The 72089-nt window shown below is 38.4% G+C and overlaps 1 protein-coding gene, 1 non-coding gene and 1 pseudogene across 2 annotated transcripts; 1 reads left to right on the forward strand and 2 right to left on the reverse strand.

Moving 5' to 3' along the window:
• Window positions 1-10552: 10552 nt before the first annotated feature.
• On the reverse strand, window positions 10553-11146 carry LOC145076059 (uncharacterized). Its single transcript, XM_079022070.1, has one exon. It carries the CDS (start codon window positions 11144-11146, stop codon window positions 10553-10555), a length of 594 nt encoding a protein of 197 aa, XP_078878196.1.
• A 1033-nt stretch (window positions 11147-12179) lies between these two features.
• LOC145077518 (small nucleolar RNA R71) lies at window positions 12180-12286 on the forward strand. The gene has a single exon (XR_013693261.1). It is a non-coding gene; the product is annotated as a small nucleolar RNA R71 (small nucleolar RNA).
• Window positions 12287-39978: 27692 nt separating this feature from the next.
• Window positions 39979-41057, reverse strand: LOC145077104 (ethylene-responsive transcription factor ERF014 pseudogene; annotated as a pseudogene).
• Between the last annotated feature and the right edge of the window lie 31032 nt (window positions 41058-72089).

Genomic DNA, 72089 nt, shown 5'->3' on the forward strand with positions numbered 1-72089 from the left:
ATTTTTACAAATGCTGGTGACTTCATAAGTATTTAGTGAAATTTATCCAAATAACTTTATAAAGTAGTAGTTTAAGTGTTTACTGTGTATTAGAGTTCTTTCCAGAAAATCCTATATTTTCTTTAATAAAGCAGCCTTCTACCAAGACTGGTCAGTGTTATGTGGTAAAAAGTCATTTTCCCTAAATTGCTATCATTATCAAAATACTGAATTTGATTATTGAGGAAAGCAAACGACATCAGGGAATAACATATGCCTCAGCAGTGAGGACTGCTGACTAAGGCAAGGAATCATAGACTCCAGGAGAGTATCGAACGAACGACACGCCTGGTTCAGTCTAACAAATAGAGACTCAGACCCCAGAAGGTACCAAATGAAAGGTACAGCTGGTAAGGTCTAAAACAGTGAAAAACAGACCCCAGACAGTATCAAATGAAAGGTACGTCTTGTAAGGTCAAAATAGAGAAAACAGACCCTAGACAGTATCAAATGAAAGATACGTCTTGTAAGGTCGAAACAGTGTGACTCTGAAAATGAATTACCAGCATACAGTGTAAATTGCCGGCGAAATACCGTTACCTTAAAGCCATGAATTATAAGGCAACCCGGGATACTCGTAACCATACTGACTAGAGTACCAGACGCCCTACAAGCGTTTAAAATATGACATTTGTCACCCGTTGGCTTGGTAGGCCGGGACTGTAGCTAGCAGTCTGGGTGCAGGGTTGTCAATCCCGTATAGATCTATACACACAATGTCCGCTCTCCCTACAGGAGATTCTGGTTACCAACTAGACGACGGAGAAGGCCGTGTCCTGAAGATGCATCCCAAATAGTGGGTAGAGACTTCCAAATAGTGGGTAGTGTGTAAGTGCTGAACTAGAGGTAGAGACTTCCAAATAGTGGGTAGTGTGTTTCTAATGTAAGTGTAGACTAGAGGTAGAGACCCTTAACTGAACTGACTAGAGAATTCATGTATGCCCATATTCATATACATAGTATATAACTAATGAACCAAACGACCTTCGGACGGCCATCCGATCCCACCAGACCACATCTCAACGAAGAAAAGGAAATAGGGCGGGCGAGCCTTCCTAAGTCTTTCAATCATTACTTATATGTATCTATATAAGCACAGACATACATCTATCTACGACTGAGTGTGTAATAAGTAGAAGTGATGCTTGTGAAGTAGGAGTGTCTAACAAGTGAAGTAGGAGCGGTCACAAGTGAAGTAGGAGTGTCGAACAAGTATAAGCGTATCACGAAGTAGAGACGACAATAAGTGAAGTAAGAGCGTCTATCGGTATAAGCGACTACAGGTATAAGTGAAAGCGTTACTAAGTAGGAGTATAAAATAAGTATAAGCGAAGCAGCAGTATCTAATAAGTAAAAGTATACGTCGTGAAAGGGAAACTTTGATGAAAAACCTTTATATTCGGAGAAAATCACAATTTGTATTTTTTTGTAAAATATGTTTGAAAACCTTTGAAAATCTTTCATAAACCAGTTTAGAATGAATTTAGGTAAAACAGTATTAGTAAGAGTTTTGAAACAATTGAAAACCATTATAGTGTCCTACTCGGTAAACAGTGTACAGTGGTGAAATCTTGTGCATGCGGGTTATCAATCACATGTGATTGATATGATAACCGACATGTTTAACTTGTATCCCCCCCTATAAAACATTTAAAAAAAAACATTTAAAAGGTTCATTCAGGGGTATGAACTCACCTGGTGTAAGTAGGTCCGACGAAGGTGCCGTTTGGGCGTTCAGTGTCACGCAAGGACTCGAACACACTCAATGACCTATTTAACATATGTTTACATACAATTAGTATATTTAATACTAATTAAAAAAATATACGCACTCAAAGGAGCGGAAAACACTTTGGTTAAGCGTTTGGGTGTCCCGGGTAGCGTCTAAAGGTGTGTATGGCTAAGGAAGGGAGTTTACTCTCCAAGAGTAAACTCTCAAAGCTATGTTTACGGCCCAAGGACATCTCACCATGATTTTACGGCCATAAACTCATGGTGAGGGTATCTAGTGTGTTTCAAAGCTTAATCTTGTTAGTGGGATTTTTCTAAGTACAATTCTAGAAAGGCATGAGTGGGTTTGAGGCTTCTAAGGGCATTTTAGGGGAGTTTACGGCCTAGGGACAACTCCTAAGGGAGTTTACGGCCGTAAACCCTCATTCCTTGAGTTTTGTGAAGTTTCAAGCCCTTATATCACTTCTAGTAATTTATTCAAGGCTATAGGGGTGTTTGGGGTTCCAAGAGTGCATTCCTTTAGAGTTTATGGTCCAAATAACCAATCTTTGAGAGTTTACGGCTGTAAGCTCTATGGCTTGGCCGTGAACTCTCATAGACCCACAACTCTTGGGGTTTAAGCCCTTAAATCATTCCTAGCATTTTATAAAAATAGTCTAAGGCCATTTAGGGGGCAAAAACCACATTTTTGGCACATTTAGGGGTGTTTACGGCCTTGGTACCTACTTGGGCCGTAAACTCCTTTTTCCCCTTCATTTTGATGTGTTTAAATGGTTTAAACCCAAAATACCAAGTCCCTAAATTATGTATGAAGCCTAAGGGTGGTTTAGGAGTGTTCTTGGGACTTTTAGACATGTTTAAGAGGTGTTTACGGCCTTGGCATATGCCTGGGCCGTAAACTCTCTTTTATCCCCTAAATCCATGAGTTTTAATGTTTAAACACTCCTAGGCTAATACCTCAATTTATTTCCAAGCCATTAGGGACAAGTTTGGGTCATTTTGGCCTCATTTTAGGTGTTTACGGCCTAAGGAAGAGCTTAGGCCGTAAACTCCTTTTCCGTTGCTTCTAAGTCCGGTTTTTGGGCTATAAACACAAATCATAATGTTTAGAATAAGCTAGGGTAAGCGGACTTATGATTTGGAAGCGTTTGGTTACGGATTTGGGGCGAAAATGGGTCTAGTGAGAGAGTATAGAGAGAGAAAGTGTAAAAAAGGTTGAAATGGGGTTTACTCTCCTTTATATATGGGTGGGAGTTGGAGCTCAGTGGAATTCTACCCAATACTGCCGTTAAACGGGGCTTTTGGTCGCACCCGATTTAGTGGTCGAAATAATAAACTTAACATTTTCCAAATAAATGGAAATGTGTGTTATGTGTTTTTATTTTCTTTTATCACGACTTAACGGCATAATAGGTGTAAACAAATGGAATGTTTATTGAATTGACGACCTCTAATTAACAGAACTTTTATAAACTGGAATATTCCGTTAACGGTAACGGGGAAACGTAACGGAACAACTTGGGTTGTCACACAGAAAGCGCGAGTTTAATCCAATACTCAAATCATATTCATAAGCACTCATGAACGTTGCATCAAACATTTGCTATGTCTAATACACTTTAGACAATTTACAAACCAATTCCTGACAATCTTCTTTCATACCTACTCCCAAAGTATGAGCGATTGTGGAACGTTTGAATAATCTTATTATTTAGGAAGTCAAAACATGCAAAGTGAAACAATAGGTAAACAATTAACATAAGACAATAACTTTACTTATAAATAATACTCCTTTATTTAATCATAAAATGTCAATTGTATTTATCTATTACACGTTTCGAAGCTATCTAATCTAAACTAATATCGTCCTTCAGCCCGATGCTCCTAGCGTGCTACAAGTGCTTAACCCTACTCAATCCATTTGTAAGGGGATCTGCTGGGTTATCCTCCGACGATACCCTCTTCACTACGAGGAGTCCATTTTCCACCCGATATCGAATAAAATGATATTTCATGTCGATATGCCGAGATCTGCCATGATCTCTCAGTTTCTTGGTCAAGGCAACCACTCCTTCATTATCACAGAAAATTTCCATGGGCTCCTTTATGGCTGGCACAACTCCAAGGTCTCCAATGAAGTTCTTCAACCATATCGCCTCCTTTGATGCGTCATTCGCCGCTATATACTTTGATTCACATTTTGAATCAGGTACGGTCTCCTGCTTGGAACTTTTCCAAGTCACTGCTCCTCCATTTAGGGTAAAGACCCAGCCCGACTGCGAACAGTAGTTGTCCCTGTCGGTCTGAAAACTGGCGTCACTATACCCTTGCACCCTTAAGTCATCACTCACACCGAGGACTAGAAACCATTCCTTAGTCCTCCGAAGGAACTTAAGAATATTCTTGAACGCGGTTCAATGTGCTTTTCCAGGATTCCCTTGATATCTGCTGACCATACTCAAAGCGAAGGCCACATCAGGACGAGTACAAGTCATCGCATACATGATCGAGCCAACTACGGAAGCGTATGGTAACTTCCGCTTCTTAGAATTCTCCATACTAAAACGTTTTAGTACCTTGTCCAAGTAAGTATTCTGACTAAGTCCTATTAGTCTTTTACTTCTATTTCTCACCATCCTTATTCCCAGAATATAGGCAGCCTTTCTGAGGTCCTTCATAGCGAAACACTTCCGAAGCCAAGAATTAATTTCCTGCAGCGTCGATATGTCGTTTCCTATGAGTAGTATGTCATCGACATACAATATGAGGAAGCTTACTATACTCCCACTGGCTTTGACATATACACATGATTCACCCCGCTTCGCAGAAATCCAAACTCTTTGACTTTCTCATCGAAACAAAGATTCCATTTGCGAGTTGCTTGTTTCAATCCATAAATGGACTTCTAAAGCTTACACACTCTATTGAGGTGCTTCGCATCGACAAAACCCTCTGGCTGACTCATGTAAACATCCTCAACCAACTTCTCATTAAGGAAAGTGATTTTGACATCCATTTGCCATATCTTATTGATGAGTGCAAATAGCTACACATAATTTTAAATTTATAACCTAACTACCTTAACTAACTAATTGCACCTAGGCAGTGTACCTAGTCAGACTATAGTATAGCTTGGGGTAAGTCGGGTATCGATGACAGGGAACGATATTGACTAATTAATCTACTTACTGTTAAATTAACCTAATTATTAACAAGGGAATGGGTTTTTATCTATTTTTTCAAGTTTAGATGAACTTAATTCTTCATACAAAATTTAATCAATTACTAAAACACTTCTGTTAGTTCGAATCCACTTTCCCTCAATGGTTTATAATTTAGCTATGACAATTACTGTTCGTATAAATTAAGATTGTATTGGCTATTTAGTTCTAAATATACTAACATTAATTAATTCATGTAAGTCTATGTATGGTCACACAATAGTTAACACATAATCAATTATTGAATATGATTGGAGCCATGTAAGATTGATTTGATAAACACAATTATGGTCATAATATGAGTTCTCTATCACAGTCTAATTCAATGATCCAATTACTTATCTAAGATTGGTTTAATCTTAGCTCTAATAAACTAGTGTTCACTGAATTATTAGGTATTCATATTCATGTATCTTCATATTCACTAACTACATAGAAGAAGAATTTTAAGCAACCAAATACTAAATCAAACATGCGAGGTTCAATCAATCTAACACAAGCACAATACCAAGTAAAGTCAAATCTAATGTATTAAAACCATGATTTCAGCTTCATCTAGCTAACAGAAGCAACTAGATTTAGCTAGACATAATAACAATTAAACAAACACAAGTCATATTAAAAAGCATACTAAATGTACCAAACTATAAGTCTACTTATAAACTTCTCTTCTTCTTTTCTGTTGATACCCTATTCTAGAACTTCTTTTCTTCTACAAATCATCTTTAGGAACCCTCCAAGGCAGCCAAATGTCCTTTCCATTGTAATGATCTCAGGTTTTTATAATAATCTTGAGATTTGTGTTTCACGTCGTGACTTCGGAGAAATCATTATCGAGCAAGGATTTTACTTCGTGAATACTTATCTTCCAGAATACTCAAGCCACATTGTGGCCTTCTAGTTCACGTCATGATTTGAGCTAAATTCATGAATCTCTTCTACTTTTGTACTTCAAGTCCCCAAATTTCCATGTTTTGTCATTTTTGGTCCCTTTCTTCGAAAACACTTCAATTTGGCTGCAAAATATAATTTAAGCTTATAAGTACCATTATTCTATACAAATAACCAAATTATTAATAAAAATATAAATAAATGTTGCCTAAAAATATGTATAAATATGGCAATATCAAAATACCCCACACTTGTACTTTTCTTGCCCTCAAGCAAATGTAACTATTTTTAATTCAAACATTCATCACCAACATCACATAGAACGATCCAAATCAAACTCAGCCATTATGCCAAGACCTCAACGTGTGCATTTGTGTCTAAAATTTTCCTAAACACCCTCCTCAATTCTAAATACTCACAACCCTCATAAACACGCACCTACTTCTTTTGAACAATGCTTATTTTATGCATCCCTCTGAATCTATCTGCAGAAAACTTCCTAACCTCAAGGTATTTTTGTAAAGCTACCCAAGCATACATAAGCTAGAGAATTACAACTTTAAGATACCACAATGGAGCTTCTTGAATTCTTCATCTTCTTTGATATTAATTCTTTGATTTCTTTGAATTCACCACCTTTTGGTGTGATTTACGGTATCTTCAACTTTTTATTTTTCATAATTTTTGATCTTTGATCTTTAAACTTAATACTTCATAGCTCCAAAAATTCTTCAACTTTTTGCGTAATTACTCTTTTTTTTACATGTACTCACTTTTTTTTCTCTTCACTCAGACCCTACATGCTTAAGCAGAGGCGCTTAACTTCAACCCTTATTGGTTTAAAGATATTAGTTTTCCTGGATACATTTCTAGTACACGATGCTAAACATATTGCATCCCTCAAACTAAGCGAGGTTGTGTTTTTGTCCCATGATTTCACTAGAATAAAGGGGGCCAGAAATGCACTATAACGTAAATCGACTAAACTAAACATTTAAGCTCTCATCAGATCACCCCATGCAATACTAGCAACTTAAGTTTAAACTATCCTTATTATCACTAGATTTAATTATTAGATTATTATTTCAAACCTATTAAAAATGTTAAATTTACCTATTTCTAGCAATTTACTTTTTCGACCCCTTACCCCTCACTTATTTCATACAATGCCCTCATTGTATGCATAAAATAATTGAAAATCAATTAAAAGGGAGAAAAAGGAACAAACTCCCCATGGATAGTAGTGGCGGGATCGAACTCCAAAAAAAATGTGGATGAAATGTGCAACTCGAATATGGACTTCTTCTAGATATAAAACTTGGATCTTGGTCTCACGAAATGTGTCACGGGCCAATAAAATATGGAATCGAAACTTCAATCTTCAATTAAGATGGTGCAAATCTCAAAACGTGAAGAACAATGCGGGAAAGCATACGCCACATTGTTTGGTGGAGGAAACGAGCCATAATACTCTTCATAATGATCTCAAGAAGAAACGTGATGAACCATAAAGTAAAATGCGCCGATGGACTTTAATTTTGTGAACAATTAATATTCACGTCGTGAAAGTACGAAACATGTCCTGATGTCGCTTAAAAACGTATTCTGAAAATCCACTGAACTTCGGTTCACGACGTGAATAGGAATGACACGTCGTGAAAACTGTACAGTCAGGAAATAAAATCCTCCACTTCTTCTTTCAACTTGGACTTATGACCAAAATCTTAATGAAATAAGACGCTTCTAATGCAAGATCTTAAGACTCTTTTATAACTCTACCCTCTCTCTCGACGCACCCCACACTTATTTCCAATTGTGGGTCTCGACTCTCGACTTGAAACTCTAAACGACCCTTGGCTAAACGTAAATGCTCATAACTCCCGACTTCCTTTCCATGACTCCTTCAGCAAATATGAAATTTAAACAACCAAAAGAAATAGAAGAGTAACATAATAGCTTAATAAGTCTTACAAATCAAACAATTCAAAAACTACACAAATCCAAACCAAACTAAAAATAAAATAAACAAGCAATCAATCGTTATCTTCTCCACCTCGTGCTCCACTCGGTCCCTCTCCATCACCCCTTGGTATCCATAGTTCCTCCCTTGTAGGTATGTATGGGCATTGCGGTGGCATAGAAGATGGACGAACCACGTCCATATGAGAAAACATGGTTTCAAGAAGTTAGGTGTTATAAGTCATCCCACCGCAAAGATTATCCAAATAAGAACCAACCCGAATTTGAAACGGGTCGGTGGGTACTCCACCCTCATATTCTTGAGCTGCTTGACAATTTCTCTCCACGTCTCCCCGGGCTCTAACGTTTCGTCTTCGGGGCCTCGGTGGTGGTTGTTGCTCGGGTTGCTCCATTTGTGGCTTACCATCCTCCGGGGGTATCACATAGCCCCCCCCCCCCCAACACTCACTACCAACACTTGAATTGTCAACTCATTGTCGGGAAAACGAGTAAGCTTCCGAACAAAATCAGGAGACAAAATCTCATAAGACCGGGCAAGGCGGGTGACTAGATGTCCACTAGTGATCGGATTCCCTTGCCTAGAACCAGCCACTTTTTTTTCCCAAAAATCGTGCAAGCATGTAGAGAAGATCATAACAAACCCCTAGCGTGATGATACTCCACAAGTAAAACAAATTCTGGATGGAAATCATATCGCCATGATGCTTGTGATTGATAGAAAAAGTGACAAGGCGATGAAGGAATCGATAAACAGGACTTCGAATTTGTGCCTCACTAGCATCACAAGAATTATACTCGTGATTTGAGATAGTCCTCCAAAATTGGACATATAAATTTCCGAGTGTAAAATCCCGAACTCATCTAAGCGAGAATGGCACAAAAAATTGGGATTGAGTTTCCACCTCTGTGGATAAGCCCATGCGCCATGCGAACTCGCGAAGACTGCACTCGCGATAAACCCCGCCGAACCGGAAAACAAGCGCCCGGTTGTAATCAAAATCCATAGTCCTTTCCTCAAAGCTTACGGCAGCGAAAAACTCTACCGATAATTCCCGATAGACGGGCTCTTGAACAGCGAAAAGATTTCTCCAACCATGACACGTAAATGAAAAACCATCTCCTTCATGCACCTTTGTCCAATATCGCTACAATTCCAAAACCATGCCCACACCTCGTAGCCATCTCCAATCCATAATGGGTGCTATTGCAAACTCGCGGTTATAAAGCCATCCCAACCAGTTCTCGTAAGTTGTCAACAAAGCCCGAGATAAATTTTGCAGAAAACGATACAATGGGTGAATGCTAGCCACATCAATTGGGTTATTCTCCTGCTAGACTGTCCTTCTAGGAGCCATTTGCCTGTAATCATCAAAAACAAACCAAAAACTAAACAAAACACCCAACATATTATATTAAAAACAAAACAGGACACTGGTCGCCCAGGATTAACAACGTGGGCTAGCGTTTCACATTGTGGCGCGCTGTCGGGACGTGAAACTGAATCAAGCATTTTACAGTCCAAATCCAACAAAAATCATACTTGGGGTTTGTTTATCTCACTAATCTAAGGCCATGCAAATGGAAAATACGAACCAATTCAACCAAATTAGGGATTTTTGAAATCTATATAAACCCTAAACACCTAAATGCATAAGATATAAACAATATCAACAATTAGGAGATGAAATACTTATCGGATGAAGTTAAAAGACAAGAAAATGCAAGCTATTTGGCATAAAAGTGTAGGAAATCGGTTGTGGGGACTGCTTCCGTTCGTGCGCAAGTGAATAAACAAATGGGAAGGTGGGTCAAAGTGTTTATGAAATGGTCCCCCTGATTTTTAAGGGCCAGGACGTGAAAGTTATTTTCACGACGTGTAGTACTTAATGGCTAGTCCACTACAAATAAACTTATTGGGATTAAAAATTGGGCTACTCTTAGCAAGTTCCCCATAATTCATTATAAGTCACGACGTGAAGCATAGTCCCACGTCGTGATAATAGAAAAAAATTAATTTAATGAATGATATTTGTTTATTTTATTTGTTTACCACTTAACTCTAAATTACTCCACATCTAATTTTTCCCATTTAAAAGTTTTTGGATGACGAATTGATCACTTTCCTAAAAATTCCTAAAAAGAAAAGAAAAGAAAATGCAAACTAAAATCGGGTTGCCTCCCGAGAAGCGCTTCTTTTTGATGGAGTCGTGATCCGGACTCCATGCCTCCTACGTTGAGCTGTCTGGGGAGTCCACCACTTGCACCTTCTGTTCTTTCCATTGCCTTTTGTACGCTTGAACTCGTCTAATGTACGCCTTCTTTGAATTTTCTTTTTTATCTTTTACTTCATCTACATCAAGCTTAAGTTTGATCCCTTTAGTCTCCAATTTTCGTTCACTCTTATTAAGCTCCATATGAATCCTCTCTTCCTTCACCACTGGACTCGTCTCCTTGGAAGTAGTATCATCTTCATCACTCGACAAATCATCGCTTTCCTCACTCATCATAATTGTTGGTTTTGTGTAGGTAATGACTTCAACAAAAAACGGGACGGATGCTCTCAGTTTGGTGTGTTTGACTTGATAAATTGTCTTGATTTCTTCCTCCATGAGCTTTTCCAATTCTTCAATATCATTATCTTCATCCATATTAAACACCTCACCTTTTACATCTTCTCCTTGAAAACCATCTTATATTCCAGAAGTCTCCTCATTATCACCAACCCTCAATGTAAGCTTGGATTCACGAACATCAACTAAAACTCTAGCAGTATTAAGTAGAGGGTGACCAAGAATTATTGGTACATTAGCATTCTCCTTCATATCCATAACTACAAAGTCATTTGGGAAAACAAATTTCCCAATTTTAACAAGGATGTCTTCTATAATTCCCCTCGGGTGAGTCACCGATCGATTGGCCATGTGGATGGTCATCTTTGTAGCCTTCATTTTCTCAGTATCCAGCTTTTGATAGAACGAATATGGCATCAAATTTATGCTAGCCCCGGAATTGGTTAAAGCATAAGTCTTCAAATTGTTTCCAAACTCACATGGAAGAGTGAGGCGTCCAGGATCTCCTATCTTCTTATGTATCTCTCCCAATACAACTCTTGAACTTTGTTCAGTAAGAATTACTTTAGAGTTCTTCCTTAATTGTTGACGGGTGTCTATAAGATCTTGTAGGAACTTTGCGTATTCTGGAATTTTTGAAAGTGAATCGATAAAAGGGGTATTAATAGGATTACCCTTTATTTGTTGAATAAACTCCAAATGTTCCCTTTCCATTGGACTGAGATGTGATCGAGACGGAAACAGCAAAGGCGGTCGGTAAGCCGGTATGGATTCTGAACTTTTCTGTTCAGACCAAGCCCACGTCGTGAGCAGGGCGGGCTCACATCATGAGTCTGGTGTTTCAGAAACATTTTCTTTTTCAAGCTTTGACTTCTTTGGCTTTGGTCAGGATGGCTTTGGCTCCACTTCTAGGGCTTCTAAAAACTCAGAGATGGCCTCTTTTTCATAATCAATCGCCATAACATGGGATTCAATCTTCTTTTCAGGAATTTGAGGAAATAGCTTCTCATTTGCCAAAGTTGTAAGTTGGCCAAGTTGAGCTTCAAGGTTATTGATGGAGGCTTGCTGATTTCTCAGTGAGATTTGATGGTCAATCATCATGGATTGATGATTTTTCATCAAGGTATGCTTTTCTTTCATCATTGTTCTTTCATCCTTCAATGCTGCATCAGTATCGTCATGTCACTTCTCTGAAGCTTCCATGAAACGAACCAACATAGTCTCCAAATCAGCTTTCTTCTTAGTTGGTGGTTGCTTTTTTTGGTAAAAACCCCGGCCAGTCTGCCTGAATTTCTCCTCCTTTTGTTTCTTGTACTCATCATAAGGCAGCCACTCCTTCTTCGGTGTCCTCCAATCTTCATCATACTTGTCGCCACTTGAGTAGCAAACTTGAGCCTTTTTGTTCCCATATTCATCCAAATGGCAATCCTTAGTCAAGTGCGGCCAACTAAATTTCTCACATCCAACTCTTATTGCATGAATTGATTGGTCCAATTGGGTCAATCTCCGGTCCATAGTATTGAGCATTGCCATCATAGCAGCCATCTCTTCAGAATGTGCACCCCCACTGCCTTTTGCTCCATCTTATCTTGGGTTGTGGTACTCACAAGAGTGTTTTGCGAATTCTTCAACTAACTCCTTGACCTCCCTTGGATTTTTCTTTGTCATTGGCCCTTGAGAATCAAGGAGTTTCCTTGTCATAACATTGACCCCATCATAGAAAATAGACATCTATTGTTGAACATTAACGTCATGTTGAGGACAATTCCTTAATAACCCTTTGTAGTGCTCCCAAGCTTCATATAGTGACTCCCCCGGTTGTTGCTCAAAGTTGGCTATCGCCTTCTTGAGTTTAGCTATCTTGGAAGGTGGGAAAAACTGATCTAGAAATTGCTCATGCATTTGAGCCCAAGTAGTGATCGTACCAGGTGGAAGTGCTTTCAACCAGTCTTTTGCAGCTCCCTTGAAAGTGACTAGTAGCATCCTTAGTAAGATGGTATCTCAATTGACATTTGGGACATTGAAGTAGTCAGCAATGTCTTTGTCCTCATCTAGATGCTTAAAGGCATCCTCATGATCCTTCCCATAAAATGGGATATCCTTAAGTACAGTAAGGATGTGTCCTTTCAGCTCGAATGTGGCAGTGGCAGGTATCGCTGGTTGTACTAAACCTGGACCAACATCATCTCGAATTCGCTTCTTGTATGCTCCGATTGACATCATCAATGTTTTCCATCTCGTTTCTTGGCTCGTTCTCGGGTTCACTCGTATATAGTCCAAACTCGGTCTTGGAGTCGTACTCGGATTCGGTTGGAATAGGTATTTGATCTAAACTTTCAAAATTGCTCTTGTTCTTTGAAGATGAACTCGACTCTTCCGTTTTCTTCCCCGACTTCTTTGAGAACACTGACTTGAATTCTTGTAAGGGTGTCTTCTTTGGTGTTTGATCTTCTTTTACGTTCTTATCCTTCTTTTTGTGAAGGGCCGACTCTGGATCTTCAAGTGGTGGCACCAAAGGTGTGTTAGAGCCTCTGGTCATGAACTCCTGCAAAATAAACAAAATAAAAATTCAAAACTGAACAAAAACTAAATAAAAACTTCCTACTGACTGGCCAACACGACGTGGTAAGTGCCACCACCTCGTGTTGTTGATGAAAAACAAACATAAGAGAAAAACGAAAAAAATGAGAAATACTGAACTCATGTCGTGAGCTTAAGGCTCATGTCGTGAATCTAGTACTATAAAAAAAACTAAGCTGGGAAAGTAACTTTTTGCAGGTTTTATCCCACAAGAAGGATCGATCAACCTAAAGCAAATAAATCAACAATCAAATAAGCCGTTCCTCGGCAACGGTGCCAAAAACTTGATGCGTGTAAATAGCTACACCTAATTTTAAATTTATAACCTAACTACCTTAACTAACTAATTGCACCTAGGCAGTGTACCTAGTCAGACCATAGTATAGCTTGGGGTAAGTCGGGTGTCGATCACAGGGAACGGTATTGACTAATTAATCTACTTACTGTTAAATTAACCTAATTATTAACAAGGGAATGGGTTTTTATCTAATTTTGCAAGTTTAGATGAACTTAATTCTTAATACAAAATTCAATCAATTACTAAAACACTTCTGTTAGTTCGAATCCACTTTCCCTCAATGGTTTATAATTTAGCTATGACAATTACTGTTGGTATCAATTAAGATAGTATTAGCAATTTAGTTCTAAATCTACTAACATTAATTAATTCATGTAAGTCTATGTATGGTCACACAATAGTTAACACATAATCAATTATTGAGTATGATTGGAGCCATGTAAGATTGATTTGATAAACACAATTATGGTCAGAATATGAGTTCTCTAGCACAGTCTAATTCAATGATCCAATTACTTATCTAAGATTGGTTTGATCTTAGCTCTAATAAACTATTGTTCACTGAATTATTAGGTATTCATATTCATGAAACTTCATATTCACTAACTACACAAAACAAGAATTTTAAGCAACCAAATACTAAATCAAATATGCTAGCTTCAATAAATCTAACACAAGCTCAATACCAACAAGTAAAGTGAAATCTAATGTATTAAAACCATGAGTTCCAACTTCATCTAGCTAACAGCAACTATATTTTGCTGGATATACTAGCAATTAAACAAACACAACTTATATTAAAAAAGCATACTAAATGTACCAAACTATAAATCTACTTATGAACTTCTCTTCTTCTTTTGTGTTGATACCCTATCCCAGAACTTCTTTTCTTCTACAAATCATCTTTAGGAACCCTCCAAGGCAGCCAAAAGTCCGTTCCATCTTAATGATCTCAGGTTTTTATAATTAATCTCGAGATTTGTGTTTCACGTCATGAATGACATCTTCACGTCGTGACTTCGGAGAAATCATTATCAGGCAAGGATTTTACTTCACGAATATTTATCTTCTAGAATACTCATGCCACGTCATGGCCTTCTAGTTCACGTCGTGATTTGAGCTAAATTTGTGGGTCTCTTCTACTTTTGTACTCCACGTCCCCAAAGTTCCATGTTTTGTCATTTTTGGTCCCTTTCTTCGAAAACGCTTCAATTTGGCTGCAAAATATAATTTAAGCTTATAAGTACCATTATTCTATACAAACAACCAAATTGTTAATAAAAATGTAAATAAATGTTTCCTAAAAATATGTATAAATATGGCAATATCACTCATAGTCATGAAATGCAACAATGGTTAGCATCATCCTAATAGACTTTATATTTGCAACTGGTGAGAAGGTCTCATCATAGTTAACTCCGGGAGTTTGAGTGAAACCCTTCGCAAGCAATCGCGCCTTATAGGTGTGTATCTTTCCATCCATGTCGATCTTCTTCTTGAAGATCTACTTGCACCCGACTGTCTTATGACCTGGCATATTGTCAACCAAATTCCAAACTTGGTTGTCATACATGGACTGAATCTCGTTGTCCATATCCTCTTTCAATTTTGCAGACTCCGGGCCTGCCATGGCTTCCTTGTAGCTGTTAGGTTCATACAAATTTATTAATGTACTATCACTAATAAATGTATCACCCTCACTTGTTATATGAAAACCATTCAACACAGGTGGAATACTAATTCTACTGGAACGTCTAAGAGGTAAGGATTCGTCAATCTGTTCAACCGGAGTTTCCTCCTCGAGTTGAGCGCCAGTGTTAGAGGTTCCTATATCGTTCGACTCTTGAAGCTCTTCAAGATCAATTTTCCTCCCACTGTCCCCTTGGCTTATGAGTTCTCACTCTCGGAAAAAACCCTCTCCTTGCAACGAAGACAACATTGTCACTCGGCCTATAGAAGAGATATCCAAAGGACTTCTGCGGGTAGCCGATAAAAATACACCGCTCACTATGAGGCTTGAGTTTGTCGTGAGTCTCTCGTCTTACGAAAGCCTCGAAACCCCAAACCTTGATATGTGCCAACGAGGGAGCTTTCCATGTCCACATCTCGTGTGGTGTTTTGGCAACCTTCTTCGTAGGGACTAAGTTGTTATTATTATTATTATTATTATTATTATTATTATTATTATTATTATTATTATTATTATTATTATTATTATTATTACTATTATTATTATTATTATTATTATTATTATTATTATTATTATTGTTATGTCCCAATTTTCAACCTAAAATTTTAATTTTTATTTATTAAAATATTTAATTACACCAGTGTATAATGCGGAAACATGATTGCGAATGCGCGTGTGTATAGTCGAATTTTGCCCTTTTGAAAAACCAATGAAGTGCCTAAAAAATATTTATAATAACTGGGTAGCATTAGCCTTAGTGAGTTCCCCAAAATACTATATACCACAATATATATACAATGTATACACATAATGGCCATTGACATAAAGTTGGTCCACCCTTGGCCTTCAACACGAAGTTGGTCCGCCCTTTTTGCCTTCAGCTTATAGTTGGTCCGCACTTTGGCCTTAGCATAATCCTAGTCCACCCGAGACTAATTGTGTGAGAACTGGCAGTTCTGGGTCAATCAAAGTCAACAAGTCAGCAAAAGTCAAACAAGTCAATGAAAGTCAACTGATTAGGACATAAATTTGTGGTTTATAGTTTGCTTTTAGAGTTCTCGGTTTAGGACCGAAAACACTATGATCTTGCTTTTAGAGTTCTCGGTTTAGGAACGAAAACACTATGATCTCGGTGGCACTTGGACGGAAATCACCATGTGATTTCGTTGGGCTTAATGATATTTCCGGTTGAATAAAAAAAGTCCTACTTTTGGATTAGCAACATCGGTTTAGGAACGAAAACACTATGATCTCGGTGGCACTTGGACGGAAATCACCATGTGATTTCGTTGGGCTTAATGATATTTCCGGTTGAATAAAAAAAATCCTACGTTTGGATTAGCAACATTAATTTCGATAATTCCAACCTATATTATTTAAGTATAAATAATATTTTGAACACATTGTGCTATTATCTTTATTGATAATACTTCCTTTATAATGATATGAATTTTCATAATTCAAATTAGGTAGTTAGACTTTGGGTGCATGGAAAGCCCCAAAATGAGTCAAATTCTACTCCAATTTCCCAACAAAACATTTATGATAAACTATAATGGGTGTAGTTTATGGGTCATTAACACTATTTTACCATTTTGGGGTGAACCAACAATTATTTAAAGGTATAATTATTTCATTTACATAAATCGATTGATACTGGTCGTGAGACATTTAGCTTCACCGTACCTACCAGAGTATACATTAAAGTCCTGAATTATAACCAGAGTCTCTTGTAAGGAGAGCGTGACACTTGTGTATAGATCTATACGGGATTGACAACCCCGCACCTAAACTATTAGCTACAGTTAGACTGGCAGGTTTGGGGTGACAAATGTCATAAATGTCCAGACGCCTGAAGAACGTCGTTCAGGCCCCTAGTCGCATTAGTATGGTTATAATAACTCACATTGGGTATCGACAACACATTTAATTTACGGGTTAACATACATTAAAGTAGTTCTCAGTACAGTTTTACTTACATTTTAGTCTTGGGATTTAAGACTTACAGCTCACTTATAAAGAAAATATCGGATTTTCTAGAAGTATACACTATCATTTTACATGAAACAGTTATAAATCCTTCTCATACAAAACGCTTATGAACTCACCAACTTAATTGTTGACACTTTTTCAAAATCACTTGTATTCTCAGGAAACCAATAAACAGGTAATCACAAGAGTTTTTGGTGGATGGGACGTCGGCGTATCACGTTATTTATTTTGGTTATATGCATTTGATATCATGTAAACAATTTTTTAAACACATTGTAAACTTATTAAATCTTCAATACTATGGTTGTAATGCTTTAATCTCTATTATTCAATTGTTATGATACTGTACATGAAGTCATCTGTCCCCAGACATTTACTGTCACACCCCAAAACCAAGAACGGCGGAAACGTTCTGGGGCAGAGGACGTCATGTAAAGTATCACAACAATGCAAAGTAGTAAACAAGCAACAACAACTTCCATTGCATTAATAGTATAATTTTAATTACTAGTGTGTTCTTTCATAGTATAAAACAACATAATGAATACTCAAAATAAAAGACGATTCTTAACTGCTTCGTCTTCACAAAACCTGATCATCGTACCTGTCTATTTGTGACCTGAGAATACAAGTTATTTTGAAAGAGAGTATTAGCAATAAAGCTGGTGAATTTATAAGTATTTATGTGTCTTTGACTTGTAAAAACTGTAAAGGAAAGACTTGTAAATGTTTGAAGAAAAGTTTGTATAAGTACGAAAATGTTTGTAAATAATTGTAAATGTTTGAAAACCCTAGAAAATTCTATATTTCCTACTAGTATAAAAAGTAGTCTTCTACTAGGACCCGACTGTTTTGAAAGTAGCCTTCTACTAAGACTCGACTGTTTTGAAAGTAGCCTTCTACCAAGACCTGACTGTTTTGAAAGTTTGAACCTCTACTTAAGTGAAAGTTTTTCCTTGTACAACTATTATTATTCAAATCTAATCTACCTCATCGATTATGTGAATATGACACAAAGTAAAGGTAATAATAATATAATAACTGGATTTGTATCCTTTTGTATTTGTCGTATGTAAAGTGTAAGTAATGTAGTATTTGTAATAAGTGACTACTATTGTACTAATTGCCTTAATTGAGTATTAAGACATAATGTGATGGCTAGATCCTGTACTAAACGCTCCCATGTCAAGAGATTCTGGGAACGAAACGCGACCCCTGCAATGATTGCTTGCCGTGAACATCCACATTATTATGATCCTGTATACCCAATATAACTATCACCTTTTGTTTAAAACAATGCGTTAGTGATTCATTGGTATAGTTAGATCCTGTAATTGTTCCATGCTATAGCACCTTGTCGTGTATTTTATCTTCCTCCCTGTATTCCTTTATTGTGTGTTCTCTTATGTTATCGTGTATTGTATCTCTATAACGTATGTATTGTATTAGTATGTTTGTAATTGTACTTTTTTAATTGTATCTCTTTATATAGTATGTATTGTATTTAGTATAGAATCATGAATAAACTGACTCTTGTGAGATTCCTTGTACTTAGAATAATAAGTAGTATCTCCTAACTATACCTATTATAGCTACTAGTTATGTACGTGTATAACCGAAGTATGCCTTTGCTACCCAAAGTACTGAACTGACTAATGGAACTTTTATGTCTATATATATATACATGATATATAACTAATATTTAGACGACATTCGGATGAATAACCGATACCCTAAGGCCACATCCTAATGAGGAAAAGGAAATAAAGCGAGCTAGCCGTCCTAAGTCCTTTAAGCATTACTTATATAACTATACATATATGGGCATGCATTTGACAATATAAGAGTATAAAAGAAGTTTTGTAAAACCTTTGAAAATTTTAATAATGAAGAAATGATGACTTGATGTCAGTTTATAAAACGATTGAAAAGTAGTTTGTTTGATAAGACAGTTTTAAGCATAAGAAAACCTTTGTTTGAAACACAATTGTAACAAAGTTTGAAAGGAAACATACAGTATGTAAGACAGTTTGATAAAGAGTTTTAACATGTAAAAACGTTTGAGAAAGTCATTTGAAGTAATCTGTTTGGTAAAACAGCTAAAAGTGTAGTAAATCCATTTGAATGCTAGTTATTAATCATATGTGATTGATGTACTAACTAGCATGATTCAACTTGTATTCCCCCCCATAAAAGCATTTATAAACAGTTAAAGGTTAATTAAGGGGTATGAACTCACCTGCAGTGAGTGGATCGTATGGAAGTGTCGGACAAGTGCTTGGTGTCAAGTGAAGACTTAAACACACACAATGATCCTAATAACATATAACGACATATGTATATATACAATTAATGATTGTAACACTAATTAGATAATTTAAGACATCCTAAGACATGCTAAACACTTGATTTAAGTGCTAAAAGTCCTAAGGATTGCATCTAAGGGTTGTAGGACTTGGGTTTTCAGTTAGGGTCCGAGGGTAAACTCCTTATGAGTTTACGGCCTTGGGACCAAATCCCTTGGAGTTTATGGTTGTAAACTCAAAATTTTACAGCTGTAAACTCATGGTACTTCTACCATTTTGTGTCTTGAAGACTATAAGTCATAAAGAAGCATTCCTACTTCATGTCTAAGCCTTTGGAAGTGATTGTGGGCATCGTTTCACTCCTTTGTGGAGTTTACGGCCCATGGACCATTTCTCCATGTGATTACGGCCGTAAACTCTAATGATTCATGGTCTTTTGATGTTTTAAGGTCCTAGGTACATCAAGGATATGATCTAGACTAGTATTCAAGGCTTGGTAAGGGACTAAGGTGCATTTTGCCCCACTTATAGGGGTTTACGGCCCAAGAACATGTCTTGGCCGTAAAATCCTTTGATCACATGCTTCTTTGTGATTTCTAAGCTCTAAACATGTTAAACCTAGTGTACAACGAGTTAGATCAAGAGTACTTACGATCTATGAGCTTGAATGGTCGGTTTTGGCCAAGAACACTAGTGTGTGTTCTTGGTGAAACTTGAAGGTCTACACTATGGAATGATTTCACGAACGAAATCATGTAAGATCACTAGTTTATGTAAGATAGCAACTAGTTAGGGCAAGAAACTTACGCGTTTTGAAGATCGGGGACGAAGATCCCGATGGTACTTGAGAGAAAACTAAAGTTCTTGGGTTTGAAAAGTGAGAAAATGGCTAGAAATGATCAAAACTTATATATATATATATATAGGTGGGAGTTCACGTCCCTCTTGAGTTTACGACCATAAACTCCAGCTTATGGAGTTTAGGGCATGAATTTTAGTGCTGAGGCTTTAGCAGTTACTTTCTAACACTTATTCCTTAAGTGTACAAGGCTTGGAATGCTCAAACAGACTCCTAATTGTGCTAAAAGATGGTGGAAATGAGTTTGACTTTCAATGAAGTTTTTGACTGAACATGATAGAAAATTTCGGATTGTCACATCATCCCCCCGTTAGAGGGAATTTCGTCTTGAAATTAGAGCTTAGGTAAAGGAATAAGTATGAATAATTGAGTTAAGAGGTGGGGATACTTCCTAATCGATTGATCCTCGCGCTCCCAAGTGAATTTTAGGTCCTTGTCGGGCATTCCAGCAAACCTTCACTAATGGGATACGACGTTGCTTCGTCAACTTGACCTCTCGGTCCATGATCACTACGGTTCTTCCACGAAGACGAGGCTCTCGTTGATCTCGATCTCGTCGATTGGGATTACAAGAGTCCTGACGGAAAGGTACTTTTTCAAGTTCGAGACGTGGAGGGTAAAATGTACGTTATTGAGTTCGCGAGTAAGTTGGATTTGTGAGTTACAAGGCCGATTCTGGCAAGAATCTCGGAGGTCCTAACTATCTTGGATTTAGCTTTTCATGCTTTCTGAAGTGTATCAAGCCTTCCCAGGTGAGATTTCCCAAAAGAGTATGGTCTCTCACTTGGGATTCCAAAGGTTTCTTTCTCTTGCTTCTCTTCCCAGTCAAGGGCCACTCCCTTCTGGGTCAAAGTCGTAAGAGGTTCCGTAATTCGCGAGGAGTTCTAAATGAACTACGACAGTAGGTCAACGAGACCTAGAATTTAGCGAATTCCCGTCGACATCTTCAGTGTTGACAAATTGTCAATGATTTTGATTTTTGGAAGGGTCCTCCAGAATTCCCACATCACTAAAAATGTGCCTTAGGAATTCGACTCTTCAATTCAAAAACTCGTATTTAGAGAACTTTGCGTAAAGCTTCTATGATCGTAATGTTTCCATGGTTTGTTGTAGATGGTCTTTATGATTACCTTCTTACTACGAGAGTAGTTAAGTAAGGCCCCGTTTGGTAGTTGCTGACTGAGAAAGTGCTGACTGAGAAAGGTCTGTTTGAGTAAGAAATTCTGACCGAATAAGAAAGCATGTTGTTTGATTGGACATCTGACTGAACGTGCTGACTGATGCAAAATGACCATTTTACCCTTGGTTCTATTTGCAACTTAACATACATTTTTTCATAACAAAAAAGAAATATATATATATATATATATATATACACACACACACACACATACACACACACACAACATCCAAACATCAACCGATACAAATTTATCTTTTCTACATAAATAAAAATCGTAACTACAAAAATAATACTAGAAACTTCATTTAGCAACAATTTATCACCACCAACAAACACACGTGTATATGAAAGAAAATTGAAATTCAAAGTGCTAAATGAATGGCATGAGTTCATCATGTTGGCACCAAATGTAATTTCCATTACCAAAACATCTAACCAAAAGTCCATGATTGTTTCTTGATCATAGACAACAATAAACAACACACATGGACCCCACATTGTTGCTAAGCAGCAATAACCTAGCGTTGATCTGTTGAAAGTTTTGGTCAAATTACATGTTTGTAATTATAGCACTTTGACTGTTATTTATGTTCCATATGGTAGCGTTCCTTTGTATACTCAACAATACCTCCCTGTCACAAATTTTTGTTTCACAAGCAGATATAAGACAATTATCCTTTCGCAATCAATAATCAACAAAAGAACTAATTCCAAATTTGATCCCTAATCGTATAAAACTAAAAAAAGGTTCGACCTTTGACATATCAACATATTGATTAAAAAAAACAAAAAGAAAAAAGCCACATAAAATCAAAAGGGGGGGGGGGGGAGGAAGATGGAGTACCTGGACGGCGCTGCTAGCTTCGGTGGAGAATGGAAGAGCAAGACGATGTGGTCGGTGCCGATGAAACAGAAGCCGATGATGCAGAGGCCGAAAAAGTGTGAAGAAGTCGCTGAAGAGAATTTTTGTTCAAGGAGGAGGAAAAGAAGTTTGATCGATTTGTTTGGAGGCGTCACTGGTGGAGGGTCGCCCAACAGCGGCTCTGCTCAGTGAGAACGAAGGAAAGGGAGGAGAGAGGTGGGAGGATTTACAAGGAATTAGATGGGAACGGAAGGAAAATACGACCTTAGAGAAGGAGAAGGGCATGTGAGGGATAAAGAAGACAATCGGTCTCAGTCATCTTCTCGTTTTTTCCTTACTGGGTCAGATGTCCAAAGGCCGAGTAAGATATTTATTTGCCCATATCAAACAAGCGGATCTGACCGAGTCAGACAAAAACATCTGACCGGACCCAGCCAGATCAAAATCAAACAACCCCTAAGTCATTTACAAGGACAATGACGAACTGATCCAAGTAAGAATGACGTGCCCTATTCATTAAGCTCATGAATACTATGGGCGCTTTGGTCTTATCCGAGGGGTATCACTACGGAATCGTAGCGTTCACATCAAGTTTGGAAGATTGTCCTCGGGACATCCTTCTCTAACACTCGCAACTGGTGATATTCGAATCTCAGGTCCATTTCTGAAAGGTAAATCATTCCTTGCGGTTGATCACCCATTCATCTATGCGAGGCAGAGGGTAATGATTTCCTAATGGACTCCTGTCGAGGTTTCTGTAGTCGGTGCACATACTAAACAATCCATCTTTCTTCTTGACGAACTAGACTTGAGTTTTCCTAAGGTGAGGAGCTCGGTCTTAATAAGCCATTGCTGAGCAGTTCGTGAAGTTTGACCGGATAGTCCTTGCATCTTTGTACGTGTGAGACTGTAGGGCGATCTGGTTACAGGAGTAGTATTGGGTTCTAAGTTTGTTCGTATGTCGATGCAATTACTCGTAGTCTTGGGCAGTCTCCGTCCTGAAGTTCGTATTAGAAGTCATACATGGTTCATCAATCACAGTCTCATGTATACGAGTCGTATATAATTAAGCTCACATCCCAACGAGGAAAAGAAGTTAAAGTGGAATCATCAATTCTAAACTTGTAGGATGTTGATTATATACCAACCCTGTGTATACATTCTTCAGCGATAGATCAACCATAAGGGTTCTTAGTTTGAACTTGACGTACTGTACGAGTGGAACTTCGGGGAGGTTTGCTGAGGTTTCTTCAGAAAGGATAAGAAACATGAGGTACTCTATGCATGAGTACTTCGGGGTTTTGAAATGACGGCTTCTCTAGAAAGATTGTTTACGAAGAAAGAGATGTGCGCACAAAACTGGTATTGTGAGGATTGAATTGACTCAAGTCGTATTATAATATCAGACTCACTTGGAAATAAAGGAATTAGATCTGATCACAAAGGCGTTACAGACTAAACACAACGGTGCAACTTTTAACAGAGTTATAGTACTTTAGATTAGCTACAAGACTATTGCTGCGAACAAGGTATACTACAAAAGATAAGTATACGCAGCACGAGGGTCCCTTAACTGACGAGATCTTGCAAAAGATAAGACTCGAGTTGCACTAGTTTTAAATAGTTTTATGGGTCTGTTACAACGAAATGCCTTAATTACTTTAACGTGGGTCCGGAGTAGTCTCTCCTATGGCAGTGATCCTTAGTATCTTCCCGTCTGCATCGGAGTTCTTTGTTATTGGACAATCCTTTTTGAGGTGTCCAATCTCGCCGCATTGGTGACATATCTGGCTTGTACTAGCATTGGTGGTGGAAGTGAGGTGTCGAGTCGGAATCGATTTGGAAAAGAAGAGCTCAGATTGATCGCAGTGCACACACCTATGATTTCCACAATGAATGACTATTGGATGAACTCTAATAAATGTTATACTTAATGATGATTTGAAATGTTTGAAATAAATTGTATTAATGTTTGATTATATTAAAAATGAAATTTTTACCCTTGATTTTTGGGTCGTTACAAGTTGGTATCAGAGCCTTGGTTTGATGGATTTGGGGATACCTTCGGGTGTGTCTGGACTCAAACTGAGGATCTGTAAAGTTTTCAAAAATTTTCAAAAGAAAATGTTTTCAAGGAAAAGGATTTCTAAGACAAGAAAGGGTGTGATGCATGTAATCAACCGAGCTCAAGTAAGTTTCCCCATAATACCCACATTTGTTATCTGTTATGATTTGATTATGAATCTGTGAATCACATGCTAGTTAGGGCTAGGGGAGATGCCTGTATATGTTGTATGAGCTGGTAGACTTGCATGCTAGTGTTGAGTAGTCAGCAATAGGTTGGCCTGATATGCGGTGCTTGAGCCATGATGATATTGGATGTCATGCTGGAATGAGAATGTTAATTGGTATTTGTAACTGCAATGTGTATGTTTTGAAAATTATATATGGTTAGGATCTTATAGCCTTAGAATAGTTGATTTGACCTTATTTCCTGTGGTCTTAAGGTAGAGTCTACTATTTGACAGTCTATTAGATCATGTTATGTGTATATTTTGCATGCTTAAGGCAGTCGGCAGCGAAGATGGATGGATGTGGACATCATGGGTTATGGTATGTGGGATGAATGTTTTATGATAGTTCCTTGGATCAGAGTGCTACTGCACGAATGCTGCTTGATTTATGCTTTGTGGAACTCTTAATTATGAGAGTCAACCACTAAGTGGATATGATGATATCCAGGAGGTGGATGGCTGGCATCACGGGGAGTGCTTCAGCAGCTGATAGCATGGCGAGGTTGGGAACCTAGGAAAGCCTAGGATATGCTCCAGTAAGCTTAGTGGGAGATTCGGTGAAGTTGGGATCCTAGGGGGAGCCTAGAAGGTGCTACGGTAGAAATCGTCTTGCTGTTTAGCAAATATTTTGTATACTGGTGGAATAAGTGACTTAGAGGATTCAGGAGGATTGCTGAGGAAAGTATGGATAGGTATGGAAGGTAGTATTGGGTCCGTACTACTGAAAGCACAGGGTCCATACTCAAATCGGTGAGAGTCTTGGAGAATCTGAGAAGCTCATGGCAAGGAGAGGTCTTGGTTATGCCTTGATTGTGGAAATAGCTGCTTTGCAGAATGAGGATGAGTATGCATGGATGGGACTAGGGTTTGGTCCCGGCTCCGGTGGTGAGCCAGTTAGCGGAAGGACTGCCAAGATTTCGAGTTCACCTTGGATCTCTTGTATCAAGCGGCAAGGGTTTATTGTGCGATTTATTGCGCTTTGGGATTTGAAACTATGTCTTGGGAATAGTTTATAGTCGGTTTAGAGCAGAGGTTGCTCCGGCTACTATAGTTCAACCCTTGGCGTTTGAGCTGGTGAGTGTGTCAGGGTGCGAGACCCTGAATGATAAGGATCTCAGAGTCGAGGAAGGAAGATTGATTAGGAGCACCTCAATGAGAGAGTTTCAGGTTAGGTGAATTTATTGGAGGGTCTCGGGTGGAGACCCAAGAGTTTGGATCAGATTTTGAGAGGCCAGCGAGGTCGGATCCAGTGCAACGCATGCAGAAACTACGCGATGAAGTTTCGTTCCAAGGGTTTGGTTTGTCATTGAGATCGGAATGAGGCGTTACATCATGTTCTCAGGGTGGTTGAGGTATCACATGAGGAGGTGGTTAGGATTCCTTCAGATGTTTGCAGATATGCTATCTTTGGCCATTTCCGGTGGATATCGGGTATTTATATCACTTGGGAATTGTGATAAGTTGGATCTCGGGTCGGTTTTCTGCTATTGTTTGGGTTAGCAAGGGTTGTCAGATGCCATTCAACATGTCGAGGAATCTTTGAGAGATCTTCAGACGGATGTATCTCGGGGAGCGGATTCCGCATATACCGTGATTGCTCTGATTCATTGTCGGAATCTGTTCAGTGATCTGGGTTGCTACAGGTGTAGCATGTCTGGTCACGTTTTCAGGGATTCCCCATAGGAAGCAAGCCCGTTATACTTATGTTATGTTCAGGTGGACGACAAGGAGGTCAAATGTCTGACGATCAGGGAGGAGCAATGAGTGCACCTGCTCCAGTCATTTTCGGGATTGGTTTAAGGGCTTGAACGATGGAGTTATGACTAGTTGTCAGTAGCCTTAGTATTTATGTTTGGAAGAGCCATCAGGATTGCTGAGGGAAGAGAGAGTTTTCGTTGAGGTTTTGGTTAGACTATCCATTTGTTGGACTCAAAGATCTGAGCATGATATCGCTTTTAAGCGTTTGAAGTCATTGATGTTGTTGGGATACAAGAAGTGTTAGCTGGATTCCAGGAAGTGTGCTGCTTGGATAGTGATGTTTTTTGGTGTGCTAGCTTTGGTAAGAACCGGCCGTCAGCAAGGTGAACAATGGAATGTAATGAGGATTGGGAATCCTTCAATTTTCGTGTGTTGGAGCGGACTTAGTTGAATCTAAGTGGGGGAGAACCATCCATGTATCCAGGACAGAAGCAAGGATGAAAGTGTTGTAAGGCTACGAGGGATCCTTAGCATTCACTAATGTTCAGTTGGGGTGAAAGTGATGTAAGACTACGGGGGAGATGTAGCATTCACTAATGGCCAGTTAGGGTATAGTGTGGTAAGACTGTGGGTAAGCCGTAGCATTCACTAGCAGTAGAGAGTGTTGTAAGATTGCGGGGGTACCGTAGCATTCACTTGCAGTAGAGAGTGTTGTAAGACTACGGGGGTGTCGTAGCGTTCACGAATTCTTTCAAGTGATTTGGACTAGATCAGGATAGTTCACAGGGTTGTGGGGGAGCCACAACTTAGTTAGGATCAGGATCAAAGGTGATTGACCGATCAGTTATTCGGGGGCTAGCCCGGATGGTTATGGGAATTTAGGATGGAACCGGTAGAGACTGCTAAGCTAAGCATTGGACCCTGTGATACAGGATCTTGTGGTCGAGTAGTGCATGTTTCTATAGGGCTACAACTGGGTAGCCCTATTATTGGATCTCATAAGAACCTGATGGTTGGACCGGGTGCAAGACTGGAAGTCTCAAGGAATTAGCTAAGGGTATTTATTAATCGGTCGAGTAAAGGATGACAGGAAGTCATGGTGCATTATGCAAATGCCGCTTCGAGGATCTTTGGATAGGAGCGGAGTAACAATTCAAATTTGGATAGGAACTCGAATCGGAATTCGTGCAGGATTTTCTTTCAGTGAGATAGGATGTGGGGCATCTATATGCCAAGAGCATCGAGGGCAGAATTCCACGGTGGTGAATGGGTTGGTTTGATGGTAGTTTAAGCCATTGTGATGTGTCTCGGGTAGCTCAATCCGTAATAGAGCCACGACATGTCAGAATCAAGAAACGGTAAGTCGAAGGAGACCGGTTATGATGTAAGACTACAACTATTCTGGTAGTATTCACCTTTTTGCTTCGGATTCAGTGGAAACAGGTTGTCAGCCTATGTCGATCGGATGGATCAAATGGATTGAAGGAGATACGGCAGTTTTGGTTAGACGAGGTATCCTTCGGAGGTCACAGGTGACTGCTGAGTGTGTTTTTGGCTCAGCAATCAGGTAGGTATACGGTGTTCCGGACATTTGACAGACAAGTTGGGACCAGGGAGGTCTTAGGTTGTTCTTCAGGAAAGCAACCATGTGGTAGCAAGAGGAGTAGGAGCGACTTCAGCGATTTGGGGTCTGTGTGTGGAATTGCTTGTTATTCGGTAGTCGCAGTTGATCAGTGATTTTGTTCTTTAGGAAGCTTCAAGGTATTATGAGTAGGAATTATTCTATCTAGGCTGGTTTTGTGTGAAATCAGTTCGATGATGATTGATGTGGGAAGTCTGTCAGGGAGACAGACCATCTTGAAACTTCAGATTTCGGATGATGTAGATGTGATCAGGTTGCAAGGAATTCGTTCATCTTTGGGTTCTAGAACCCTACGAGGGTTGGTTTTGGTTGCGTTGGAAAGGCTATGGTATTCTCGGGGTTGTGTTCAAGAGGACTTAGTTATTTGGCGTGAGGAATGGTAAGGAATGATTTAGAGGACATAATCTAATTTAAGTAGGGGAGAGTTGTAACACCCGGTTTTGAATGTATTCGATTGTGTCGTCGGAGGCCAAGGGTATAAGCATAATCTGACGGTTCGGCCATTTATGGGTCTTGGGTTTTATTCGAAAAGTTTTAAGGCTTGGGGTGTAGCTAGGATCGTAAGGCTTCATGCCACCTTTTCGTTGATATAAAGTTCATCGGAAATGGACTTAGAACGAATGAGTTATCGTACTTTGAAGTTGCTGGCAGGATTGGTCCCTGAATGGAAAAGTTTGCATTTTAGCCCATGCATGCAAGGTGGCAGCCAGGTGAGTACGCCCAGTGTAGCGTTGGATAAGGAATCGCGGGTGCTAAAGACGTACGCCCAGGATCTCTAAAACCCTAATTTTTAGGTTTGGCTCACTACTTAAAGCACCTTTAGTCCGAGGGGGTGCGCCTCCCTTTCATTCTTAGAGCCTTAAACCCTAAATCCGAGTGGTAGCTTCATCCAAGAGTGTTGTGAGATTTGTGGGTGAATTTTGCGTGGTTTTGGTGTATTACAAGAAGATGGAGCTTATTGCAAAGATGGGAATCAAGGAGGAGCTTGTGGATCTGGCTTTTGGGACTCATTCCCAGCTTGATGAAGGTATAAAGCTTTGATATTGATCATTCATCTCTTCGATCTACCATTGTGACTTTTAGTTCATTTTGGTCCCAAGGATGAAACTTTTTGGTTGAAATCCGACTCTTAGGCTAAGAGTTGCCACTCTTAGTGTTAAATGAGTCCCTAAGGCAAAAAGTTGCCATCTTGGAGGTCTTAATGGGTTCATGCATGAGTTAAGACCATTTCCATGGAAGTATATTATCATTTTTGGAGTTTGAGCTTATATGGGTCATGCAAAGCCATCAAGTAAGCAACTTTATTGTTTTAGACATTGAAGAGGACTTGGATATGTAATTGTAGCTTCTGGAGTAGAGTATTAAGAACTTAATGGAAAAGTGGCTTAACAAAGGAGTACGTTGGGCATACATGCAGGTACGTGCAACGTACACTCCATTCAGCCAGTACGCTTAGTGTACAGAAGAGTATGCCCCGCGTACTCATCAGTTAAGGGTTTGGTATGTTTTGGGCCTCAGGTTAGGCCAAGCAATGGACTTTGTGTTTTGGGGCCCTGTTGGGCCATCATGTTTTGGGATTGATATTTATTTGTGGAGGCCCATTATGGTTTTGAGCCCAATTTGGAAATTAGGCCATTAAAGGATTAATGGACATTACAGTATCGAGCTTTTGTTTAGGGTGTGGGACTTAGTTTTGGATCATATTGGACCATGGGTAGAATGGTCATTTTACCCCATGTATGGATTAAGAATTATGGCATGCGACCCAATTGCTAATTGGGTATATTGATTGGTAGTGATAGCTTGGGAAACTGGTGGGGCAGCAGCTAAGGAATTCATGCGGGAAGCTTCTACAATGCGAGGTGAGTCTTCTCACCATACCAATGGGTCTAAGGCACCAAGGCCGACCCATTTTATGTTATGTGCTACACTAGCTATTGTAGAGACATGTGGTATGATAGTTAGCTTTATGCTAAGTGGTATGCTAGTGATTATATGATATGTAGTATGTTAGTTGTCTCTGTGTTACTTGCCTGAAAGACCATGTGGGGTAGCCCATGGCACACTGGTATAAGACCCTGGAGGGAGCCCATGGCATCCTTCCAGGTTTATGTACGTGTTATGTGTAGATACTTCTGTGATACATGATATGCTATTTGATTATATGATATTGGCAGGGAAAGACCAAGGGGGAGCCCATGAGACTTGGATGTAAGACCATGTGGAGGAGCCCATGGTTGTCCGACAGGGAAAGCCCATGGGAGGAGCCCATGGCACTTAGGTGTAAGACCATGTGGGGGAGCCCATGGCGTCCTTATGCATGGATATGTCATAAAGACAGCTTTTATAGCTAATGTTATGTGGTAGAGATAGCTTTATGGCTAATATGTTATGTGATATGTGGTAGAGATAGCTTTTATAGCTAATGTTATATGGTAGAGATAACTTCTAGAGCTATTATGATATGTGTTATGTTGATTGTGTGTGGGGTACTCTGGGGGACTCACTAAGCTTTGTGCTTACGGTTCACAGTTTTGGTTTCAGGTATCATCGGTTTGGAAAAGAAGAGCTCGGGTTGATCGTAGTGCACGCACCTATGATTTCCGCAATGAATGATTTTGGGATGAACTCTGATAAATGTTATACTTAATGATGATGTCAAATGTTTGAAATAAATGGTATCAATGTTTGATTATATTAAAAATGAAATTTTTACCCTTGATTTTGGGTCGTTACACTTCACAATTTTGTTCAAATAGCCTCACTGTTTCGATACTATTTTTGGATTTTTAACAATTTTAGCCCAAAAAATTAATTTTTCAAATTTTGAAGTTTCATTTTCAACACAAAACTTTGACTTTTAATTTTTGACTATCATTTTTGACTTTTGACCTTTAGAAATTGTCTTTGACTTTCAAGTTTAACCTTTGACTTTCTCAGTTTGATTTTTAAGTTTGATATGTTAAACTTGACTTTTAAGGTTGATTTTTTTGGTAAACAATGAGTTCTGCAAACATCTCGGTCAATGAAGTTTCATGCTTTCAATCTTGTGAAGCTACAATTAAATTTCTTCGTGAACAAAATGATTTGCTAAAAAGGGAAAATGAGGACCTTAAATATGAAGGATATACACTTAGGAAGGCCCAAAAGCCTTTAAAAACACAACTAGAGGCCAAAACTAAGGATTTTAGGAAACTTCAAGAAGAATATAGCAATAAATGTGAAAATTATGACTATGTTAAGAGACAGCTTCCTAGCTTAACTGCCGACCTTGATGCTTTGAAAGCTAAATATGATGATGTTGGATTCATGTTTAAGAATGTCGATGTGTCAAGTGAGGTAGTTGCATCTATGATCAAAAAACAACTAAAATTTAAAGATAATATAACTAAGGGTCTAGGGTATAATAGTGTTCTACCTGCCTTTAATGACAAGTATAACCCACCCCTTGAGACCAACGAGGAAGAAATTCCTGCTCAGTTTGGCCCACTCCCTGAACAAGCTTTAGTTAATAGTGAACAATCTGGGCCAACGAAGAATATTAAGGTGAATGTTTTTAATGGTTCTACTTCATGTGTAGGTAAAGTCGTAGAGGATGAGAACAAGGAGATTAGAACTAATTCTAGTTCTGCAAATTCTACTGATTGTCAAACTAATGACTCCTTGAACTCTGAATCTATTCCTTCTAGCTCAGTTGCTACAAATCAACCTGTTGTTGGTAAAACAGGCCACCAAAAAAAGCTAAACAAAGTGCTTACTACAAGTGTGCTTGTGGGAACAATAAGAGAAAAGGCACATACACGCCACCAGGGACAGGAAGAAACAATTCCTACGTGAAGAATAAGACATGTTTTCAATGTGGAACACCTGGAAACATTGTTAGAAATTGTCCAAATCGCGCATACTTTCCCTACTATGCACAAGGCTAGCAGAACGCACAAAGCGGGAGCTTTTCCAAAAGAAACCCTTTGAGGCCACATTCAAACAATTGTGACTGGAGCGCGCGGAGGCTAAAAATCAAAATCCAAAATCAAGAAGGGTATGACGGCCAAGAAGTCCAATCCAAGAGATGCTCCAGTAAAACCAAGATCAGTTAGATCAAAGTCATCTCGAAGATCGGCTTCAAGTTCAAAATCAAGTGTTGAGGCACACATCCACTCGAACAAGAAATGGGTTAAACCCAACTACAGATGGGTACCAACGGTTCAATCTCCCAAATCATCTAATGATTCTAACATTTCTAAATCTTTTGTTTGTGATAAGTAGGATATGTCATAGGAGAGAATACCTTGCAAAGATAACAAAGGTCGACCCAGTTTCAAAATGGACTGGGTTCTAAAGACAAACTAATCCCACTCTGTGCTGGAGCAGCTATGGAGGCATATCATCAGACTTCGGTTTGTTGGTAGTGGCTGTTCCAGGTACATGATAGGGGACATCTCTCAACTGTACAACATTCAGAACTTTGTTTGAGAGTATGTGTCCTTTGCGATAAGGGATGAAAGGAAAGTATCACACATGGAGTTTGTGCTTAACAATGTGAAGAATTTTCGGATCTGTTCTGAGATAGAAATATGTGTGTTGTTCTGAGACCTTCTGGATGCAAATTCAATCGGTGACTTACGGTTTGAGTTTTCTTCTTGATACTTATGAGTTTATCTTAAACTGATTCATTTTGAAGACAATTTTTATAGTTTTTTGTTTGTAGGTTTTGTTATGGGTAAGTGATATGAAGTCTAGTGCTAAAGGGCAATCTGAAATTCATGTAATGCACGAAAGCCGAATTGTTTAGACTCTGTGTTCAATGTGATGGTAGGCACAAAAGATTCAAAAGGACTAGACACTGATTGACAATGAAAGGACTTGACTGTGCGGACTTAGATAGTTTCATTTGGACTGACCATACGATGCTCGGGTAGATTGAGTAGTGAGATAAACATGGGAACCTACGAGATACACTAAAAGTTAATTATCTAGAACTGTGGTTCAACATTTCCTTGATTTATGGACTTATGTCCTTAATTCCGGTATTGATAGGGTGACTGGGGGTTCTGATAAAGTAGGCCTGTAGGAAATTATTTTCTTGCTTTCTATCTTTCAGTCATATGTTGCCTCCTTTGCGCGATTGGAACATATCCGACCTGGAATGCAACATATGCTTCTAATTTATGAATATCCTTATCTATGAAATTCTTTCTATATGTTAGCCATATGTTGTCCCCTCTGCGTGATCGGAAGATCCGACCTGGCACACAACATATGCACCCTACTATATCTCTAATCCTCTATCTATGTTATTCATATGTTGTTCCCTCTGCGTGATTGGAAGACATCCGACCTGGGATACAACATATGCGTTTCTATATTTAACTTCTTTCTAAATGATTGAATACTCACCTAAAGTAAGGAGTTTTTTGGAAGTTCTTGATTATTGGGGTATGTCGGGAAGTGGAGAACACGTTCTAGTGCATCTAAAATTGAACCATTTAATAGGTTTTTTGTAGATCTTGTTGCTTAATTTAAGTGGACAACAATATCCTTGGTCATCATCAGCCAAATAGTCCATTTAGGAATATATATATCACAATGACTTGTCATTTATAATCTGTCAAATTTGTCCATATCCTTTGTGTATAAGTGCACCACAATACCAGTGATTGACCACATCCAAACATGCAGTTGTGTGCTAATAAACGATATTGGATTGTCTGACAACTTTGATCCCAAATTAGACTTAAATTTAGCTATTATTTTTGTTTTGATTAAATTTGTTCATAGTTTTCATCTATGCACATATTTAGGGGGAGAATTAAAAATTAAAAAAAAATCAAATCAAACAAAAAATCAGAAAATTAAAAATCCAAAAAAATAGTGTTATTTATGTTCTATTTCTTTTTCAAAAAAATCAAAAATTCAAAAATATTTTTGTTACTGTTTTATTTTTTTCAGAAAATATGAAAAATCCAAAAATATTGTGTGCTAAGTTTTCTTTTAGTTTTGTTTTTATCTCAAATTTTTCTTTGTCTTGAAAAGTGAATTCAGATGTAGATGACTCATGGAGAGTGTATCGAGATTTTCTAAGCCAAAACTTCATCCTTGATTGTCAAAGAATTCTCATTCGAAGGAACAAGAAATGAAGATTATTCTTTCAACATTCAATCTTTCAACCCCAGAAGCAAGGTGAAGTTGTACTTGAAGATTATGTGGCAGATTGCATTGAAATCTCCTCAATCAATTTGTTGCTAACTATGTACCTGCTGAAGTGATCCAGAAGATTCGTTCTCTCTGAAGATTCTAAAGCTGAAAGCGCCAATTTTCAAGAATCTCTACATGAAGCCTCCACACCCAACGTGCGTTCAATGTTAAATTTTGAAGAGAAGCCAACTGTTCAAGATGAAGTCACTCACGTAGAAGATTCATATGTTCATCTTGAAGTCGTGAAGTAATTGAAGATTAAAGTTGAAGTCAAGCACAAAGTGAAGACTGAGAAGAAATGCAAGCTACAATCCTAGGGGGGTTTGTTATGTAAAAAGAAAAGAAAGCTATAAACCAATGGGGAGATTTTTGGGTTAAAAATATGGTTTATACTTTGCTTTTATAAGCATTTATTGTTTTTAGTCTTGGGTCGAAAATAATATTTGGTTTAATTGTAGCTTGGACCGAAAACCAATGTGTTTTCAGTCTAGCATTGGGTTTGGGGTACATGTATATATATATATATATATATATATATATATATATATATATATATATATATAAGTAGGAGTGAGGAGTGGGTGAAGGCCTTGAGGGGAGAACACAAGGTTAGGTGCTAAGTGTATGTGTAAATAAAGGTGTTCTAGAGAGAGAAACTAGAGAGAAGAAGAGTGTGTGTGTGTGTGTGTGAATCTCATGTGTATGGAGCAACATTTAATATTCATCAATACATCATAGATTCATAAAGTTCTTATTCTTCTTCCTCTCTATTTGATCTTGAATCATCAAATTGAATGGGATTCTGCACCATCAAGTGGATCTGATTGATACATCAAGCTAGTTTTGGGACTTACAGAGCTCATTACCTCATAGGCCAAATCTGGACACCGAGATTCGGTGGAAATAGAGACGTTGTCATGAACAAGGCTCACAAGACCAAATACTCCGTTCATCCCGGTTTAGAGAAGATGTATCTGGGCCTCAAGAAACTTTATTAGTGGCCAAACATGAGGGAAGAAAATCGCTAACTATGTGGGCAAGTGGAGTGGAATATTCATAACACGATGTAGTGGAATTCATAAACCTTATACTACAGGACTTCATAGCCAAGTTTCCTAAGACGACGGGTGGACTGAACATCATATGGATGATCGTCGATAGATTAAACAAACATGCACACTTCCTGCCAATAAAGGAAATAGACAAGATGGAGAAACTAACAGGGACGTACATCAAGGAGATTGTACAATTACATGGCGGGCTAATATCCATTATCTCTGACAGAGATAGCAGATCTACGTCACCGTTTTGGCAATCGCTACAAAAGTCCTTAGGAACCAGAATTGACATGAGTACAACCTACCACCCACAAACCGACGGGCAGAGTGAGGGAACTAATCAAACGTTGGAAGATGTGTTGAGAGCTTGTATGATAGACTTCAGTATAACTTGGGATACTCAGTTACCACTCATCGAGTTCTCATACAATAATAGTAATCACACTAGCATTAAGGTTGCCCCACTTCGTTGAGGAACCGGTAGAGATCATGGACATGGAGGTCAAAATGACGAAACAAAGCCGCATACCCATAGTGAAGGTCCGTTAGAACGCCAATCGAGGGCCTGAATTCACCTTGGAACGAGAAGATAAAATGAAACAGAAGTACCCACATCTTTTCCCTAGCTCATGAGTGTCCACTCTAGAACAAATTTCAGAACGAATTCCCTCTAGGGGGGGGGATAATGTGACAACTAGCAGTTCTGGGTCAACCAAAGTCAACAAGTCAGCGAAAGTCAAACAAGTCAACAAAAGTCAACTGATTAGGACATAAATTTGTAGTTTATACTTTGCTTTTTGAGTTCTCGGTTTAGGACCAAAAACACTATGATCTCGCATATAGATTTCTTGATTTAAGACCAAAAACACTATGATCTCGGTGGCATTTGGACTGAAATCACCATGTGATTTCGGTGGGCTTAATGATATTTCTAGTTGAATAAAAAAAATCTACTTTTGGATTAGCAACATTAATTCGATAATTCCAACATATATTATTTTAGTATAAATAATATTTTGAAAACATTGTTATATTATCTTTATTGATAATACTTCCTTTATAATGATTTGAATTTTCATAATTCAAATTAGGTAATTAGACGTTAGTTTTACCATTTTTTTTTTTATAAAACTCCCTCTTTTTATTAAAACTCTTAGTTTTTATATAAGATAAAAGGGTTGACTTTGGGTGCATGGAAAGCCCCAAAATGAGTCAAATCATACTCCAATTTCCCAACAAAGAATTTATGATAAACTATAATGGGTGTAGTTTATGGGTCATTAACACTATTTTACCATTTTGGGGTGAACCAATAATTATTTAAAGGTATAATTATTTCATTTACAAGAAAAAGAGTTTTTAGTTTACGTAAATCGATTGATACTGGTTGTGAGACATTTAGCTTCATCATACCTACTGGAGTACACATTAAAGTCCTGAATTATAACCAGAGTCTCTTGTAGGTAGAGCATGACACTTGTGTATAGATCTATACGGAATTGACAACCCCGTAACTAAACTATTAGCTACAGTTAGACCAGCAGGTTTGGGGTGACAAATGTCATAACAGTTCTGACGCCTGAAGAACGTCGTTCAGGCCACTAGTTGTATTAGTATGGTTATAATAACTCACATAGGGTATCGACAACACATTTGATTTACGGGTTAACATACATTCAAGTCGTTTTATATGAAGATAAAACTTCATAAATCCATTTCTCAGTACATTTTTACTTACATTTTAGTCTTGGGATTTAAGACTTACAACTCATTTATAACGAAAATATTGGATTTTCTAGAAGTATACACTATCAATTTACACGAAACAGTTACAAATCCTTCTCATACAAAACGCTTATGAACTCACGAACTTAATTGTTGACACTTTTTCAAAATCACTTGTATTCTCAGGAAACAGGTAATCACAAGAGTTTCTGGTGGATGGGACGTCGTCGTATAATGTTATTTATTTTGGTTATATGCATTTGATATCATGTAAACAATGTTTTAAACACATTGTAAACTTATTAAATCTTCAATACAATGGTTGTAATGCTTTAATCTCTATTATTCAATTGTTATGATAATGTACATGGAGTCATCTGTCCCCAGACATTTACACCGTTCTGGTTTGGGTGTGTGACAAATTGCCTCTATCATGAGGCTGGTCCGCCCTCAACTCCCCATATAATATATCAATATGTAAACAATACAACAAGAAATAATCCAATGCGAATGGCAACAAACAGAACTAGCCTAGTGGCATACTACATGGTTACTATATCCTAACATACAGAAGATATGTACTAGAGCACATAATATAGTGAGAAAACTCACCTAGATAATTACTTGGAAGATTAACAGCTATCTGGGCGATTCACCAGGCAGATAGTGCGCCAAACAAGTATTAGCATGTAATACTTTATCATATTAATTTCTATAATGATTTGGTATTGAAAGCTAGATATTTCACTGATTCCAATGAATACTGAGAGTTCTATCAAATAAGAATCAGTCATGCATGACAGTTGGGAGGCAGAACCATTTCGGCATATAGTCTATCAAAAAACCAAGTCAACATGACCATTTCAGACACCACTCTCGTAAATAGATCAAAAGTATTGTGACTTGGAATCAGGGGCGAAGGCAATAGGGGGACTAGCAAGTGCGATGCCCCTAACCTTCTTTTATTTTCGTTATATTAGTTGTATTATATATTATTACTTTATTAGTAATAAACCCTATTTAAATGTTTTAAGCCCAAAAGAAATCCACTCATAAGCCCACCAGTCCCTTCTATAGCCTAATTATGTATCGTGCGATTACAATTTACCTACACGGTATACAAACACAAGTACATACCTACGTCAATTACAAATTGTCGGCAAAGAGGGCAAGAGGCTACTGCAACTGAATTTATCGACACTATCATATACCAACTTCAATTTCAAGAAAAGGTAATACCCAATTATTCTTAGTTAATATATATTTAAGTTTTTTAAAACTTGTGGTAAATATTTTTTTTTTGAACAATATAGTTTGCGTTTAATGATAATATTTAGATTGATTTTTTAATTCTTATAATAATAAGGTAAACCTCAGCAAGAAAAAAATGTTCATGACCTACAACCGCATCTTGTTAATGATTATATTAGTATAGATGTTCATAATACATGCTCATAACCTCAAAAAAAAAAGTAATATGGAAATGCCAATTAATGTTTAATCTAAAAAAATTGATATTTCTAATTTATAAAAGGTAAATTTAGATTCTTTGATTTGTGATCCGCATACCAACTTTATAAATCAAAGTATACTTTTACCATAATAAGACTTAATAAATGGAAAAATGTGAATTGTGGTAAAAACAATTGATATATATAAAACTATAAGCCCTCCTTATCCAAAAATCCTAGCTCCGGCCATGTTTGGAATAAATGATAAATCTTATTTATAGGTTCATAATAACGACTTATGACTATAAATATAAGTTACACTGAAAGCAAGAGAATATAGTTTAACTTACAAAGGTTTTTGCAAAAACCGGGAATATTACGCGGACGGAACTCCGAAACCGAAAGATTTTATTAGCCGGGTTCCTAGAGACCTCAAGTTATTGCCAAATTCCCTAAACACTATGAAAAAATTAGGTTAGGGAAGTAGAAACTCGAGAGAGGAAGGTATGAGAAATGTAGGAGAACAATGAACTCGTGAAAGCAATTTATAGGCAAATTTGGGGCATCTCACGTCGTGAGACATGGTGTCTAACATTATGACATGTGGCACTCATTGGTTGGAGCATCGTGGTTGACCTCGGATGCAAGCTATGCGAGACGCACACACGTGTGCCGATTTTAATATTTTGAAAATTGTATAACTTTTTCATTCGAGCTCCATTTTTTATGTTCTTTATATCCACGGAAATCTCTCGACAAGATCTACAACTTTTACTTAGACTTCGTCGGCTAAGTTTGAATTTATTTTTTCACACAAGCTTAAAGTGTTAAAGCCCATATAAAATGCATAGTTTTTTTTATTCGGAGTCTGTTTTCGACTGTCTTTATGTCGTTGAACTCTTATTAACGAGATCTTCAATTCTCATTTAGATTGTGTTGGATAAAAATCGACCGATCTAAAATTCAATTTTTGAGTTGTACACTATTGTGCCGAACATTAGAAAAATCTTAACTCCCTCTAATGAATTCAGATTTAGACGTTCTCCATATGCACACTCTTGATGTAACGATTACTATGATTTTAGTTTAGATCTCTTAGGCTAAAAAGTAATTTATCAAAAATTCATTTTTTACAATACGCAGAGTCGCACCGGTTTAATCACGAAACTTCGAAGAAGCATAACTTATTCATACAAAGTCGGATCTAATTGTTCTATATATCTGTGAAAACTGTATCAATGTTTTCTACATGTTTATGATGATTACTTGTGCTAAAGAGTAATATATTTCTACTTCGAATTTTATATACAATTGTTTATTTTGAATCCTAAGGAACGGTAAAAATGGGACATTACAATTATTATTATTATTATTATTATTATTATTATTATTATTATTATTATTATAACCCGTTGGTATAACGTAGCAATTTCATAGCTAATCTAACTACATATATTCCGTTGCGATTTCGTAGCTATTCTGTCAGTAATTACCGACGGATATCATATGGAATTACATCTGTCACTATTCCGCAGTTATTCTATCACAAGTTCTTTACTAAATCAGGGTATCCTATTCCATTCCGTAGGTAAATCCTTTGTTTTCTAGTATATATATATATATATATATATATATATATATATATATATATATATATATATATATATATATATATATATATATAAAAGTTCTAGAACATTAAGAAAAAAAAAATAATAGCCAATAAAATATTGTCTTCTCTCTTTTTTATTTAAATCAAGGAGACAAAGAACATCACATTTGTAACATACAATACTATATTTTCAAAGAGACTCACATGGGATCATCAAAAAAATTATTCCCCACACCCTTTTACAAATAAATAAATTAATTAAATTTTTTGAAAACTAAATGAAAATTTGTAAATATGTCAGTTAATAAGTTTCTTCAATATGAAGATAATAAAAGAATCATCAAGAAATTAAGTAGAAAAAATTATCTGCAGAAGCTCCAAAGATATATATCACCACTTTCTTCTTCGCAAACATCTTTGGTGATGGTGGACGAAGGGTCGAGCTCGAAGAATGATGTATCAAACATCACATCATCGTAGGCTGGTGAACCGAAGTTGTACCATGGTGCAACCAACGACATCAAGGTACCATCAAGGGGATCATTTGCTGAAAAGAATGCATCGTCTTCTTCGGTTGGGTTGGTGGTTGATGGTGTAGAGGTATTGTAGGATACGGATGAGGAATACGATGGCGATGGTGATGATGATGGTGACGGTGATGGATACGATGGTAATGGTGATGATGGAGTAGTGGTGGCGGTGGTGGAAGCAGCAGCGGCCGCTGCAATCTTTTGGATGGATTTGGGAGACATGATGGTGGTGGAATAGTCGTGATCGTATTGGGTATGAGAGAAGTTAAGATTTGCGGTGGGACCTTTTAGGCAAAGTAGGGCTGCATCATAGGCTCTAGCTGCTGCTTCCGGAGTCGAGTAGGATCCTAGCCATATTCGTGTTTTTTGATTGGGTGCTCGTATCTCTGAAACCCATGAACCCCAGCTCCTCATTCTCACTCCTTTGTACTTCTTCTTGCTAATCATAGACGAAGATGTTCTCGACAACTCATTTTCAACCTTGACCTCTTTCTTCACCATTTCTCGAACAAATAACACACGACACAACGTGAATCTTGAATCTTTCGGCTGATGTTTTAACAACAAAATGAAATCAAGTTTTTGGAGCTAAAAACGGATAAATAAATGAATAAGTAATCAAATTTGTTGTGTTGAATGGCTGCAGAAGACTAGTGATGGTTAAGATACAATCAATGGAAGTTCTGGTTATATAGTCTTCAAGTGAAATGGTTGACAGGTGTTTTTCTTTTTTATTTCTTAGTTTCTTTTAGAATACAAAAGAATGAAATTACTGATTTGTCCTTGGAATTAATGTTTATTACATAAACGTCCCGTTTGACTATGAGTTTTTGCTAGCTTGGAACCTTTTGTGCATATGCAAAGTATTTATAAAGGTAATTGGATATTTTCATTACTCACCTTATAGTCAATATGTAGGAGACAAGTTGGCGTATTTTTAAAGTAAACAACGTAACTTCAAAACTTTATTAATGAAGTTCTGTTTTCTTGCTTATCATATATGTATATAAAGTCGTAAGCATACGTTTCATTAGGTGTATAACTATTATATGTAAAAATTGAATGGGAAATATTATACAATTGCTGTTAGTTTATAATTTATATTTCCAAATATATAACAAAAAAAAAAGTCTAGACAACAAAATATAAAAAGCCTTGGGGATTTTCTGGTATATTTGTTAAGCTTCAAGGGTGCATATATGCATACGCAACTTATAATAATCTACTGTAGCTGTGAATTGAATTTCTATGTATATAAATTATTTACTGGAATAAAAGGGTTCCAAGTGGTAAATATGTAAAATGTAATAATATACAACAAAAAGATTTTCGTATCAATCATTAATGAAGTATAAAAGTAATAACGCACAAATATGTAGCTTGATTAATTAAAAACTTAACATGAAAAGTCATATGTATAACATTTAAATATAGTAATAATAACCATTAACCAAGCGTTCATTGAATACTATAATGCCCATTAAGTATTTTATAGTATTGTTGCATGGTTTTTGACTTAGAGAGCAAGTCACACTCCACATGATTAAAGAAAAGGGAAAAGGGGAAAAAGAAAGATATGGGCAATTTGGTCATTTCCTTGCAAAACACATGGACATTAAACTTGTAGAGAAGATTAATTAATATTAAAATGAGAAAACATTTGACATAGGATTCTGTAGTTGTACGTAGCTTCCTGGATTTATCACCAACTTGTAGACATGAAATCTTATAAACTTGTAATTTTAACAATTGTATTTTTAGTTCTATTTTATTATAATTGTTTAAATATAAAGGATATTACAATACTTTCAAAAGAATGGGAGGGGGAGCACTTGTATTACAAATCCAAGCGGAGATCAACCAAGCGGAGAATTATTATTTTCTTTTGGTACCATATAATTTTATCAAAAACTAATACAGACCACAAGACAAGGATGGTGCAACCAACAAATCCAATTTCGGTTTTTCTTGTTTCTATTACAAATCCAAAAAAAAAACCAAATGATACACCAACTTATAAAAAATCTCCACCTTTCGATGCATAGCTATTCAAAAAGCAGTTCTAGTTTGAAAGTTTCATAGAATCTAAGAACTCATGACGATACTATATGGAAGGCTTTCTTTGTAACTGCATTAGACTAGATGAAGTGGTGGTGAGCTTAACATGTTGTTACATCAGTTTTTTTTGTTTTTTTTGTTTTTTTGTTTCTATTGCAAATCCAAAAAAAAAAAAAAAGACAAATGATACACCAACTTATCAAAAATCTCCACCTTTCGGTGCATAGATATTCAAAAAGTAGTTCTAGTTTGAAAGTTTCATAGAATCTAAGAACTCATGACGATACCGCATCGAATGTTTTCTTTGTAACTACATTAGACTAGATGAAGTAGTGGTGAGCTTAACATGTTGTTACATCAGCTTTTTTGAAGCCACATAATCATTTTCCAAAAACCACGTAATTGGGGAGTGGAGGTGGTGTCATTTAAATATGTTTGATTTTGGAAAAAGAAATTAGAGAGCACCAATAGCAACTAACTTTTCCCCCTTTCTTTATCTTCTCTCTTCTTCTTGGTTGGATGGTGAGGCTTGCTTGATGGTCTCCTTGATGAGAGACAAGGAGAGGTTTGGTGTGATCTTAGTGAGGCTTAACGCCTTCCACTCCTACTCTTAAGATTAACCTTGTTAGACTACATAATCAAATCCTTGTAATTATGAAGGATATGATTGTACACATCTTACGACTTCACAATCTTAGGCCATTTAGACATAATAAGCAAGACAATTAATAAACATATGGTTGGCAATCTCATAACCTAAGTCACACACATGGCATACAGTAGAACAAACACTAATCACTTATCTATAAAGTTCTAAGCGCAATTGATAAAAATAAATCTTATAAGATCGATAGATTCAAACAGGTAGAGAAATCAAACACCAAGAATGAAGAACAAAGTTGTATCGAATGATTAAAATCACTGACTTAAAAGAGCTCGATTAAGAACTGCTAATGTAAAGACAGAGTAGGGTTACAAGATCATTGACAAAACACGATGCATGCATGCACTATTTATACTCTAACCCAAGCACATTAATATCGGGTGGACAGACTTAGCCCGTTACAAAATGTAACGCCCCGTTTAAGTGTAATTGTTTATGGATTACCGAGATCAAGGGTAAGGGCGTTTCGGTCTTTATGGGCTTTGGGCTCACTCGAGAAGGTTTCGGGACGGGGTGTGTTGCTAGAAGCGTAAGGCTTCTCGCCACCTTTTCGTGGATATAAAGTCTGTCGGAAACGGACTTAGAATAAAGGAGTTATGACACTTTGAAGATAGTGTCAATATTGGTCCCTAAAGGAAATATTTGGAAAAGGGGTCCTAGGCATGCATGGAGTGCATTTGTGTGATTAGCTGGGTACGCCCAGCGTAGAGTGGTTAAATGAACGCGAGTGTTGGGGGCGTACGCCCAGCGTCCAGAAACCCTAATTTTAGGGCCAGCCACTATGTTGTTCTTTGTTGTATGCGTATGTTATGTGTGTATAGGTACTTTGGGGAAAACTTACTAAGCTTTCGGGCTTACAGTTGTGGTTTATTGTTTCAGGTGCTTCAGGAGATCGTGGAAAGGCAAAGGCGTGATCGTACCGCTCCTCATATTTTTATGATTTATGTGATATGGTTCTAGGGAAATACTCTGATGTTTAAACTATTTTGAAAACAAGATGTATGATCGTAACGGTTTTTGAACGAAATAAAATGTTTTAATTTGGTTGAAATTTTTGGTCGTTACAAGTTGGTATCAGAGCCTTGGTTTGAGTGAATTGGAGGAACATTCATGTGAATCCAGTCTCAAATCAAAGAGAGGTTTTAATAAAATGGTTTTCAAAATAAGTAAAGGAGGACGCAGAGGGTACGATCAGCCGGAGCCAGTAAGTTACCCCAAATTACCATACAAGTTATTTGTATTGAGATATGTTGGAACAACATGCTAGTACTAGGCTAGGGATCTTCAGGAATTGCATGATAGGATTGTCTGATTTATGATGCCTGCTAGCCTAGGGTTCCTTGATACGAGCTATTCGGTACTCCTCTCGGGGTGAGGATTGAGTGCTTGCTATGTATGTTTGTACTTAGGGCGTTGTGGTGATACTTGAGACAAATATGGGTAGGTATGGAAGGTAGTATGGGCCCGTACTACTGAAATCATAGGACCCATACGCGTGTCAAGGAAGTCACAACCCCTAGGTTGTTGGTTAGAGGTTAGTTCTCGGCGGTTATGCGAGGTATCTGAGATTCTTATGGTTCATTTTAGCATGGTGAATGCGAGACGTTTCGAGTCAGGATCCGGTTCGGGATCGGGATCAGGAGAGGTGGTCAGGATGGATTAGCACCACCCGAGGTTATTAGTCAGATGAGTACGGAGAAGTTGGATGCTAGGCTTCGTGATATCCTGCATGATGAGGTTGTTGTTATGTTCCGGGCTGAGTTACCAGAGCTGTTTGGGTCAATCAAGACTGCCATGGTTGAGTATTTTGATGAGCGTTATGCGGCTCTTGCAGAGACAGCGGTCGCGGCAGCCGCAACGGTTGTGGCAGCGGCAAGGGGAGGAGCCAGTCGGGGCTTTCAGTATCGGGATTTCGACAATACGAAGCCTCCTACTTTTGATGGAGTTCAGGATCCGATCGTTGCTATGAGGTGGTTGTCAAAAGAGGAGGGTTGCTTCTTCACATGTTCATGCCATGCAAATCAGAGGGTGAGATGTGCCCTGAACCTTTTGAGACTCGGGGCGAAGGATTGGTGGAGGTTGACCACAAGATCTGATTCTGAGGCGCAGCGGGCTGCGGTTTCGTGGGGTCAGTTTCGAGAAATGTTTAGTACTCGTTATGTTCCGTAGGTTGAGAGAGAGAGGTTGGCCCAAGAGTTCCTGGAACTGAAGTAGGGTTTAGAGTCAGTGACGGAGATCACCCGGATGTTCACTAAGAGGGCGATGGTTTTCCCGGAATTTGCTTTGGAGCAGGCTCAGATGTCTTGATATCTGAGTATGTTCAAGAGGGACATCAGGTAGTTTGTATCCACTTAAAGGCGTAGTACCTTGTTTGAGTTGCAGGAGGCCGCTAGGCGGCGCGAGTTAGAGATTGAGCTTCAATTGAGAGAGCAGAGGCATGCCCCGGTGCAGTCGCAGCCTGCACCGAAGCGGATGAGGACCGCTGATTATCGATAGGGAGGTCAGAGGAGTCGCACTTGTGGGAAGTGCGGCAAGGTGCACGAGGGTAGTTTCTGTTCTTCTTCGGGGTGCCACAAGTGCGGCAAGGAGGGCCACATAGCCAGGGATTGTAGGCAACAGGCTCCAGCTGCCGGAGTTCGACTTTGTTATCATTGTGATCAGGTGGGCCATATGAAGGCCCAGTGTCCTCTGCTAGCTGCCAGGTCAGTGCAGACCCCAGCGCCAGCCACTTTGAGACTTACTGACGGAGGTCAGGGTCGAGTAGAGCCTCCGAAGGCTCCAGGGCGTGCTTATCAGCTTGTGATCAAGGAGATCAGATCTAAGCCAGAGGTGTCAGTCAGTATGTTTTCTGCCTTATCTTGTTTATGCTGTGGTTATGAGATGTTGTTCTTGCATGTGATGTTTTAGTGTTGTATGTGTTAGAGGAAAGTGAGTATTGAGGGTTTTTAGAAGGTTATCATCCGGTGTGGAATTCGTGAGGAAGGAAGGTTACAGTTTGAGAACTCGGAAACTTTTAGCAGGAACTTAGGTTCCTTGAAGTTCGGTGTATTAGTGGTTTGATTGAGCAGCGTGTTAGCTTCGCCACCAGAGGATGGTGGTTAGTGACCTAAGTGGGGGAGAATTGGAAATTCTCAGAGGAGCCGCTGGTTGTAGAAGGTTGCCCAGCGCTGCTTGAACGTCGCTCATTGGGTGGTGCGATGAAGCAGTTCGGTTATAGTAAGGGCTTGTATGTGTCGAGGAAATGCGACAGGCTATGTATGGATTGTTGGTTATATGATCAGTCTCTGAGTATGTATGCATGTTATGAGATAGTGGTGGGCACCGCTAAGGGGTGAGGTATACCGAGGATCTGTCGCTGGGACAATGTTGGATGATGTGTAAGCATGTTTTCAGTCTCCTTGGAAGAGGAGGGAGATCGTGACTCCAGATTGGAGGTTGGGACAGAGGAATGTGAGATAGCAGGTTAACAGATTCGGTAGCAGTCTGGACCGGTGATGAGGAGTGTGTAGAGATGTTGCAGTCGAAGGTCAAGGGCCTAGGGATCATGTTAGGGAAGTATGAGTGGGTTACACTCAGGTGTGGCGAACTGGAGGGTTCAAGGGTGACGCAAGGACAAGGTCCTTGGTTCCGAGTATGGTTATGGGTTTGAGTTATGTATGCAGAGGTATTCCAATCTGGGGTATTCCATCATGAGGATGACCGGACCCTATGATTTATTGGACCTGATGCGTTTGGTATTCCAACCCGAGGGTTGATTGGGCTAAACATGTGTAAGGATACGAGGGTATTCCATCCTAGGGATGAGCGGACCCATCGTAGGCATGCCTGGTATTCCAGCCCAAGGCTGATTGGGCCAGGCGTGAGTGTTGGTTTTGGTGAGAGTATCGATGAATGTACGTTTGGGTATGAGTTAAGATAGAGCAGGTGTGGCCGACAGCAGAGTATGACTCATGGTCCTGTTTTTCAGGTTGGGAATTCAGGTTCCCACATTAGAGTAGTCTCTTTTTATAGCAATGGGAAGAGGTCAGGGGATGGTTAGTTTGGATGGCCTGTCTGGGAAATGGATCCAATCTAACTTTCCAAGTTCAGGGCTTTTCAGGGAGGTAGGTGTTTAAGTCTGCATGAGAAGGAGTAGGTATCTCTTCGAGATGGAGTTCCAGTAGGGTTAGCCTCCCTTGGTGGTCGTCACGCTTTAGGGGCGTGAATGTGCCTTTCGGGATTTCGGTTAGACAGAGTTGGCAATTGGCGATTTCGAGGGCGAAATCATATTTAAGGAGGGGGGGGGGAGAATTGTAACGCCCCGTTTTAAGAGTAATTATTTATGGATTACCGAGATCAAGGGTAAGGTTGTTTTGGTCTTTATGGGCTTTGGGCTCACTCGATAAGGTTTCGGGACGGGGTGTGTTGCTAGAAGCGTAAGGCTTCTCGCCACCTTTTTGTGGATATAAAGTCTGTCGGAAACGGACTTAGAATAAAGGAGTTATGACACTTTGAAGATAGTGTCAATATTGGTCCCTAAAGGAAATATTTGGAAAAGGGATCCTAGGAATGCATGAAGTGCATGCGTGTGATTGGCTGGGTACGCCCATCGTAAGCTAGGTTACGCCCAGCGTAGAGTGGTTAAATGAACGCGGGTGTTGGGAGCGTACGCCCAGCGTACGTCCAGTGTCCAGAAACCCTAATTTTTGGGCCAGCCACTATATAGGGAACATCATGGTTCCAACCCTAGCCCCATATCTGCCCTCTTACCCTCAGAAACCCTAAGTAGTCGTTATTCTTCCATTGTTGGAGATATTTGACCTTGGGGAGCTTGGTTTGGCAAAGGAAAGCCTTGAAGAAGAAAGAAGAAGTTGTCAAGGAAGGAGTTGGGTGGCTGGAGTTCATAGATCTGGGAAGACATCATCTTCTGGAGCCCTTTTAAGGTATAAAGTCTCTTGCTTGACCTCTATTTTGTGTAGATCTTGGTGTTATAAAGTTTTGACACCATTTCTTGTCCCAAAAACCCCAAAGTGATGCATGATGCGAGTTGGTTGAGATTAGCTGTCCTTTCAGACCTTAGGAGAGGTCTTGAGTGAGAAAAATGAGGTCCCAATGGCTTTGATTGTCTCATGTGTGATGTAGGTGGGTCTTAATGGATTAAGACCTTGAGTTAAGAGCTTTATGGATGTCCCAAGTAATAAAGTTTGAGACTTTATGAATCCTAGGCATGTTTGGTCGATGGATCTGAAGTTTAGGCTTAAGAGCTTAAGCCATTAAGAATTTTAGAGGAGTTTTAGATTAGCGTGTGTACGCCCCGCATAAGTTGATGTACGCCCAGCGTAGTGGGTCAGTGTCTCGTTTCCAGTCCGCGAGAATTGAAGTACGCCCAACGTACCAAGAGGGGTACGCCCAACGTACTCCCTCTGTTGGGTTTTCAATTTTGGGCCTCGAGTAATTGGGTTGTTTATGGACTAGTGGGCTTGGGCCGTGACTTAATATTACGGATGGAGATATTTAGACCCAATAACTATTATGGACCTTGGATCTAGGCCCATTTGGTAAGGTGGGCCTAATTTAGTAAATTGGGCCAATATTGGGCTTTACATGCGGATTTGGTTTTGGGTCTTGGCCTAATAAGAGGATGATGGACTTAATGAGTGTTGTGGGCCCTTGGCCTAGAAAGTCAAGATGGTTTCTAATGTGTTGATTTTCATATGATAGTTGGGATTTACGGTGAGTCAGCGATCAGAGATTTGCAGGATTTCGGTAGTTGCAAGGTGAGTTTTCCTCACTGTACTCAAGGGTCTAAGGCACCAAGGCCGGCCCTTTGAATTGTTGTTAGAGCTTGTTATGTTATGTGATGATATGCTTGCTAGTATCCTGGTAGACAAGATAGTGTTATGAGGATATGCTTTGTTAGATTAGTATCCTAGAGAAATTGATAGTTGTATGACGGCTAGTTTTGTTGATCAGCGCCTTGGTAGTTGGGTAGTGATTATTTATAGACCGGTAGTTGGTCTTGCCTTATGTATACTGGTAGGAGGTTACCTGCGGGTTATGTATGTTAAGCAGTAGCAGAGGGTATTCCATCCCGGTAGGATGATAGGGCCCTAGTGTGTTGGTTCTGTAGAGCGTTATGTGGTTGCCTGTTATGTGTACATGTCTGCTAGTGTAGATTGGCATTCCAACCCGATGGTTGTGGTCCAAGAGTATTCCATGCAGGTAGGATGATCGGACTCATAGTGGCTTGGCATTCCAACCCGATGGTTGAGGGACTTGGGGTATTCCATCCCGAGGGATGATTGGACCCATAGTAGTAGTAGTTATTGTATGTATAGGAAGTGGGGCATTCCAACCTGATGGTTGTGGGCCAGGAGTATTCCATCCCGGTAGGATGATTGGACTCATAGTATGTTGGCATTCCAACCCGATGGTTGAGGGGCCTGGAGTATTCCATCCTAAGGGATGATTGGACCTATAGTAGCTATTGTTGTACGTATAGGTGTTTGGGCATTCCAACCTGATGGTTGTGGGCCGAGAGTATTCCATCCTGGTAGGATGATTGGGCTCGTGTTATGTAGGCATTCCAACCCGATGGTTGAGGGTCGGGGGTATTCCAGCCGGAAGGTTGATTGGACCCGTAGTATGTTGTTCTTTGTTGTATGTGTATGTTATGTGTGTATGGGTACTTTGGGGGAAACTAACTAAGATTTTGGACTTACAGTTGTGGTTTATTGTTTCAGGTGCTTCAGGAGATCGTGGCAAGGCGAAGGCGTGATCGTACCGCTCCTCATGTTTTTATGATTTATGTGATATGGTTCTAGGGGAATACTCTGATGTTTAAACTATTTTGAAAACAAGATGTATGATCGTAACGGTTTTTGAAAGAAATAAAATGTTTTAATTTGGTTGAAATTTTTGGTCGTTACACAAAATATTAAATAAAGCAATACATTAATTATTGACACAACACCAAAATAATCCCAACAATCTCCCCCTTTGTGTCAATAAGGAAGGTATATCTTCACTGTTGTTGTCGCATTGGCACTTTGAACAGCTTCGGCATAATACCCAGCAATGACTTGTGAACCTAGACATACCAATTGATCATGTATGAATAACACTTCTTGTCTGCAACACTGTTCGCTTTATTCTGACTTACAAAATCCACGATGTATTCGAGATAGGAGGAAGAGTACAGATGCTTGTCTGGCAAGTAGAAGCAGGCTCTGTGAAAATTCGCATTCGGTTACTCTCTTCTCTGAAATGCGACACTCCAATCCTTCTTTCGTATCCTCCCTAAATTCATTGTATCAAGGTCCTTCAGAGGCTACTTGGGGAGAACAGTGGGTTTCTTGTGCAGAATATCGACAATCTCCACATCTATCTTCGTAATCTCTTGGATGTAGCAGACCAACATTCGTTTTAGAAGTCCAACAATAGGCTCGAACTTTCGTCGATCCTTCATCGGTAGAAGTAACATAGAAATCCAATTGAATGGGTTGAGGTAGGGCAGATCTACGAGAGGAAATTCGTGAGTTGAACTCATAGCCCCATGAGAAACCTAGAAACGAGAATTGACAAAGCTCTTAGTTTCAATTGGTATATACACCTTCACAACTGTAATCTTCTTTGAGCTCCACGTTTCGTATTATGGCCCCCATGTGCTTTAGATAAAACAAACATAGAGCCTGATCAGCGCCTTTGTCAACCGGAGAAGCGTTTGCAATCAAGTCAAAGCTGCGAAAGAGAAAATCCTTTGGAGTAATGGGCATGTCAAGTTGTAGGTCTGAGGAATTCTCCAAGTCGAATAACCAAACAGGCTCTAGCCAGTAATCATTCAGATTTTCGACGACTTCTTTCAGAATTCGCTCAAGTGTCCACAGAGGAAAGATAGTTTTCTGAGCTTTAAATATTTCCTCTGCTTGACAAGTAAGCCTTACTTTCTCTTTAGCTTCTCTAACTATACGATGATTTTCATCGATTTCAGCTTCACGAGCCTTCCTTTGCAACTTTTCAATTTCATCAAGTTCTTCCTCTTCACTACTATCGATAATTTTCTCTTTGCCTCTCGACCTCGAGGCTACATTAACCTTAGGTTCGTTTATTTTGGGCTTTTATTATTGATAATCACCCCCACCAGCTGGTTTCTTGACACTTTTGGTTGTCACTTTCTGTGCTTCTTTTGATGCTTCTCCCCTTTGTTTTGGAATGGAAGATTCTGAAACACCCTGAATCCTGTCTAACATGGAGAAGATAGGCTGTAATTTCTCTGCAAGATGTTGACGAACGAAAACAGTGAGGACAGAGTTGCGAGTCTCTATCAAATAGTGCAACTCAGCATTCGCATCAGCAATGCAACTGCGAATGACAACATTCTCTGAGTTCAAATTAGCAATCTGGTTATTGGCAGTGGTTAACTTCACTTATAGAGCCTTCACACACTCAGTTTTCACAGCAAGCTTATCCATGATATTTTTTTCATGAGCTTGATCAACCTGAAGCTTGTAGATTTTCGAAGAGATGGAAGTGTGAAACTCTGCATTATCTGATTGAATAGTTGTGCAAACCTTTTCAAGAGAATCCTTTTAAGTGTGAAGAGAAGTTCCAAGATTGGAAATCACCTGATTCGCTTTTGTAGTGTTTGACTCAAAGGATGTCTGGAAAGTACCCATAAAGGATTGAGCATCAGAAATTAGTTTTGTGACTTTTTCAGTCATGTCTTTGCAAGTCTGGGCAGAATCAGCGACTGCTTTATTGGTGATTTTTCTTGATTTTGCTTGTTTTGAAAACCAGGGTCGTGTCTTTCTGAAATATTAGGTTTTGTTTGCTCAACAGATTTTGCTTGTTTTGAAAACTGGGGTTTTTTTAGAAACTTTTGATTTTGAAATTGGAGAAGAGGATGACTGAGTTTTTAAAATACTTTTAGGATTCAGATTTGAAGATACTTTCGCACTTAGATTTGCTGATTTTTCTTGATGAACAAAGTTAGGATTATGGGATTTCCAGAAAAGTTTTCTTTCTTTCAGATTTTTATTATATCTAGCATTTCTTTGATGTTTCTGAGCAGCGAATTTCTCAACAGACTTATGAAGATTAGCCCTAGTTTTTGGCTTGCTAACTGGGATTTCAAATTTTTCAGATGACACATCACTCGGAACATTTTTGGTTCTACTCGGACTTCCTGTTTTGTAGCTAGAGTTGACCTTGTTCAAAGGTTCGACCACATATCTTCCCTTCGTCTTCCAAGAGGTCATTTCTGAGAGACCCTTGGTTTCACCTGCACTGTTAATAGGGGCAGACCAGAAAAATTCATCGCACCCATCAGTGTTGTCTTCTTCTACAATGGACGAGTTCTTTGGTCTGATTTTTGTTAAGACCTAAGGTTGCAAAGACCTGGTTCAGAACAGTTTGAACCTTTGGGAAAAAAGTTGCCTTTTCTTTTAAAATTTTTGAACCATTTTCATACATGCCAACGTACTCAACGAAATTTTTAGAAATCAAATTTTTTGCATGTTTTGGTTCTCTTTTAACAAATTCTGAGCAATCAACCTCATCCTCCACAGAGATCTCACTCATGTCACTATTATCATTAAATTCCGATACATTTTCATTGTCAAGTGTATTATCTAAACTCAATTTAGTGCCTAAAGAGTCAAATTTCTGTAAAGTATCAGATTTAATTTGCTATGTATCTTTTTTGCTCAAAATATGTTTAAGCATGTTCTTATGCTCTTTGGACTGTATATAAGATTCAATTTGTCCAATCCGATTTTATAAGCATCAGAGACTTCGTAAGATGACACGATGGATTCGTATTTGAAACAATCTGCATTGATTTCGTCCTCTTTCATTTCTAGAAAGGGAAAATCATTTTATGTATTTTCTTCCGTATTTCACAATCAATGTGTAACTGAGTGATATAAGAATAAAAATGTTTAACAATCAAACAGAAAATATTTCATTTTTTCAAAAGCCCTAAGTTGTCTTTTTGTGAATAAATTAAATCATCCCTAGATCTAGATAACTCCAACTCTAACTTCTCAATCCATATTTTCCTCTCCTCACTTTTTGATGTTACCCTGCTGATTTGATCAGTTAAGTTAGTATTGCTTAAACGGGTTCTCTTCAAACTATCACTTAAACTAGAAACTATGAATTTTAAGTCTTTTAATTCAGTTTCATACTGAGAAATAGGAATATTTAAAGATTCAATAATACAGTTTACCTTGCTTATCATCTTCTCACACTCGCTGATATGCTATGTGAGAGGTTTCACAGCGAAGCAACTGTCAGAAGTATATCCCATTTTCTCCGAAACATCATTGTTAACCATGAAGCATTTTCCTTCGTACTCCGAAACACCAGCCTTCGTGATGAAACACTTGCCATGAGTAGGTCTGCGAACCTCGTCATCCTCCGAGTCAGTTGACCAAACTTCAACTCTTCCAAACTCGTCATCATTTTCCTGCACAACGAAAGTAGGTTTAGCGTTATCAACATTCTTCTTTTTCTTGAGCTCCTCTATCTTGTGAAGAAAGTAAGCTTCATCCCTTTCTTCTCCTTCATCCTTTTTCTCATTAAGACTTTTCAACATACACTCTTTTGCTAAATGATTATTTCCATGACAGTAATTACAGTCTTATCCAGAATCTCCCACCAGCTTGCCATTTTTCTTCACTTCTTCCATTTGAGGGTTGTTGACACTCTCACCCTTCATCTTCTCAAAGCTGTAACTTCCTTACCAGTTTCTGTTTTTGTTTCATCCAAAGTTCTTTTTGGCAAACTTCCTAGGGTTTGACACCATCAGTGTGTAACTGAGAGATTTGTCTCTGAACCTTCTTCTTCTACAACCTGCTTGTTCTTTGTGACTAATTCCAAAGAACCCATCCCATAAACAATCTTTGCTTCTTTAGTAACTATGTCCTCGTAAGACCTAAGAATTCCCACAAGCTTCGCTAAAGTGTAGGATTTGAACTACTCATGCGCTTTAACCCTTGACACCACAACTTTCCATTTTGGCTTCAAACCATTCATGAATGTGACCTTTTGTTTAATCAGCTCGCGTCTAATCTTATTTTTCACCATCCTGTTTAAAAGATGATTGTACTGGTTGAACGTTTATTCAAGTTTCTCCTCAGGCTTCTAAACAAAAGCTCCGAACTACGAGAGAAGCAGTGTCTGAATGGAATGATCAAGATCGGCATCACTAGAATAAAGTTCTTTTAGCCTGTCCCATATCTCTTTTGTTGTCTCACAGGTACACACCAGACGAAAGGCGTCTGGAGGAAAAGCGAATCTGATTATCCTCGTCGCTTTTACGTTACTGATTAGCTTGGCTTTCTCATCCTGTGGGACATCTTTTACTTCAAGAAGAAGATTATTCTAATCGGCGTGAATTTTAACAACTTTTCTTGTAATCAGCATGATCTTCACGTCCTTGAACATAATCCTCGAAGTGTAGTGCCCACACCTCATATTCATGAGGAAAAAGAATTGGGATTCTTGTTGTAGAACAGATATTGTTGGATAGGTTGAATGATAGAGTATGAGAATCTTCTGAATGCATGATTTTGATTCAATAAAAACCTGTAATGAACCACATGTGTAAACTGAGTTTAGGGTAGAATCAAGATCAAGATTCAACGTCAACAATTGTTAAAAACGATGAAGACGATAGAGAATAGATCCAATAAAAGCGGAAACCCTAATAGCTCTTTTAACATAAGAGATGCATATAGATTACACAATCTCCTGCTATGATACCAATTGATAAGAATACAATTTATAAGATCGACAGATTCAAACAGGTAGAGAAATCAAACACCAAGAATGAAGAACAAAGTTGTGTCGAATGATTAAAAGCACTGCCTTAGAAGAGCCCGATTAAGAACTGCTACTATAAAGGCAAAGTAGGGTTACGAGATCATTGACAAAACACGGTGCATGCATGCACTATTTATACTCTAACCCTACCACATTAATATCGGATGGACAGGCCCGGTACGTTACAACATATTAAATACAATAGTTATTGACACAACAACAAAATAATCCCAACAACAACATACAAGCCAGTGCGTTTAACTTTATATGCGAAATGATTCAATTTTATTGGACTAGTAGCCACGTCCAATAAGGCTTCATCAAAAAGAAACTTGATAGAAGGAGAGGTGTCAGTGTGAGATTAGTGAGGCTTAACGTCTCCCACTCCTAGTCTTAAGATTAACCTTGTTAGACTACATAACCAAAATCCTTACAATTATGAATGGTATGATAGTCAACATCTTATGACTTCGCAATCTAAAGCCATGGAAACATAACAACCAAGATAATTAATAAAAATATGGATGGCAATCTCATAACCTAAGTCACACACATGGTATATAGTAGAATAAACACTAATCACTTGTCCATAAATTTCTAAGCATAACATATAAGTCAATACGTTTAACTTTATATGCTAAATGATTCAATTTTATTGGACTAGTAGCCACATCCAATAAGGCATCGACAAAAAGAAACTTGATAGAAGCCACTGAATAATTATTATTGGAATCTAGATCCCACGCCCCACATTTCACGTTAATCCGATAAAACAACAAACAAATAATATGTTGAAGCTCATTCGATTGTGTGTCCTCTCATGAAAAACTACAAAGGTACAAATTGCCACTATGCATGACCAATCATTGAGAATATAGAGATATCATTCCTTGAGTGAGTAAATTCTATAAAATTTGTACATTAATGGGGGCATCACCAACCCAAACGTCCTCCCAAATTATTTTTCATTGGCTATATACCACATGAAGTCTACAATAGAGAACATGTGGCACCCTTTACTTTTAAGATGATATGTCGTGTGAATAATAACATACTCGGGGTTGTATCGAATCAACCCAACTACAATATAACTAATATCACCATGAAGTGATTTGATTAAACGGACCTTCAAAGTGTTATTATCTTCAAGAAAATACAATATCCACTTAAGAAGGAGACCACTTTTAAACGAACAGGATACTAATTCCAAGGACAATGTTGGATTTACTAGACATCACTTTCTTCCAACTATTCTAAGTAACCTTTCTTTCTCCCAAATCAAATCCCAAAAAACCCAACTCCTTAACCATTCCAAAAGTTTCAGATCGTTTCTAGGACTTTTAAAAACGACATAGTAAATGTCCAGACATAGTATAATAAAGTACGTCAAATGTCAAACTCAGGGAACGGAAATTTTAACTAGAAAATTAAGTACTACTAATTAAACTAAAGAAGAGACAGTAATTGGGAATTTTACTGATTTTAAAAGACCAACAACTTAAATCGAGCAATTTAACAATTAAATAACTACTAGAACGTTAAAGCTTAGCAAGCAAGTAAAAAACGATTTTGAATCATGATTTAGGAGTACTTTCATTTAGTTTTGATTCCCCCTTTTTATGGTTGATTTCTAATGGATTAAATATGTTGGTTACCAAATTATGAGTTTACTAGTTATAATGTTACAATTCCTAGTATTCACCAATTCATGAACTACTATGCAATGGTTAAGCACACGTTGGACACAAAATTGATTTTAAGGATTATTTGGACTATGAATAATAACATCTAATGACTAGTCATCTATCATCAAGAAAAGCAAGTCAAGCACATATTATGAATCAATAATGCTCTCTAACACAATCAAAGATACTACTTTTACCACTTAACTCTAGGACTTTTTCAATCTCAAGATCTAGAAATTCAATGGTTATACACAAATATATATCAAGTTCATGCAATAAGAGTTAACAACTAATTACACAAAACTTGCAAAAAAAGCAATAAAGACTAGAACATTAACATGTTATGATTATCAATCTATCAAACACAAGTTAAACTAAGATAACTAAATAATCAACTCATAGTATTTGGGTTCATCATCACCAAACAAAAGTTAGGGTATTAGCCCATAATCACAACAAAAAAACACATAAAAAGAAAGTAAACTAGATTTAACATTATTAAACTAAGCAAACTGAATGAATGTATTGTGTTCTTCATGTAAATCTCTCTAATGCTTGATCTCCAATTATTTTCTAGCCTTCCAAGGGTTTCTCAAAAGTTATTTGATCTTTCTAATTAGTCTTTGGAAATCGTAGCCTCCAAAAGCACACACGGAATTTGACCTAAAAATCGTTTATATAGTTTCCTTTGAATAGGTGCCACGACGTGGAGAATAGATACCCACACCATGGAAAACAGTTTTATGTCGTATGCTCGAAGCTTCACCGTAGATTATCGGGAAGGTTCTAAACCACAACGGTGTGGCATATACGCGTCCATGATGTAGTATCTTCTTTTTGCATGTTTTCCTTCTCTTTTCTTCCTCTTGATTTATACTTCTAACCTCCAAGTTTCTAGTTTGTCAAATTGGCTCCTTTTCCTTTAGGAATGTCTTTTTGCCTACAAATTGAATTTTAAAGATAAAGCACCAAATATCTTAATAAATAACCAAAATATAGCTAAATGTATTAAAATATTGCTTAGAATATGTGACAGGTTCTTGCAATATCAAAATATCTCATACTTGTCTTTTGCTTTCCCCAAGCTAAACTTATTATTTTTAATACATCACATTAAAACTTTGCTCACCAATATCATACAAAAAAATCTGAATTGAACTCACCAATTACATCTTGCCTAAATGAATATATTTGTGTCTAAAGATGCTAAATATTTTCTAAGCCCTAAATACCCACAATCTTCGTAAATGTTCCCCACTTATTTTGAATAACATTCAATTTTACATTCATACCACCTATGCTTTTTTATTTACCCCCTTTTGTTTCAAAAGTATTGTCAAATTCCAAGTGACACGATTTTAAAAAGAAAATACTATATATATAATAATTGTCCTAATAATATAACTAAATTCAGTTTAATATCTTCATGTTTTTGTGGAGCTTTTTTCGCACTTTTCAAATTTTTTTAAAGATTTTTCACAACTTTTTTAACTTTCATACATAAATAAACAAGAAAATAATACTAACTTTTGATTATATTAATAATAAGGTTTGTGACTTTCTAAGAAATTCATTGGAGTATTCGAAATTTCAAAGTCCACTAAAAATAGGTGGATAAATATATACATTCTGGGGGGGGGGGTTACTTACCGAGTTTCAAAGGCCAAAGATCGGCTCCACTCCTGAACTGTTATATATATATATATATATATATATATATATATATATATATATATATATATATATATATACAATGTAAAACATATTATGTCCCACTAACTACACATGTTTGCATTTTTGTCTCATGATTTCACTAGGGAAGACACAAATATACGATAACATATTGGTTTAACTAAATCTTAGAGTTCTCATCAAATTATCCCATATAACATTAGCAAACTAGCTCTAACACAGAAATATCAAAATTTTAAATTACCAGATTTTTAAGTTAGACTATTTTTCAAGTGTATGTATTTTTTTTCAATTTTTTAAATCTAGCATTTTTTTATTTAACCATGCTCATTATCCTTTTTTTTACCCCTACCCCACTCTTATTTCATACAATGCATTTGTTATATGCATAAGATAATTAAAGCACATAAATATCTATAAAGGTAGAAAAAAAGACGCCCCTAGGGTAGTAGTGACGAGATCGAATTTATTATAGTGGGCTTACATTGACATCTTGATATTTGTTGGAAATTGGAATTTTTCTACTTTTGAATGTTCCAGAAAAAATTAAATCAAGAACACCAACTTTTGACTTGATTTGTAAAATATCACAAAAAAAATTGCAATGAATAGTATCCACGACCTGGGAAAGTGTTGACCACATTGTGGCATCGAGTCTTAGGTATATTGGGTCACGATAAATACACGGGCTCTATGTTGTGGCAAATATGCTACCACATCGTGGGATTACAAATGAAATCTTTGGATCATGAATAAATGATGCTCCACGGTGTAGCAATAGTGGCACCACGTCGTCAGTACAGGTATCTCTAGAACTGAATATCACCTAAAGTTGGATCATTATATCTTGATAGTCCCATTTAAAAATGTCATAAAGTTCAGAACAAGCTCTATGAATCCTAATTTCATACTATAAAAACCTCTTATGTCATATGCCTCCTGTGTTGTTAACTTAGATGACAGGGCTATGCTATGAACCACCAATGCTACAGGTAGACTGTATCTCTACTTGTAAGGATAGATAAATGAATATATATATATATATATATATATATATATATATATATATATATATATATGAGTAACAACTTAATTGTACGATCCCCATGATATAAGACCTTGTGGAATGTTTTTAAAAAAACTTGACTCATTTCAATTCTATCTTCAGGTTCACTGGAGAAAGAATGTTCCCTACATTACCAATTACCAAACACATATACTTAGGCGTTCGTAGCATAGGTTTAGGAAAATTAAAAGCTATCATTTAGAATATAGGATCCCAAAATAAAAAGAGATTTAGAAGAAAAATGGATAGGGTTATGTATTGTCCTTAGTAAAACATACTCCTCTAGACAAGTCATTAACCAAAAAAATGTTTTGGGGAGGAAGGTGAGTATATGTTATCACTTTACCTTTAAATGTTTTTCTGTTTATTTCAGCAAAGCCTTGTTATGTATTATGTATGATTAGACTAATTGTGGGAAGCTATTCTTAATTGATTTTTTATTGATATTTTTTCAGCTGGAGTTAGTAATTGATCTTAGAAATACGTCTCGTTATTATTCTATGAATGATTGGAAGAAAGAAGGCATCAAGTATGTTATGGTTAGTTTCTAAATACTTTCTACTCATCAATTCTGGAATATGGAAAAATTATGTTTAAAGGTTATTTGAGAAAATGAAAGAAAAAAACAAACGAGGGTAAATTTGTAAAAAGTTAGGACTTAATGAATAAAGGGGAAAGTCGATAAGTCATCAACGTCCCTCACTGGTGTATTTTCAGATTATTCACAGCTTTTGGACACATTTTCCTTTCCTCCAAGACCTCATCCTTTAGCAAATTGAACCAAAGTTGGAAATAAAATCAACTCGACATGTATACCATCTCTTGAACCATTCTTGTGTATACATGTATACCTCATCTTCAGAGGTACTTATTTATTGTATTTTATTTTGTACAGGTATGGGCTGTATTGAAGCTTGGATTCTTGGAAAAAGGTATGTTACTACTAATGTGTTGATGATGAAAACAGGTATCATGTGGAAACAGAAGCATAGCAATAAGAAGTAGAATCAAGAAGGTGTTCCTTAATAGCAATGTAGTATTAGGTTATATAGTTAGGGAAAACCTCTTAATAACAATGTACAATTGGATCCCCTTAATACCAATGTATTACAATTTTTTGATATGATGTTATGGATGAAATTGATTGTCTTGGTATATATTTGTTTCCATATTCTTGTATTATGTGTATATGAATATTGTAAAGATGCGTCGTAAATGTATATCGTAAATGGTATGCAATGCGTGTCATCTTCATTTATGACAGGGGCTTTAATGATATGCAATGTGTGTCCTAAAAGTGTGTCATAAGGTTTGCACATGCAAATGCGTGTCGTCATCCTTTATGACAGGGGCTTCCTTGATACGCATTGCGCGTCATAAACGTGCTTCGTAAATTCGCGTTGTAAATGTGCGTCGTCTATAGATGACGCGCAAAAGCGTGTCGTCTCTCGTTATAATAGAGACTTCCTTGACACGCATTTGCACATCGTCTGAGCGTTTTACGACACGCATTGTGCGTCGTAAAATGTTGTTTTTCTAGTAATGACTTATCAAAAGTTGTGGCTCTCGATAATAATCTTCAACTTCTCTTCACGACCTTTTACTTGAATGTCCAACACATTTTCTGCATCCCAAAATTCTATGAAATCAAAAATCAAACAAATCTTAGAGTAATATGAAAGAAAGAAACATCAGTCATGTATAAAATAAAACACACAAAACAAATAAACAAAACTACAAATAAAAAGGAGAAAAAAAACTCTTCAAACCACGAGTTGTCTCCCGCGAACGCTTCTTTTTTAAGGAGTCGTGAGTCAGACTACATCCCGCTCTACATTTTTGCCGTAGGGAGCAGGATATACATTATCATTCAGCACCATTTGTTTTATCTTATATGCAACCATTCGTCTCTTGTATGCTTTCTTCAAATTTTTCTTCTACTTTTTCTTTAAGTTAGCACCTTCCTCATGCTTTCTCTTTACTCCATGAGTTTTTTTCACCTGCTTTAGCTTTCTTTTCTTCTTGTGTGGGTTCCTTTATTTCCTTATCTACCTTGTCTTATGTAGGCTTTTTACTCTTGTGGACCACCTCCTCATAACTAGACTTTTGGTCTTCGTTTTTATCCTTGACTTCTGCTTGTGGCTGTGTATAAGAAAACACTTCAAAAAATAATGGAATCGAAGCCCAAGGTTTACTATGTCATACTTCTTTTGGTGCTTCTTCTGTTGGTGTTTTACCAATTAATTCTTCTTCCATCAAATGCTCCAACTCTAGAAGTTCATTAGACCCAACATCTCCTTGTTCTTCATGCTCCTCTTCACACATCATTTCATCCACTCCATCCATGAAGAAAACTTCATCGCCACTTATTTTTGAAGGTTTGGATTTTGGATCAACTCTAAAGGTAATTTTTGCATCCACTACTCGTAATGTATGTTTGGAATCATGGATATTAACCAATTCTTGAGCGGTGTTTAGCAAAGGTTGTCCAAAGATAGTGGGCACTTCTTCATCTTCTTTTATACCAAAAACTACGAAATCCATCGGAAACATGAATGTTTCAATTTCTACCAATAAAGCTTCTATTATTTCTCGAGAGTAAGTAACAGATCTATTTACCATGTGGATGGCCATTCTCATGGACCTCAACTCTGGTAAATCAAGCATTTAATAAAATGAATATGGCATTTAGTTAATGTTAACCCCCGAGTCAACAAATGCATTCGCCTGTGTCGGGTTGCCAAACTCGCAAGGAATAGTCAAGCTCCCCGGATCCCTCACCTTAGCTGGAATGCCTTGCAATATCGTAGCTAAACATTGCTGATTAAGTAATATTCTAAAGGCCTTCTCCAACTCTTTACGATTGATTATCAAATACTTGAGGAATTTATCATACTTAAGCATTTTAGCTATAACTTCAATAAATGGTATGTCAATAGATATCCCCTTCACTTATTCAAAAAAAAAAATTATGCTCCTACTCCAGTAGGTCTTGCTTAGCTCGGGATGGGTATGGCAATGGCGTCTTGTACGGCGTAATAAAAGAAGCATCATTATTATTCTTTAGGTCCGAAGAAGTGGCATTATGGCCACCATGCATGTGGTTGTTGGCCAGACTCACTTTCGTTTTTCTTCTCTACCCTATTGGTCTTTTGACCAGGGGTTCCTTTGGTTGTTGCTAAGAGTACTAAGGGATCTGACTTCTCACCTTCTTTAGTTGTCATAATAAGAGCATGTTTTTTTTGGATTTTTCTCGGTATTGCTTCGAAATGTTCCTGGTAATCTCTCTTGTAAAAGCATTGAAAATTTCCCCACTTGCGTTTCGATGTTCAAGATGGATGCTTGCGGATTTCGGAGAGTATCTAGCTAATCTATAAGAGCTATATTAGTAGAATTGTGTCTTTTTTCACTTGATTCCATCAATCGAGCTAACACCAACTCTATATCGTGTTCCTTGTCAGGTTGTGCTTGTTCTTTTTGGTAAAAACCATGACCTTGTTGTCGATATTTCTCATCTTTATCCTTATTGTACTAGTCATAAGGCTTCCACTCCTTCTTTGGCCTTCTCCAATCATCATCGAACCTATCTCCACTTGAGAACCAAACTTGTGCTTTTTTTCCCATTCTCGTCCAAATCACAATCCTCTGTCAAATGAGGTCCGCTACAATTGTCACATCCTAATTTAATTGCATAAATCGATTGCCTCATTTTTATAATCCTCTATTCCATGATGTTGAGCTTAGCTATTGTAAATGCCATATTTTTTGGGATTTATAGTAAACAAAATTTTACAATGCGGAAAACAATTAACAATTAATAGGGTACATGCATCCTACAAAAGATCTACGTTATGCACCTTCATAGCAACATACAATGAACAACTAAACTACCATACCCTAGTATAATTCAAAAATTACAAGGTTTAAGGTTACATACCTTTGATTTGTTGTAGTAAAGAAATCACTTCAATCTCCTTGTAGTGTAAGTCTTAGAAAGCTTAGCACCAAAAGGATGATGCCCCTAATGGCTCACACACAAACCATAGAACTAGAAGACAAGAAGAGAGTGGAAGGAGAAGTTTTTCAGCCGGATTATCTTCCAAGGAAGAGTATACATGAATTTGAGTTCCAAAGGGGCCCTATTTATAGTTTAGGTACCGTAGGGACAAAGCAAGATTTGAATTATTAAATAATAGACTTAATCCAAATTCAAATCCTTTCTTTATCCAGGAGGCTTCTTGTAACATCCCGAGTCCCGTCATTTCTTATTTCAGGGTTGTGGGTCGGAAGTCGATTGTTTAAAGGTTTTGGGCCTTAAGGAGGTAATGTTTAGACCTTTCGGAAGGAGGCAATGATTTTTATGAGATCCAAATCTTTGAATTGTGTTTTACGTCGAAGGGTAGAGCGGGAAAAGTCATAAGTCGGGTTCTTGCATGAAATATGAATTTTTATTTGAGAATTTAGATAATATTGTAGAGCTCTTCATACCTTTCTGTGGATATAAAGAACGTTGAAAATAGAGTTGGAACAAAGAATTTATGATCGTTTGAAGTTAGGACGATTTTTGGGTCATCCGCGTATGTTGGGCGTACTAGGGCATCCCTAGTACGATGAGCGTAAATTGAGTATGATGGGCATAAGGAATAAGTTCCCAAACTCCTTTTTCATGGTTTGTGCCCTATTTAAGCTCCTTAACTTCCCAAACCCACTCCATTCTCAGCCTCCACCTCTCCAAGACCCTCTCTTGAAACCCTAACCTTAGTTTGAGCCTTGTGATAAAAAAAGAATGTATTTTTATGTGCTTTGGAGTGTTCTTGGTGCACCTTGCCGAAGAAGGAACTCATTGAAGGAGCGTTCATTGCATTGAAGCTTGTAGATCCAGACATTGTTCACCTTGAACTTTCTTTTGGATGTATAAAGTTTGAATCTTGATGATGAAATTGTTAGATCTAGCAATTTTTGACTGTTATGTGCTTTTGGTCACTTTAAGTGCATAAATTTTAGATCTTCGAAGTTTGTGATCATGTTATGGATAATGTTGGAAACTTTATTGGAGACCTTGGAGACCTTGGAGTTGTACCAGCTATCAAAGAGCCAATGGAGATTTTCTGTGATAGTGAAAGTGCTGTTGCCTTAGCAAAGGAACCTAGGGATCACGGGAGATCCAGACACATCGACAGAAAATACCATTTTATCAGACATCGGATAGAAGAAGGACTCCTCGTGGCGAAGAGGGTATCATCGGATGAGAACCCAGCAGATCCCCTCACGAAGGGACTGGCTCGGGTTATGCATCTCCAGCATGCTCGGAGCATAAGGCTGAAGGATGATATTAGATTTAGTAGTTAGATAACCCAGAAATTTGTAAAGTGTAATTGACATTAGATGATGAATAAAAGGTGTTTTATTTATGAGTAAAGTGTTGCTATCTCTTGTCGATCGTTTACTATATTTCTTTTGCATGTTTTGACTTCTAGAATAATTTTGTTTGGTATAACATATTATTCAAACCTCCACAGTCGGTCATATGTCGGAAGTAGGTATGAATCAAGACTGTCATGATGGGTTGTAGAGGTCTAAGGTGTTGGACAAGGCTACAACAATCATGAGTGCTCATAAGTTCTGAGTATTGGACTCAACCCACGCTCACTAGAATCACTTCATGGAATTCTATCTCGAGTGATCGTGAGACGGTAATATCATATAAGTCTTCAAACCTAGAGATATGATTTGTTACTTACAAGTTGGTTATGCATTGATTGTACGAAAACGCATTGGTAACTCGATGTTATAAAACGTGCTTTTGTGTGTAATTCAATGAGTGGTAGAACAAACATATGAGTCAAAGTTTATCTGTTCCTTCTTGGATTAGAAGCTGATATCTGGGCCCCTCGATGATTTTGTTTTGACCTATGTACCGGGCCCGGTCAGAACTAAGTTGATGTGTTCAATTAAGTTCTTTGTCAAACAAATCGGAAATCGAGAAACAAACTGTTGGACAATAAGTAAGACATTGTTCCATGTATTTGTCCGGCTGATATCTAGAACGGAGGATTATATGATCCCTTATCTTAAATGGCGTACCATCATCTTCTTAGTTCCGAGAGACCTTGAAAGAGCTACGATTTCCGGTCGGTTCCTGAAGTACTAGAGATATAGTTATTAGACTTATCCAAGTGGGAGACTGTTGGATAAGGTGTCTAAGTCCATAACTATTTCGGGTGTGTACTTGACCCGACCCGGCATGGTCCATTTGGGTTGCATGGCACCATGCAATTGGATAGACTAAATGAGAGAAATAACACTTGGAGATTATTAATATATTATAAGTTCTAATATATTAATAATATTATTTGATTAGTTTGATCAAAGAATTAATTTGGAATTAATTAAGTGATCAAAGGATAACTAATTAAATATATGGGTTGATTATGTATATCATTCATATCTTGTATAGTGGGCTAAGAAGCTCCATGGATTATCAAGTTGGGTTCTACCCATAGGATGCTCCATGGGAGTTACAAACCCATGGGTCATGGAAATGAAGAGTCATGACACATTAGGGTTTACATGGTGTAACCCTAGATGTGTCAACACTATATAAGAGCCCCATTCTCCACCAAAATCGGCTAGACATAAGAAACTAGAGGCCTTGGCCGATTTTAAGAAGTGTGTATTATCTCAAAGGTCTTTCCAATAGCATTTGGTGTTGTGTGAAGCATTTGAGGCATCACACTTGGGGTGCTAGGCTCACAAGGTTTCAAGGAACATAAGCAACAACAAGGTAAGTTATTCTATCTTTCATTCAAGTTAAAATTGTTCCCCATGTATGCTAGATAGGAATATAACCTTGGAAATTCAACTTTGCATGATAATTAGACAAACATAGATCCAAGGTTATTAGGGTTGCATGTACACTTAGGAAGTGTTAGAATGCTCAAAACCCATCAGTGGTATCAGAGCATAGGCTTGTTTGTTTGTTTTTGTGCTTAAAAGTTGAAGAAAGTCGAAAAACTTGCTGTCTGACTACTGGACTCGGCGAGTCCATGGGGGGACTCGTCGAGTTCACTTGTGTCTTCAACCTACTCGGCGAGTAGGTTCATGCACTCGGCGAGTAGGGTCGACAGAGTGCAGATTTTCGACTTTAGTTGCTGGAAATGGATTAGAAACATTACCCTAAACCGTTTTGGTACTTGAAAACTTGTTTTAGATGGTGTAATGTCTTGCTAATTCATTTACAACAACTAGTTATCAAAATTACAAAGTTTTAAGTGTAGTTTTGATTCATGAAAGTGCTTATGTTCATGTTCTTGATCTTATGATGTTTAGATGATCATAGGAATTATTTGTAACCTATGTGGTAGTTTAATTCTTGATCATAATGTGTTTTAATGGAGTCCATAACTTGTCCTCAAGTTATGGAAAACCAAAAGTCACTTGGGTTAAAAACCATTAAAAGAACACAAGAGTTAGAAAAATGAAGAGTCTTCATTTTATTACTCTATTAAACTCATAAGTTACAAGAAATGAAAAGTTTTGAAAGTTTACAAAACTTGCCCTCAAGTTTTGGAACAAGTAAAGTCAAGTTAAACTTTAGTTCCAACCCTTAGAATTTTAAAAGTTAAAATTCAACCCTTATACTTATATTATTATGATTTAATAATTATATATATATATGTATAAGAACAAAGTCGTCTTACCGCTAGTACGCCTCATTCACGAAACCGGTCTATAAGGTGGGTATAAGGTTGTTGCCTATAAAATGGCAACTTAATGGGTGTCCACTCTCACCCACCGCTTGCTTGATCGGTGGAGGGTCGTTAGCCGAACGGGTAAGACAAGGACTTATAAATTCTCATTAAAAGTATGATGAATATTATAAAGTAGTCTGAAGGCCCGGTGAGGTGTACCAGTCATGCTAAAGGTTCTGTGAGCATACCAGATAGACTATAGGCTGGTGGGGCGTTCCAGTCAGACTAAAGGCTCTATGGCGTACCAGATGGACTGTAGGCCGGTGGGGCTTTCCAGTCATGCTGAAGGCCCTGTATGCATGCTGTTATTTTTATATGTTATCTGTTTGGGTATTGGTACTTTGGGGGAACTCATTAAGCTTCATTCTTACAGTTTTGGTTTATGGTTTCAGGTACTTCAGTGGATCATGGCAAGGTGAAGGCGTGACCATACACATCCTCGCATTTTGGACTTATGAATTTTGGGAAACTCTGATAATGTAAATGTTTTGAAAACTATGTTGAAAGAGATTCTGATTTTTAAATAATGTTTTGGGAATAAAGTGTTTTTGTAAACACTTCTATAGAAAAAGGGTTGTTATGAAAATTTTGAATTTTATTGAAATTTTAGGATGTTATAGGTAGTGAGCTGTATGATTGTTGTTTGTCTGTATTATGTGCCTACTTAATCCTTGTTTGTTTGTATGTCGACATATGGCAGTAGTGGGTTGAGGCGGTCTTGCTATGTATTGTAGGACAACATACCCGGTGCGGGCTCGGTACCATGAGATGTTGAGGAGTGATATCAGCCAGTTTGTGAGTCGGTCCAGTTGCAAGACACTGGAAGACATGATCGCTCGGGCCAGAGAAAGAGAGATTGATCTTGAGACAAAAAGGAAGAGAAAGTTGGCAGAGGTTCAGCAGTCCATGGGATCGGGCAATAGGCCCAAGACATCAGATTCCAGATTGAGAGGTCCTCAGGACCAGGCCGCTGTGGCAAGTGCGGCAGGATGCACGAGGGTGCGTGTAGGAGTGGCAATGGCGGTGATTTTAGCTGCTTCAAGTGCGGCCAGACTGGTCATTTCAGCAGGGATTGTATTGCTATCACCACCCAGGGATCGGACCTGATATGTTTGCATTGTAGTCGGAGGGGCCACAGGAAGGCCCAATGTCCGAGTTTGCATTCAGTAGGACGGGTGATAGCACCTACCCCTACAACCTTGAGGATCACCGACGGCCGTCAGGGTCGGGCGGAGGCGCCTGCAGTGAGGAGCAGGGTGTATCAGTTGGTTTCAGATGGGGTGTAAGCAGCCCGATGCGTCAGGTACATATCTTCTTTCATTTCCCTATCAGCTTATGTTATGATCTCATTGTTATGGTTCTGCATCGGTATCGATGAAGATATTTCGAAATTTTGTGGCCTGCTTGTGATTGAGTTATATGCCATCTGCATACCTTGGATTTTAGAATGATAATAGGAGGTCGCCTTCTTTAGAGCAGGTTACTTTGGATGCAGTAACTGTAGCATGCATGTGTGAGGATCGGTAGTGTCTCACTAGTTTCGGGAAGGTGTCATTAGGGGATAGATCGGTTAGATTCCCAGCTGTGGTAAGCTCGGGTTTTCAGCAGAAATGGCCAGAGGATGGTAGGGAGAACCGGTAATTCTCTCAAGCTATGAGTTGTGAGGAGCTAGACGAATCGAAGTGGGGGAGAGCCACTCTTGAGGGCCAGAGACAGAAGTAAGTGGAAGACTGAAGTGGTTCCGCAGTCTTGGTAAGGAAGGAAGCAGCTCAAGTGGCTGTTTGGATTGAGGAGCAGTTAGGTTGGAAGTTGGGGGAAACTTCCCAACCTTGAGTTCGCGTCTTCGCAAGTAGTTGATGGCTGGTTCGGAGAAACCAGATCTGGGAGCCTTCGGCAGATGCGAGTTTAGTCGGGATATAAGGTTGTGGGGTAGTCGCAACATTCCCCAGCAGTGAGCCAGTGAGGGAAGTGATGTAAGACTGCGGGTAAGCTGTAGCATTCATTAGCAACTTAGTTAGCGGAGTATGGGCGGGGGCCCATATCTCCTAGTTCGCAGAGTATGGGCGGGGGCCCGTATCTCCGAGTTACCATGATGAGAATCAGTAAAGTTTAGCTAGTTGAGATCAGAGGATGAGTGGTTCTGCATAGCCCTGGATAGGTGAGACCTATGGGAGATGCCGCTCCAAAGTATAGATGGGTGGGACCCATGGCGAGGCCGTGCTCTTTTAGCAACAGATGGGACCTGGTAGAGACCTTAGGGTAAGGTAGGGGATCGGGGATCCTAGACCTTCTAGAGCCAGAGTGGCTGGGTTAGTAGAACATATCAGGTAGTCGCAGTATCTTCAAGAGTCCCTGAGAGCGACTGAGGGATTGTACTTCCGTTTGGTATCTGGTGGAGGACCGGTATTTCGGGTAACAGTAGATCGGTTGGGACCAGGGTGGTCTCGGTTCATCCGGTAGGCGGATACGGGTCAGCAGGACTTCATGCATGAATGATGGTAAGGGATTTGGTGCAAGAAGCTATGAGCTGATTGGGAGATGCTAAGTTGCTCACCGCGGAATCAAATAATCTCCGAGTAAATGATTTGGCTCGGTGATGCCATTGTCGTCTAAGCCTTAAACGTAACAGATAAAGACCTGCTACTCGAAGGATTGTCTGAATTTTCACGTTGGGTGGAGTTTTCAGTATTGGAAAACTGTAAGTGGAATTATTCTATGAGTACTTATGTGATGACCAGCACTGGGAGTGGCCGAGATTGCGGTTCCAGCAGACGTTATGTCCTTGATGGAGATTGGAAGGGTTTGTTGCTTGTGGAAAGTTGCCTTGGAAAGGCCAGTGGCAGTGCAGTGTAAAGGGGGGGGGGGTGAACCCCTTGTGTATTAGTGTAAGTGCACTGGGAGTACCGGTAGGGATACCGGTTGGGTAAAGGTGTTGTACTCGAAGGTAGTAATGATCGGTTTATTCCGAGGACTATATATCCAGGAATGGACCTAATGGGTGTAGTGCGTAAAGTTGTAAGTGGATTATAAGGTACTTGATCGTGGCATACTTTGAGGAGGAAGTCTAGTTTAAGTGGGGGAGAGTTGTAACACCCAAAATGCAGAAGACCCAGAAAGGAAAGAAAAACCCTAAGTCAAAGGGGTCAACTCGTCGAGTCTAAGGAGGAACTCGATGAGTCAGAGCGTGTTCCGTGTCGTGGATTAAGTGACCGACTTGGCGAGTCGGCAAGTGGACCCGGCGCGTCTGGTCTGGGTTTGGAAACCCTAATTTCGGGACTTGGTGCCCTATTTAAGCATCTTATTCTCTCCCCTAGGGTTTCATTTGCGGCCCCTATTGTCCAGAACTCGAAACCCTAGCCACCCAACTCCATTGTTGAGCTAGTTCTTGCCTTGAGAGTGAATTGAAGCTTAGAGAAGGAAGAAGGACCTTGGTGGTTCAAGAAAAAGCTATAGATCTAGAGTTGGGGTAGCATTGCAGATCATTTGAAGGTATAAAGCTGATACCTTGGCTGTTAATCATTTATATTCCCTTTTTAGCTTGTATTTTCCCACTTTTGGGCCATTTCCAAGGTCAATACGAACATTGAACCTTTAAGGACGAAAAGGACTTAAGATCTAAGCATTTATGAGCTTTGGAAGCCCAGAGGGGGCAGCTTTACTCAGCCATCGCTTCATTCATGACCTAAGCCTTCTTTATAGCTTGGATTAAGAGTTTTAGCTTCATAGCACCTTGCATGCACGTAAAGTTAGCAACTTTACGTGCAATGCTAGCATTAGAAGTCCATATCTATGGGTTGAAGGTGTTGGAATGGACTGTAATTAACAGAATAGAGATATCACAAGGTGGACTCGGCGAGTCAGTTCATTCACTCGGCGAGTCGGGTCGCAAACCCAAACCCTTCTGTTTATGATTCAGATTAGTGAGTGGAGTTAGTAATGGATTCAACCAGATAGGGTCTGTAATGGACATGAAGACCATGGTACTCGACGAGTTTGAAGAGGAACTCGACGAGTCCAAGGCAATCTTCATAGTTATGAAGATGAACTCGACAAGTTGTTCATACAACTCGGCGTGTCATGGCCTAGATATTCATGCGATGATGATGAACTCGAGGAGTTCAAGGACGAACTCGGCGAGTCGGTTGAAGATAGTCCCGAAATGTTAGATGAAGGAGAACTCGTCGAGTTCTCGCTAGACTCGACGAGTGGAGTGGGGGTTGTTTTGAGATTTGAGGAGCATGGACTCGGCGAGTTAGCAGAACAACTTTGCGAGTCAAATCAACTGGAAGTTGACTTTGACCGTTGACTTTTACCAAGTTTGACCAGGGTTGAATTTTGCATTATTGTGGTCTAAATGTTGTTTTGGGTATTGATAGTTCGGGAAGCCGAAGGGTCAGTGGTTCAGAAGTTGTCGGTTAGCAGTCAGAAGTGTTCAACGAGTTTTTAGCAGTGCGAGGTGAGTATCCTCACTGTGTGCATGGGTCTACGGCCACAATGCCGACCCATTATGTTCATGTTCATGTTTATGGTTATGTATAGAAGGAAGACTCGGGAGTTAACCCTAGGCACTGGTTGATATATGTTTCGGGTTACGACCTGATGACAGGCAAGGCTCAAGGAATGTTAGTATGCTAGAGGTCTTCGTGATTCTTGCATGTGTCGGTATGATAGGATCTGGACCGAGGGTCCGATGTCGGGGTAAGCCCGAAGTACATTAGATAATAGTATGATTCCTGGCCGGGGGTCCGATGTTGGGGTATTACCGAGGAAGATTCTTATGTAGTGCGTTAGACTATACTTGTTATCTTCGTGATACTTGTATGTGGCTGGTAAGGAGGTGAGTGTGGGCGAGGTCCCGTATCTCATCACTAGCTGAGTATGGATGGGGTTCCATATCTCGATATTAGAAAGAGCAGGGGCGAGGCCCGTGATAGGAAGAATGTGAGTGTGGGCGAGGGCCT

This window comes from Lactuca serriola, chromosome 9, assembly GCF_051521515.1.
Source record: "Lactuca serriola cultivar US96UC23 chromosome 9, Lser_US96UC23_V15, whole genome shotgun sequence".
In the NCBI taxonomy this organism is placed as follows: Eukaryota; Viridiplantae; Streptophyta; class Magnoliopsida; order Asterales; family Asteraceae; genus Lactuca; species Lactuca serriola.

Excerpts from the sequence above, each read along its gene's own strand:
- LOC145076059 (XM_079022070.1), bottom strand. The coding sequence starts at position 11,146 with ATGGAAAGGGAACATTTGGAGTTTATTCAACAAATAAAGGGTAATCCT.